Source organism: Zosterops lateralis, assembly GCF_965231275.1.
Source record: "Zosterops lateralis genome assembly, chromosome: 14".
In the NCBI taxonomy this organism is placed as follows: Eukaryota; Metazoa; Chordata; class Aves; order Passeriformes; family Zosteropidae; genus Zosterops; species Zosterops lateralis.
The window spans coordinates 9,301,335-9,373,423 of NC_139774.1; the positions used below are offsets into that span (position 1 = coordinate 9,301,335).

At 40.6% G+C, this 72,089-nt stretch overlaps 1 protein-coding gene across 5 annotated transcripts; it reads right to left on the reverse strand.

Moving 5' to 3' along the window:
* Positions 1 to 16,061: 16,061 nt before the first annotated feature.
* Positions 16,062 to 58,947, reverse strand: MACROH2A1 (macroH2A.1 histone). Of its 5 annotated transcripts, XM_083871822.1 has the most exons (10): positions 58,839 to 58,942; positions 55,632 to 55,774; positions 50,962 to 51,162; positions 38,072 to 38,178; positions 36,566 to 36,763; positions 34,653 to 34,763; positions 29,428 to 29,527; positions 24,032 to 24,121; positions 20,807 to 20,981; positions 16,062 to 16,790 (listed from the first exon to the last, which is right to left on the reverse strand). In XM_083871822.1, the coding sequence occupies exons 3-10, from the start codon at positions 51,131 to 51,133 to the stop codon at positions 16,625 to 16,627; spliced, it is 1,119 nt and encodes a 372-aa protein (XP_083727948.1). In that variant the 5' UTR covers positions 51,134 to 51,162; positions 55,632 to 55,774; positions 58,839 to 58,942; the 3' UTR covers positions 16,062 to 16,624. The 5 variants fall into 5 exon arrangements, with proteins under 5 accessions (XP_083727948.1, XP_083727951.1, XP_083727949.1 ...); XM_083871825.1 differs by lacking the exons at positions 29,428 to 29,527; positions 55,632 to 55,774 and adding an exon at positions 27,858 to 27,948 and having other exon boundaries at positions 34,653 to 34,760; positions 58,839 to 58,947; XM_083871823.1 differs by lacking the exon at positions 55,632 to 55,774 and having other exon boundaries at positions 34,653 to 34,760; positions 58,839 to 58,947.
* Positions 58,948 to 72,089: the final 13,142 nt, after the last annotated feature.

Sequence of the window (72,089 nt, forward strand, 5' to 3'; positions counted from 1 at the left end):
TTTCACACTTTCCCCCTCCCCCCTCTTTTTTTCCCTACCATGCTTTCTAAAGGTGAAAATTTACACTCGGGCTTTAAAATACTGGAATTAGCATTTATTTTTCATTAGTTTTCATTTTCTGTGTATTACAATAGATGGATCAGGTACTGGTATATGTGATATTTTAGTAAATAAAATCCTTGTATTCAGGATCACTCTTGAAGTCTGGTAATACACAGTGACACCATATAGGTCCCAAGGAGACATTATGGTTGTAATGGAAATATCATATATCTCATATCCCAGGTCTGATATATCAACTCAGCAATAAAAAGAAACAGGATATTTGCAATTATATTTTAAACAGGGATTTTGCTGTTACTATGAGAACATGGATTACTTAGAAATTTTGGTGAGAAAACTCCTTAATGGTTTCATCAATGTCTAACCCCACGAGATTTCAGTTCTCTCACTGCTATTGAAATTGCTATTAATGCAGCGAAAATCAGAAATAAATGAGTGTGGTTCATTGGTGTCTGCATGTACACACCTGAGTTAGGTCTCAGTGCAGGTCAGATGCTCCCTTCTCTCATGTTGCAGGATTCCCAGGATCAGATTTGGGTTATGCCCAGAGACACGTGTGCCCTGTGACCTCTCCCCACCTCAACACCTTTCCCTTTTGGCTGGGGAGAGGTTCCCTCCTCCACCTCCCTGCTGGTGTTGGGGTGGTTGGTGGTGCTGCTAAGCTGGTCTGGAGATGTCTGTGATGTGCAGGGAGCTGACGTAAGCCGGGACTGGAAGGGTGGATGTTGCTCAGCCAGCCAGGAGAGCCTCGTGAATTTCCTTGTAAAAGGAATTTCTTAGGATTCAGGGAGACTTGTGTTACATAAGGCTTTGAAAGCAACATTTGACACAGGGTAGGGCTATCCCCTTTATGAAGTCCCCAACAGAACCTGGACGCAGCCACGAGCACTGTTATTGTTGCAATTCTTTTATTTTGTGCCCTTTCAGCACCACCAGCATTTACAAAAGAGATAAAATCCCAAATACAGATCTCATAACTTCACCTAATGCAAGCTCAACACATTTGGTCTTAATCTGCGTGCCTGCACTGGGATGAGTTCTGCAGGGCTGTAATAAAATAAATATTTTCCTGCACTGAGAACAGCTCAGGGAAAGGTTCAATGTCAGGTCAGCAAAGGGAGCTCTTAAACCATGTTTTGCTAGACATGGACCATATCCTCCCCTAAGAAATTGTCAGAGCTCCATAGTGGCTGGTGGATGAGAAGTGGTTGAAAGTATTCACCCCTTGCTCATTTTAAATGTTGGATTTGGTTGGAATTTGAGCAAAGCTGGGCAGGGGGTACAGCCCCATGTTGCATCAACAAGAATGTTTCCACCAGAAAAACAAAAATTAATAGTGAGTGGAGGACTTTTGGTTGGAATTCTCTTTCCTTCTCTGCCCTGCTCAAATTGGGTTAATTGCAGGAACAAAGGGAACAAGCCCTGCTGCAGCAGACCAGTCCCAGGTGAGTAAGGCTGACCTACTTAACAAGTGGCAGTATAGGGAGAGCTCCTTTAATTGTTTTCTCAAACAAACCTGACCCTCCTGTTCTGCCATTTTAGTGCAGGAATCAAGGGAAATGTGATCCACAGGTGCATTATAAAAGGGAAGGAAGAGGTACTGGGAAAGGAAGCTTGCCTTTTTGCTGCAGTGTGAGACAGTGCCTGAATGTTTGGTGTCATTGCACAGCTGCAGAAATAATCTGAACATCAGAAGAACTTGTTAAGGTTAGTAGCTTTCTATTACTTTGCAAACATGTTGTCTATTGGTATACTACAAATAAGCAAAAAAACTCCCTTCTACTGCCAGGTCATTCAAAACCTATTCCTAAGAGATTGTGCCTCACCTAAATTCCTGGTGTCAATACTATTGCCTTTCTACAGGTGCAAACTCAAGATAGTCCCCTTTCAGTTTCCTGAGAACTGATCATGAACTCTGGAAATAAAATGTGGTTCTTCAGGCGGGGATTCCTTAGATGAAACTGATTTATTGAGGAACTTTCTTAGAGGCTGATACTTTTCTATTTTGAGAAGTAATTAATCTTCAACTTAAGCATGTATTTAGCTATTGAATGTTCTCTTTTTTGTACTAGACAGGCACACTTTTCTCATCTCCAGACTCATACCAGCAAAGGATTCAAGGTTTTGAACAAATTCAAAAACAGGACTATGAGCAGAGCTGGAAATGAGTGCAGGAGTTTTGGTTCCAGGTACCTCTGACTAATTAATTATCCACTGGTGTAATTCAGTCTTTAGAAAGATGAGATATACCCACCATAAACTAACCAAGCTCAAAGCAAAGGTATTGGATGCACAGTTGCAGACCCAGGTCAGCAGGAAAGTAATCTTGGGCCCATAACAGAAGTGGATGATGCTCTACACCTGGTCTTAGACATTTTTCTGCTTATGTAAATTCAGCAAATGCATCTCATGGGCTCTCATACCTCTTAGAAGAACCTAATTCTCCATGTTCAATGAAAGATGTATTTATTGAGACACTTCAGAGGCCACTCTAGGAAAAGCAGGTGGTTCTCATGGTCAGACTTGGATAACAAATGAAGACTTTTGCAGTATTTTCAGCAGAGGACTTTCAAGCAAAGATTAAGTATCTATGTTTTTTATTTGCTGGCTGTCAGTGAGAGGGTGATGTGTCCTGTCCTTGCAGAAGTTGGTTAAGTGAAAGTATTTCTTTATGACCATTGCCATTTATCCTTTAATTTTGGAGCAGCACTAATCCCTCTCCTTTCAGGGTGTGTCAGTACACTGACAGACTATGATAAGTTGGCCAGCATTGAAGGTTTTACAACCTTATGTATATTTTTGAAATTTTTTTGGGATACATATAGATCATGTTAAAAACCAGAAGTCCATTGTTCAATCAATCAAGTTAATCCTGGTGCTCCTTGATAACTATAGCTATCACATTTCAGAGTGATTTTATTGGATATTACTGGGATTACTTGTAGTAGCCACTCAGTCTAGACAGGGGTTTCTATTACAGAGAACACAGACAAAGGGTAAGAAATATTAATGGCCAACATCCATTAACCATGCACAAACTGCATATCAGAGAGTGGATCCTGTTCACTTGGCTGGGGGTCTCCCTCGCTTTTGTTTATCTCTCAGAAGGCCACTGGCTTCTTAATTAAAAGGAAATAGGTTGTCTTAATAAAGGAGTAAAAAGTAAGGAGCTGCTTGAAAAAAGTACCTGTTAGAGCTAATGAAAATTAGAGATCTTTCAATCAGCAGTCCCAATACTGAAAGTCCTGAGTATTTTCCCCCAAAATCTGTCTTTGGGATGGCTTTCTCTTCCCACCTTTTTGTGAGATGGGAGCAGTCGCTGTGATCTTACTTACAAACTTGCATCTCCAACAGTCCTGTTGTGAGAAGTATGATGAAATGGACCTCCAGACTCACCAGGGGTGGGTAAAATCACACTGCTCCTGGTTTCTGAAACAAAGCCTGAAGAATGACAAGCACTCCAGGAATGCAGCATCTTGAATAAATGTGATGGGGCAGTGATGTCATTCCCACCATCCCTTGGAAGAGAACTCTGCTCAATTAGGACTGTTGGCTGATTAAAATTAGACCTAGTTAATGAGGCACTGAGTGAGGTAATGAAGATAAGCTATAAAGCATTTCAAAATCTCATTTTATGCTACTTGACATAGGATCATAACACATGGGCAAACATTGTATTTGCTGCCTAGACCACTTGTGTTACAGACTGTATTTTGGATAGCACATATTTCAGATTGTTGTCAAATTGCCCATCATAACATAAGCTCCACTGGGTCTTTCAGACAATTTTGGGAGTCAGGGGAACAGTAGAAACACTCAGACACTGCTTTCCTGTGGCTTACCGTCCTGAATTCATGCACCCAAAGACCTTGATGTCCTTTTGTTCTTCACATCCTTTTGGGATCAGAAGTTAGTAAGCTTGTTGTTGGGAAGGGTGTGGGATCATTAAGAAGAGTCAAAAAAATTGTTGGAGGGTGAGAATGAAAAACAAATCCCCCAGTAATATAAGAAGCTTGCAATTATTTCAAAATTCCCTTAATTCCTGGGTCATGATGTTGATTATGGAGTATATAGAAATATAAATCAAGATTTCCCTTCAAGCTTGGTGTAGACTTGGAGAAAATACTCTGCATGCCAGTGCTCTCAGTCCTCTTTTGTATCTGACAGCTGATGTTGGTGTGTTTGAACATGCTCTGGGGGCACTGAGGGCTGTGTTAGGGTTGCTCTCACTATGTCTGTTATCCAGCTCCTGGGGCCCAGCCCTGCTCATCCCTAATCCTCCACAGCAATTGGCCTGGGACCGGAAACCTCGTCAGTGGCAGAGCACAGCAGTGGGATTGGTGGGTCCCAGTTGGTTCACATCCCTATTTCATAAAAGGGAATGCTGCCATCATGAAGCTCCAGATTTATCCAAATATGAATGCCTAATTCTCTGGGTTATTTTAAGCAGCAGTTATGCCCTTGATACAGTTATGGCTGTTACAATAAGTTACTCACATTAAACCTGTGGAGATGGGGAAAGAGTTGGGTTCACTTATGTTTAGACTTAGCTATGAACACCTTTTCTCTGTTGTATGTAGTTATCTTGATCCAGCAGCTACAGGTCTGCTTGCCCTGACAGATCTCTTCCCTTAAACTTTCATTTCATGGTAATAAACCATGAATTGCCAGGGTATTTCTCAATGTAGTGTCAAAAAGGAGAGGGCAGCATAGATTTCTGCTCTTGTTTCCAGAAGGACTATCTTCCAAGAATAATTATTGTTATATAACTTCAAGATCACAGTATCCAACTATACATATAATTTGAGGCTGTTTCTAATAAATATTGTCTCTTGCCTGTGGTTCACTCTGGTTTAAATGTTCTCAACTTTTTGGTCAAATAACAACCTAGAACAGTATTTTTAGGGAAAGATGATGCTTGGAAATGGCTGGGAATTTTGTGGCTTTCACCACCCTTCAGAGCATTTGGGCTATTGTGTGTACTTTTCAAGAAAACAAAAAAGCCCCACCACCAACCTGGAAAGGCTTTAACTGAAACACTATCCAAGACAACTTGCAACTTTCACTTTAATTGTGTTGCTGATGTGAGGGTTCTTCTTTTCTGAATATAACTGGACTGTCTAAATCTCTGTTTGCTTAGTTTATTTTCTTCTTTTTTTCACACTTTCTTCTGGTACTTTGCTGAATGCCACTCAAGTTCTTGCAAACTGAGGAATCAGTGGTGCTACACCAAGGTCGTTAATTTTGGATCAAACATTTTTCTTTAAACTTTGTCAGAGATGTGAATATTTTGCAAGTTAGACTGAAGGAGGCAGTTGTCCATGGGAAAGGCTGGCTGGTGATGTTTCAGCCATCTGGCTGGGAGATCCTGACTGTCTTCCTTCTGACAGGTTTTGGATGACTATTGAAGATGTTTAATGATAATTGATAACATTATTCATCTCAGTGATTCTCTTGGCTATGCTCTTGCTTTAACATTAGTTTTTAATAAAACTTGCCCCTTCAAATTTCATTTTAAGCAGAAAAAAAAAGGTTTTTAAAATTTCATATTTAGAAGCTTTTACAAAGCTTAATAAAAATTCACTTGGGCAAAGTGCAGTAGACAACTGTATTGGTACTGATGGTTTCTATTTAAGAAACATTTCTTTTGTTTGCTGTGTCTTTCAGCTGCTGAGATTCTTTGTCTTGCTTCCTCTAAGTTTTTCTCCTGGCATTTCAAAGGCATCAGAGAGTGGGGCAAGTGCCTCCAACACTACCATTGCAGAGAACTTGATCTTGTCCCTTGTATGACTCAGGCCTTTGTATTGGTGTGGGAATGATCTGGACAACAACCAGGAACACTGGGGAGAAGGAGATGCTCCCAGTAAACTGGGATGGTCAAACACCCCACCAAGCTTTATAAACTATTGTTAGATATTTAGGAAGCAGGATGAACAAGTGCACCAATTTCTCCATTCAAGCAGGAGAAACAGATCTTTAATCCCCACCACTGCTCTGTGGCCCTCCTGTCAGGTAACTGGGCAAAGTGCTCCCAGAAAACCTTGTTGGGACAGAGATTAAGTGTGTGTTGGGCTGTATGTGAGGTTCTGTAGAGATAGGAATGACAGTGCTCTGGGAATCCTGCTCTGCTTTTGGATTTAGCATTCAAATGACAGAAAAGCAACAGCAAAACAATCCACAGAGTAACACAGACTATTCTAAGAAAACGATTTAAGGGGGGAAAAAATTCACATATGAATGTAGTGGGTAAAACATCTGTCTGGGGAGTCTGAGATCTGACTCATCCTGCTGTCACATTTCTGAATGTCCCTTGCATCTCTAGGAAGAAATCAGCAAATTAAGGAAAAGGAAATAAATAAAGTTAATCTCTTGCCTAGCTAGTAGATGTATCTCTTTACCAGCTTAGCACTTCTGGGCTATATATCCATATAGGAACCTCAGTTGTACTTCTTTTATGTGTATTGACTTAGTGAAGTGCAAACATGTTAAAAAGTTCACTTTCTCCTTTATACGAGTCTATAAAAAAGCTCTTAAAATGGAGTCATAGTGTTTCAATGAGACAAATGAATGATCAGCTGAGACCCAACAGTCCTTTCCGATGGATTAGGTGCTTGTGTGAGAAATTCTGAGATGCTAATCAGCCTGGAGAGTTTTCATGCCTTCAGCACTATGTAATGACACAAAATATTGTGATGCCTCCAAGTTATAATGGGACAGGCAAGGGGGATGCAGTAATAGGTATCATTCCTGATATTTGATTCCAGCTAGAACGAAACTTTCAGAAGTCTCTAGGCAGCAGAGATTTCTCATGCCTTTATGGACACTGGGGTAAAACTAAACATATCCACACTAGCCTGGAATTTTTTCTAACAGCTATTTGGACACAGTAATATACAGAAATAATTATAAACACATGCACAAGTAGATCAGTGTGTGTTTTCTGGGCCTGCCTTTCGGAGGAATCACACATTAACATATTTTCTGAATTTTGCAAATGCACTGCAAAACTGCAGCTCAATAAATGGAACTTTATATGTTTGTCTAAACCGATGACACCAGTATAAAATAAAGATATTTTCCAGTTGGGACTTAGGAAGCTGTAAGACATGACAGAAGTGTTCATAATTAGACATTTCAGCACAAATTTGAGTTCTCATGGAGTTGATCCAAAAACAGTTCTCCAGCAAAGCATGTATCTGTTTAAACACTTACTGTGGAAGGGATCGATCCCACTGCCAGAGCAGTAAAACACATATTTGCTGTGATAGCATAGAAGTGGGTCACAGTTTACCAGAAGGAATCACTTACTGTATAGAGCTGTTAGACTTTATTTCTGTACATTTGGAATTTTTGAGTTATGTCCTGTCACAGCTGCAGGCGTGCAAGTGCTGTGTTTATATTCTGTGTTAGTCACTGAGAAAATTAAGAAGAAAGAGAGGGTATATCCTCAGCATGAGGGTGGGGAGGCCCTGGCATGGAGCGCCCAGAGAAGCTGTGGCTGCCCCGTGCCTGGGAATGCTCAAGGCCAGGCTGGATGGGGCTTGGAGCAACCTGGTCTGGTGGAAGGTGTGGAATGAGATATCTTTAAGGTCCTTTCCAACCCAAACCATTCTAAAATTTATTTCTTTCTAGGCATGGTATTGTTGTTTTGGGAGATAAAGAGTAAAACTGAGGCATTTCAAAACAGCCCTCAGGATGGTTGAGTCTCTACAGGCTTCACTGGGCATTAAGGGATGTACCTGAGTTGGTGGTGAAATGGTTAATTAATAACATAGGGTTGGGAAATCAACTTTCTGCCTGGCACAACTGCTTCAGGAATCCTGCCAGGAGCCAGTAGCTGAAAGCCTCACTAAAACCAACAGGACAACACTATTAAATGCCTGGAGTCTTAAATGATTTGTGGTTTGTCAGGATGACATGCTTGTGGTCTTCATGTAAGTGCAACCTGAGAGACATCCCTGCCCTTTAGAGAAATGTGTAAACAATGCAGCTTGTAAGTGTTTATGTTGTCATTACAAGAACAAAATTTTATCTGCATAATTACAAAACTATATTCTGATAGGGATTCTTATTTAAGCCTGTTACATGCTCCAGCAAAGCAGAAAATCCCTTCCTGAGCACCGTTAATAATGGAGCATTAACAATACACTATTTTCTTTTCTTGCTTTATATACATCTATTTATTTTTAAAGCAACTGTTTTCTGGTGCTTTCTAGGATTTCTTTCCTGGGTGGTGGAGGGAGCATTTCCCTGGAGCTGGCGACAAGAAGGAATGTCTGTACAGCCATACCTGGCAGTATTCCTGTGCCTTGCTGGGACCAGTCCTTTCCCTCCACAGTCTGCAGCAGCGCCTGGGACAGGGAATTTAGGTGGGCAAAGTTTGTCAGCTCTAAGAAAAGTGCATGGAGCAGAAGCTGATAATGCTCATGGATTTCTTTCTGTAAAGATTAAACTGAACTTCGTTGTGCAAAAAGTCATGATATTTAATGGTGGGCTTGTCAGCGTTAGGTTGATGGTTGGACTTGTTAATCTTATTTTTTTTTTCAAACCTAAAAGATTCTCTGGTTCTCTATGATGCCATAGGACTAAAATATCTCTTATTTCCCCCCTTAGAATTCTTATTAGCAGAATTCAGTGAAGTGAACATGCCCTCAGGGATGCCCCAAGCATGAACTCACATCTGGGCAGTACCACCTCCAGCATGGAGGGCACTGGGAATCCTTTTGGGGGCTGTGGGGGCTTTTCAGGACGTGCTGTTATTCAGGGTCCTTGTAGCTGTTGGGGAGTGACTTCTCAGAAGGTCCCAGCGGCCATTTCTGATGGGCTCAGCCACCTGAGCTTGCTGAGCCAGCCCCCTCTCTGCACCTGGGGAATAAAGGTGCTTCATCATCCTGTACAGTCCTGTGGTGGATTTGGGAAATATTAAATAATGTTCTTTGAAATGAAAAGGGAAAGAAAGGAGTGGAAACCCCACAAATTGAAGCTGGTGAGAAAGGGAGAAGGGCAGATAGGGTGACTCCTGGCAATTAAACGTTCCTGGGGGCAGCCCCAGTCCCTGGGCAGAACCTGCCTCGATGCTCCTTCCACTGGTTCTGCTTGTGACAACAGGACAAACAGGCAATGATGATTAAAAAAAAGGTCACAATCAATCGGTTTTTTTTTTGTTGACTCATGGGGGATTTGTATCTGAAAAGGCTGAGGAGCCTCCTCTGTTTAGTGCTGTCTCCAGCTGAGAGATGATGGCTGGACAGAGAACAGAGCAGCCCTCCAAGGAACCTGGTTTCCTACAGAGATTCCCACACTGCAGCCTCCTGCCGTGGGAGGATGGCTTAGCAGGACAACCCAGACCTACTCCATGCAGTTTCCTGCAGTGGTCCATGGATGTGTCTCCCAGTGATGTGGGAAATGAGCTGCTCTTGCCAGTTTTATTAAGGCACAGCAGTGCCTAATAAACTAAACAGTGGTAAAAGAAAGCAGGACTGAGCCCTTTCCTGGGCACTTGCAGGACTGGGAGTGTAACACCAGTGTTAGTGGCTTTATTATGGACATGTGCATGCTTGGATTCAGGGCCAGTGGCTACACTGAGCAAACATTTGTGTGGTTGGGAGGAGGGAAAACATCTATTTTCTCGTGACAGTACAAAGGATGACTAATTACACGAGGAACAGCTGCAGTGCACTTGAAACTATAGAAGATCAGCTGATCCCTACCATGCTTCCCCAGCCAACTAACAACACCTGAGCCCTGCCAGGTAAAAACCAGGCTCTGTGCTTTGGCCAAGTCATTAGAGCTCCACTTGGAGAGAAGTGAGCAAGGAACAAGCTTTGCTTCACTGCTTAATATTGCTCAAAAAGAAGAAGAAAACCAACAACCCTGGAATAAATATTTCAGTCCAAAGTAATATTTACTTGGGTGCTTAAAACTTTGTAAAATGCCCTGAAGGTCACAAGACATTCATCCTGCTGTGTATTTCTCTTTAAGAAGGTGGTTGTAAGTACTACTGGAGCACGTGTGATGAGGGGTTGCCATAGCAAACAGGTTTTGGCACTATTTAAGAGAGAGTTTTATTGCACAGCAGAATAAATAAGCATGTTAAAGCCACATACAGTAACTTGTTGGCACATACATTAATGCTCCCAAGGGCTGCAATAACTTAAGCACCCTCCCTTTAAACATTTTTCAGTGTTTTTTCTTTTTTATTGACTACATGCATTCAGTATTAGGGTTAGGAATGTCCCATTTCCACCCTCTTTTGAAGTGAGTAATTGAGGCAAAAAAAGAGGACTGTCTAATAAATCATAAAGGGGCATTGTGCACAGACAAGAGGGGCAATTTTCCCATTCCTAACATACATGAGGATAAGCCAGCATGAGACCTGTCTGTGTGCTAAATCCTGATTTGTTCCCTCTAGACACGGGAGTAGATTGGCGTCTTTATATTTCTGATGGAGCCTGAATAATCAGGAATAGTTTCACACCGTTTTCTGCAGTTTCTGTCTTGCTCTGTTGTGCCAACCCAGTCTTCTCCCACATCACAGCAGCAAACTCATTACTTTGGCTTTACTCTTTTTATGCCACCTGCTCTGTTCCCAGTTTGGCTCCCAGTTCACACCAGCGAGTCCCAGTGTTGAGGAAGTGCTGCAGGGAGGCAAGAGGCAAATCTGTGCCTGTGAGAGAGGGCTCAGGTTTGTGGTGCTCTTAAAGGTGAACATAAATTACATTTATAATGAAAGCTCTGGTTTAAGAAGAGTTATTAGTGTATTAGTCCGGGCTTTATTAGCTCGGAGGTTTCACTGCCGTGTGGGAGGTGTGACACTGGCTCCCTCTTCTGTGGGAACCAGTGACTTTTCTGGGTTGGAGAACTCTTAAGCCGCCAAGAGCAGATGAAGCCCCCGAAACCTCCCCCATCCCTCCCACCTCGGGACATTGGTAAAAGTCACATTATTGTAGGTGCGATCAGGTTACACCCAGCTGGGAGGCGGGGCGCGGCTGCCTCCTCTCCTGGGGAGGGAGGGATGGCCAGGATATTCACCAGGAGCTGGTGGTAACTGTGCCTTGTTTAAAACTGGGAGCTTGGAGTGTGATGGACCCAATTCTCCTTAGATTATTGGGGAAGAGGGACAGAAACTACATCTCACCCTGAAAAGAGAGTGCACAAAGTGCTGACTCCCATTATAATCAGAAGAAAAATCTGGATTACATATAATAATTTTAGGTTGAAAACTGTAACATATTTTACTTTTAGAACCCTTTTTGCCTCCTGCCTCATCAGGGTTACTCCACACCCTTCAGTAAGGCTTGGACTGATCACCAGAGCTACTTGTTTCTCAAGGCCAGGCTGGATGGGGCTCTAACAACCGGGTCTAGTGAAAGGTGTCCCTGCCCATGGTAGGGGGTTGGAACCAGGTGATCTTCCAGGTCCCTTCCAGCCCAAACCATTCTGTGATTCTCTTCTATGACTCTAAACTTTCCTGTACACTCAGCAATTGCTGAAGCATGCTTGAGCCTCAGGAAACGGGAGGAAAAAAGAGAGTTCATTATTTTATGAAAGGTACATATTTGTAATATCACATGCTGATGGGTTCATTATGAATTGCAATTTACTGAATAGGAGGATTCCTGCGGGAGGGACAGTGCACAGAGAAAAAATAAAGGCAAAGGGAGGAGGTGATTTTTATGCCTGTAAAGGTGTCTCCTGGGCGTAACCAGAGTGGAAGCTGTACCATTTCCGTCTAGCTGTTTGGATTTGTTTGCAATTAAAGTCTAGTGGAGCTGTCAGGGGCTGTTGACAAATATATTATAACCAACTTACGTTAAGCGAGTTACTTAAAATTAATCCATCCCTGCACAACACTCCTGTTTCACTTCACAAGAATGTGCCAGGAGGAATGAGTACAATCCTGACCATGTTGGGAGAACCTCCTCAAGGTGGAAATTTGCAAATAGGACTACTGTTGTATGTAATGAGAAGCTGCAGGGCTTTCAATTATCCCACATAGTCTGTCTCTTTGCAACTTGACTGACAGCTAATTATGCTGGTGCCATTTTTTTGGCAGTGGAATTTAATCTCCCAGATGGAAAGCAAATCAATCTGCCCATTGCTGCAGCTGAGGCATACTTTGGCTCAACTGTAATTTATTCTCCTAAGCCTAAGAAGGTTAGTCATTTCAAGGTACAAAAATATCAAATTTCTTCCGTTAACCAGGCTGGTGAAAAAGTGGGGAAGAGTTGGGATTTTATGGGCTGTGCTGTGAAATGTCGTTGCTCCTTCCTTTGTATTAGGAAACAGCAGCATCATCTCCCCTTGATTCCTGGTTGTGGAATCTAACAAGGAAGAAGCATTTATGAGCAGGTTGCTAGTGATAATGGTTAAACATGAATTGTGGAGGCATTAAGTGGGATTCTATGGAGGGGTGAACTAAATCTCTGAAGAACTTGACACAAAAAGGAATCGGTGGCAATTTTCAAGCACTTTAGCCAGTGTGCAATAGCCTGGTTCCCTTTGGGTTTCATGCCAGGGATATAAATACAATCCTCCTACTTACCTGCACTCTTCAGGCCTATCAATTATGCTGCTCCCTCCGAGCTGCTGTTACAACTTGAGGTATTACTGTCCTCTGTAAAACCAGCACAGAGCAGAGTCTGTGCCTGGTTAACACAGGCTACAGACGTCATCTGTGGGTAGCCAGCACCTGCAGCTCCTGTCAATGCTGTTTCTCAGGCTAGAAACCCCAATTTTAACTAGGATCAAGGGGAAGGGAGCTCACAAAAACTTGGTGCTAATGAATGCTGGAAACCTGGAGCCTTATTTTTCTGTAAACTTTTGCCTCTCCGGTTGTTTCAGTCTGAGAATGGTTCTGATGTCTTGTTTGTGTGTTATTATTTTCCCTTTTGGAGTGCTTTTTCTGAGTTCTCTGGAGGTGTTTAAGGCCAGGTTGGGCTGGGCTCTGAGCAACCTGGTCTAGTGCAAAGTGTCTCTGCCCAAGGGAGGGAGTTGGAAAGAGATGATCTTTAAGGTCCCTCTGACCCAAACCATCCCAAGACTCTAATTCTACTCTGGTTTTTGGAGAGTTTATACAAATAGGAAGGTTCCTGATTCACCTTCTTAATGAAAAGAACACTTCTAAAAGTGCTTTGCTCACACCTAATGACTCCAGTTCCAGTCTTCCCCAGAGTTTTACAAAACGACAGTCACTTCAGTGACTCTTCCCTAGTACACTTGGTGGCTGAAAGATTACACACTCTCCTATCTAGCTATTAACATCTATCTTTCTGTATTTCCATATTATCCTTATGATTATGCTGGTAGTGCTCCCAATGGACCCTTGAATTGCATTTCTCAATTGTGATAAAATCTTGTACATGGAAGCATTTTTGATGACAAATCTCTGGAGATGTCCTGATGTTGTCCCGTTAATGTGTTTGTTACCCTGCTGTGCACTGTGCTTCTTCAATATTATCGTTAGGAGGGCTTGAGTTATTAATCTAAAATTAATTATTTTTTAAAAAAATCCATCATTCAATAAACAATTAGAACAATTATTTGTTCTCAACTATGCTGTAAGTTTCAATGCTGATGATAAAATGTAGTGTCAGACCTATAACCTCTGAGTCAAGCACATGGAAGCAGTGCAGTCCCACCCATTCTTTGCCTAGTTACCCAAAAATAGGGAGCAGTGGCATCTCCAGGATGCAGCAGGGATCAGGACAGGCAAAGTCTCAGACATGTGTCTATACCTCCTGTCAGGGTCATCCTTGCTCAGCCACCTGAATTCTACTGATGTATTGAAATTGCTATTGAAAATGCTATTGGCCACAAAATGCTTTTTCAATACTTTCAAAGTAAAAATTAAAAAAGTTAAAAGTTAAATAATGTCTATTTTAACTGTTGTATTCAGGGAAAAGTCAGAATGAACTCACCAGTAAGAGAAGAAGGTGTAAAGGCCTCACTGCATTTTTTCATGTGTGGTCTTCCCAAAGTGTGATTTTTTTTTAATTATTATTATTATTTTTTTGGCAAGTGAAGCTTGCATGTTTAGCTCCAATAAGCAAAACACCACAGTGATTCCCAAAGTAATGTCCTGGCCCCAGTGCACATGTTAGCAGGAATTTCTCCTCTTGTTTTCCTTGTTATGAATGTAACCTGATATGTTACTTTTTAGGTTTTTTAATAGATGCCATAGTCTACATGGGCTGCCCAAGGTCAAGCTTGTTCTGGGATCTCTGGCTCTCCTGACAGAGCCTGCTGGATTTTGGGACCTTAGTGCATCATTCCTTGGGCTGTTGGAGGAGGAAGAAGAGGATGGTCTGGTGTTTGTATGGAAAAAGAATATGGCAATGCCCCATGTGAGACCAGCTCCAACACTGCAAATGATTTTGGTTTTGTTTTCTCCTTACAAAAACACCATAATCTCAGCAAATAAAATGGCACATCACAGGTGATCCTGATGAAGTCAGCCAAGATATTTATGGAGCCCACAGCTAAATAAGAAGCTGAGATGGGAGGCCAGAAGAAGCAAGTCCATGTGATTTGAATTACAATTCAGTTTGCTTTAGGATTTTCTAGTTGAAAGACAAAAAGTTGGGCCTCCCAGCCTGGTGCAGTGTAAGAGACCTATTAAATGCTGCTGGAGATCGTACTTGCAACCACCTAGAAAATACCTTTGGATAAACACGTCTACTGACGTTAAAACTTTCAGAGTTTCACATAGTGAGATTTAATACAGTATAGTAAATTCTACACCGCAAACAGATCAAGATTCTGTTATCTGAATGCCCAGTGTGATGTGTGCTCTCCTGTGTTAAAAATCCCCTCCTGTGCTGAAAAAAATCCCAGCCCATTTCACTCCCAGTTAGCTGCTCAAAAGACTTTTTTGATATTTTTCAATTCTTTTAGTGACATCTAGTGAAACTTGGGGAAAGTGCAAGTTCAGTTGAACTCCAAGGATCAATCCAACTGCAGTAGCAGATGCTTCACAATTAAATGCCCAAAGTACTTCACCTTATTTCATTTACTGTCCCTTAAGCTGCTGTCTAAGAAGTGCACAAAATGCATTTTGGCCACTAAAAATTTTAAAGTTTGCATTCATATCCTGGTCAAACACTTTATGCATTTGAAGCACAAAAATAATTTGGTCTTTTTTCCTTTTAACTTTGGGTATATATTTAGAATAACTTTTATGTTTTAAATTTTGCCTTCTGTTATTGGTCCCATTGCTCCTCTACAATTGAAGGCTCCAAGTATTTTGACTTCTACACAAACCGCCCCAAACTTCTGCAGAAGTTCAAGCTACACATTTTCAATACTTGGTATTCCTGAACTTACTGGAAAGTCAGATTTGGTCTGCTTGGTCCTCTGGGCCAGTCCAGACTGGATGTGAAATACTCTTTAATCAGCAAATGAAGTTTTCAACAGAGATGGAAAACGTATGCCTCCTACCTAGAAATCAGCTAAAAACTTCAAAGGAAGAACTGCCTCCCACAGAGCAGCATCCACATGCAATAGCTTTTAACAGTGTAACTTCTTTTTCTCAAGTACAAACCCTAGTGGCTTCCATAAAGGTCTGTGTTGGCTGGTATGGATTTCAGCTGTGCAAAGGACAGGGCCACCACTACAAACAGGGCTCATAAATATCTGGAAAAAATACAAAGTAGCTTCAAATAGGCCAGTATTAAATGACTGGAAAGAGTTCAAAAAATCTTAGGCCTTGCTTGATCTAAAAGGCTTCAGCCTCCCAAACTGAATAGGCAATTAGGGCACATTCTGAACAGAAGGATCTGAAGTAACAACTGGGAAATGTGTGAACACTCTCTGGGAAAATTCCAGCTGTGAGTGTCACTGAGCACACTCACATGCAGCCAGCACAGGGAAGGTGCCCAGCATATCCAAACAAGCTTCCAGGTCACTAATTCTGATCTGCTCTCATCCTTCTCAGATCCAACTTTTTAGAACTTAAAAAAAAAAAGGCTTAAAGGAAAAATCAATCCAAGTACAAGTGCAACAGTTCAAACATTTTACTAAATCAATTCACACAGTTTCAAAATTGTAAATATAATTAAGGACAACAGGGTTTCTGTATTTTTTTTCTTCCAGAATCATTAAGACAATAAACAAACACAAATTAGGTTTATAGCATCTGTTCTTTTAAAAAATGAAAGGAACGCCACTTGATGTATTGATAAAGCACCACAACACAGTTACAAAATAGGGTTGGCCTGTTTCTTTCACAAGTAAAAGACTACATACTCCTAACAGCTTCCTGCTTCAATTCATACTTCATTAAAATAACACTATAAAATCTTCTAGATTACACTAACTTCAGACAATGCCTGGTATAACAATGCATTAACAGCAGTAATGCCAACTATCAGTGCCAACATAAAACAGTTTAGAGAGGAAAAACAAAACAAACAAAAAAATCCAAAACAAAACAACAAAAACCTCACCTTTATTTCCCTAGATGAGCAAAATTTAAAATAAGGGATGCTCTGCCTCACAATGAGTTAAGGATTTGGGGATGCTGATGGGTGGAAGAGGGGGCTGGTACTGTAGCTTTCTAGGCTTAGTTGGCATCTAGTTTGGCCATTTCCTGCACATATATCCCTATACTCTCACTGTCGAAGAGCACGAAGTACACCGTCTTGATTGAAGAGGACATTGTTGACACAAAATAGCTGGAGATGGCTTTCAGGATCAGCTGAGCAGCTGTTTGCTTTGGGAAGCCATTTCTAGAAGGAGAGAGAAAAAAGAAAGAAAATCAAGACTTGCTGAACCAACTTTTGATGGTTTAACCTCCCGGGGAAGGCTCTGGCTTTTCTCCAACACCTCATGGTAAATAAAGCTGCAAAGACAGTGTTTACAGTCTGAATTAGAAGCTACAAACTTGTTGATTTGATTTAGACAAGACTTAAAATGCTCAAACAGAAGTACAGCATTCCCAAAATATGAATACAGAATCTACACAAACTGATGGGTTGAACCTCATGATACCTGATGGGTCAATTGTTCTCATTTAACAGGTAAGTAAACCAAGAGCCTGCTGTGTTTTGGAAAGCAGTGTATGGATTGGAGCTGCAAAGTTAAACCTGTCCTGAAAGCAAAGCAGCTGTTAAAGAAAAGTAAAAAGGGACAGAGAACTTGATATAGAACATGAAACATGAAAAGACCCAAAGTACAATATGGTCTTACCACTACTAATGGTAACTAAGCACAGGACCTAACCTGACAACCTTTCTTATAAACTTCTTCATGTTTTTATCGAAGAATCCTTGTCTTAAAGGTTCATTTAATCTTAAAACGAGTCAAGCACAAGTAGAATGGTCTGAACAAAGCTACGACCTGAACTTTGTGACCTGAATTTTATAGGTCATGGCAAACTCCTGGAATTACACTTGGTAACTGCTTGGAACATGGCCTGAACTTTGTTGTTGTGTTACTCCTGAAACGCTGCTACTCACCCAGACTGTGGTTTTACTCTGCCAAATTCTGAGCCCTCCCCAGCCTCAGCAATGTGCACTCCATGGTCAGTCTGAAGGTCATGGGACATGACAACTCTTAGGAGTAGTACCCAAAAAGAACCTGAGAGAGTCTGTTGAACCTGGTTCCTTGACAGGCACTTACAGATACCTGGTAGTTAATACCCCCTATTATAATAAAGTCTGTACTATTAACACTACTAAATAATTTACAGATTACACAGATGGATGAGTTCCTCAGCATTTTGTGAGCAGTTCAAAGTAGCTGGGCTAAATCCACCTCTGGCTCTAACAGCTGAACACTTCTCAGCACTTGCTCACTGAAGCACCACACTGGTAGTAAAATGCTGTTGTAATCTCCCTCTTTTTCTCTGCTGCAACACACCAAATGTGAAGGGCAACTGCCTGTGTAATAGCCCACTCGCTGCACATTTCCTTACCAAAAAACATTCTCAGAGAGCAATTCTGTGTCAGTCCTGCCTGTAATGGGATATTATACATGCTGTCTTGAAGATAATGTTTGTGGTATTATTTTATATATATATAAAATGATGGCATGAAGTAGCTTACACTGTTTTTTTCTTTTCTGAAAATACCTAATTTTTTCTTCTATTGAAGAAGGCAAAAAAAAGGAAAAAGCATTGTGAGCAAAGCTCATACTATTCTAAATCCAAATGATCTGGTCAGGGATAATCAGCTGTGTGAGAAGTTAATCAACTGAGAGCAGTTTTGACACAGGAGCTGCTTAGGAGTCAGCAGCCTCCACACCTGAGCACTTGCAGGTTACTTATGAATGCTGCATCCTTGCATACAGTGTAAAGATCTTCCAGGAATTTCTCTCCTGAACTGTCATGCAGGGCAGCATCAAAACGGGGACATACACTCTTTCTGCACTGTTCCCAGGGGCCTCTGAAGTCACACAGCTTCCAAGTGTTCTGCCAGGGTGGTCACACCAGGGCACATGAAAGAAGCGTGGCCTGGTGAGAGGAAGGCACAGTGCCAGGCAAGCTGATAACAATCCACTGCTCAGGACATCTCTCCCAAAGGAAACGAAAGAGAGAAGAAAAATCAGCAGGAAGGTGCTGGCCTGATGGCCATGTGTGGGCTGCAAGAAACAGAAGCCTTATGTATTGATCTATGGGTCTGAGTTAAATTCTTGTGAAAAGGCAGTTTGGGATTTTAGCCAAACCAGTGTCAATTCAGATCAAAGTCAGAGCCCCAGAACGAAATCCCTTCTCAGAGGATGATTTCATGTTCAATCCCTAACTCTCCTTTCCCTTTTCTCCTGCTGGCCCTACCAGACTGAACTCCAGGCTACCTCTGAACAGCACCCAAGTTGTGCTTTCCATAAGTTGGCTGTAGCTGAGCATCTGGCCCAATGAATGCTACAAGTATGCTATTTTATTTCCCCTCGTGATTTATTTGAACTGCCCTCATGTAATCCCATTCCTCAACTATAAAAGAGAATGAAACTGTTTATGTGGGTTTATTGGGTGATGTCTGCTTGACAGATGCCTGTACTAGAACAGCTGCATACATGTGGTGTCTTTGGCATTTTCTATCTTTTAAAGCTTTACTTTTTTCTTTTTTTAATGCATTTGACTTCATAAAAACAAGTAGGGAGTATTGTCAGAATATATTATGTTCTCTCCAAAATTAACCTACGCTCAACTATCTCTAATTACAGGGGTAAAAAAAGGAAAAATACATAACCTCATATATTACTCAAGGCCTTTTGATTCCTCTCCATCTTTCAAAAGCACCACTTCAACTGGCTCAAGTAAGAATGACATGTACATGCCAAGTGGAGAACTTGCCCCAGATCCTGCCTGTCAGTAACCAGCTTTCAGAACAAAATGTGAATCCTGAGGATTGTTCAAGGCTTCATTATCTTCCAGTACCAATCACACACTTCACTACAAGGGCTGGGGATGGTTCTTTGCTGGGAGCTATCCAGAAAAGACAGCGCTGTGTGGAAAACACTTTACATGGTTCCACTTTTACATAACCAATTCCACAGTCACTCTGCACTCTCCACATTATTCCGTGGAGGAATAGAGTTTCTCCCAGAGAGTGATTCAGAGCTTCTCTTTGTACTGACCAGCCTGTGACCCTGACAGCTAATCCAACAGGTTACTATGAGCCCTCTGCTCTATTTCTCTACTGTTTGGCAAAGTTTGCTCAACTTATCTCCTTAAAATGACACCTATGCAAATTAACCTCAGCAAGAGATTTTGATGATGCATGTTGCTTACATTTAGCACCCTAATGAAACTTTTATTTGTTGTCATTGACCCAAACCCTCAAATACTGTTTTCTGTCCTATCCCACAGAATATGCAAGAATTAGTCCAGTGTTGCAACACAGCACAATGGAGAGAATATTCTTGTTGTACACCAGCCAACTTCTTTCATGGCAAACTCAAGAGTGTCAGTTGTTCAGTGTTAAGAGACACAACTGTGTAATTCAGCCTAGATTTGGCCCTTGGTCTGTCTTCCTACTGAGCCATCATTGAGGGCTAGGTGTTCCCAACCTCCCTCTCCACCCCAAACCCAGAAGCCTCAGACTAAAGGTGCAGTCAATCTGGAGTGAGACTCTTAACATGATCTGACTTTCAAAGGCACTGAGCACACTGTATAGAGCCAAAGGACCTGAACTTTAGACTGAGGCTTTCAAAGACCTTGGCAAAGGTTTTTAAGGTCTTTTTTTTTTAATTAAATAGTCCCATGATGTAAACTGCATGGAATTCAGCTTATGGATTTTGGATGAAAGCTTGAAGTGACTCTGCAAATCCTGAGAATCAAGGCACTTTAGGTTTGCTGCTTAAACAAACACTAAACCACGTCTTCTGGCCATTGTAAGATGGGTAAGTTTCATTACACACTAAAATCACGCAAAAGAGACCCTTTTTCTTCATATTCTTTTTCACATCTCCAATTTATATGAATGAATTGAGAGTCTGAAAGAAATCTTTTAATATTCTCTTAAAAGTTCATTTTATGCTCTTTATCCCATTTGCATGCTTTAAGATTTGCAGGGATCACTGTGAGATCTGATAACACTAAACCAGTACTCAGGAAAACACTGCAGGCTCCATGCACTACCTGAACAAACCTAGAAGAAACTCTTCTTTTAGGGAACTGATTTAAACAAGGAAGAAAAAAGCCAGCATTGTAGCAATGTGCTTTGTACACAGGAAGGAACTGGAATACCAGATGACACTTAGAGAACGTGACCTATTTGGCATCGGGTTTGCCTGACAGCCTTACCTGCCACTGCCAATGGAAGGAAAGGCAATTGATTTCAGCTTCTTTTCATCAGCCAGAGCCAAGCAGTTCTTCACTGTCTTTTCCAGCAGCTCCTCACATTTGTCTGAGCCCCAACCTGGGCTGTTACAGTGGATCACAAATTTTGCAGGCAGTCCATGGCCAGCGCTGACAACAGCTAGGAAGAATTGAAAATTAAATATAATTACTTTCCTCTCTTTAGGATTAAAGAAGTGTACATGTGATTAAAATAGCAAACAGTCAACAGATATTCCTTTAGCCTCTGAGACTGTTTCAGGTTACAAATCACACAGCCTTAAAATATAACATGATTACAGAGACTCTGTGTTTTCCATTTCCATCTGCATTTTGCTGTGATAATTTATAAATCATAGCTAGGATCGAGTTTATTTCAGAGAGAGCAAGAATTCATGGCTGGCACCAAAGGAAGCCCATTTATACTGAGGACTGGGTAAGGAGAAGGGCAGTACCTGTTAGAACCCAAACCCAGACAAGGGATGATCTTGCTTTGGCTGGGTTTACTGCAGAGATAACAGTAAATACCAGGACAGGCACAAGGAGTTATGACTCCAGTGACCTTCAGCTACTCCTGCTAAATGTACAGTGTTCTTCTAGCTTCTGATCATACCCCAGCCCAAACTGGAGCAGCTCAGAGCTACTAGTGCTCTGCAAACCCCAAAGGAAGAATGGAAAAGAGGTGAATTAAGATTCTGGCTTTATTTCTAGCTTTGTTTCTGAATAACTATAATGAAGACATTTTGTGTGATTTCAAGACTTTGGGCCTGGCCTTATTTTAGCTTTTCTGTGTATGGGTCATCTGAGATCACTTGAACAATGCTGGGCTTAGTTTCTCTCTTTCATCACATTCTTGACAGAGGGGTGTGGAGGATGCATTTACAGATTTGCAGTGTTTGACTCACATTGTTTGTGTAACAACAGGCCAGGCCTTGTATGTACAAAGAAATGAAGAAGAATTTTTACCATGCTAATCGTATCTTATCACCACAATATTATCATGAACATGTGGGGACTAAGAAGATGCAGCAGACCCTGCCTACAAACTGGTGACAGGCAGGGATTCTCCAGATGAGAGGCCTCCTTCTCTGCAGAACACATTCTGGGTTCACCACTTCCCATCACAGAGCAACAACAGACTGTGCTCTGCCTGCCAGAAACCAGGGTAAGAGGATCTCTGTCATTTCCAAACTCACTGGGCTGTTTTTGCAAATAAAACGTTGTAACTTTGGTTTGAAAAAAAAAAAAAAAAAAAAAAAAGGTGGGGGGAAGCAAGCCATCCTAATCACAAGCTGAGGGAACAAAAATATCTACTTAAAATCTCACAAAAGCATACAGTCAGTCTTCACAGAGAGTCAGCCCCTAAAATACCCCACAAGAGAGTAGGTATAAAATGGCAGCTTATGTCTTTACAAAACCATAATAAAAATACCAGTAAGTTTTTAAAAAATTAAAAAGTCAGGTTTGCAAAGGTTCTTAGAGGTCTGAAATCCTCTATTTCATTCTGGAATGTTTATGAGGTATTTTGCTATTTAAGTATAGTAGAAGTAACTCTTGGCACATGATCATCACATATGGATACTATCTCATAGCTGCTGCAGGAAAGAGAAAATAGACTTGGTCATATGGATCCTGACCAGGGGTTAACCAGAACATTTTTGAAGGACAATGGAAGCACAAGCATTTATGTTCTTATGGGTTTGCAGAGTCCCAACATGTTGAATAGCCTCAGTGTTAGGCAATGTTAATTTGTCATAATGTGCAACTAACATGTTGGCAGATTCAGAATACATCATAAATCCAAGAAAAATCTATTAAAAACAGCTGACATATCTCTAGTCAGATGTGAAGTGTGGATATCATCCCCACCCCTAAGGAATAAAATATTGTATTGATACACATGACCAACTTTAATATTTCTCAGGGAGTGTTTTCCAAGGTAGTCTTAATTAACTCATTAGGATTCTGATGAGGACAACTGTTCATTACCAAGAGCAGCTGCCCCTTACTTCAAATGCAAATGCACTGAAATGGGAAGTAAGAAAGAGAAAGCCAACTGTGGACTTACTCAGTGCTAGTCACATTGCAGGTAAGCATTCTGGTTATGGGTAGATTAAACAGATGCCCATAGAATTGAGAAATCTGAAAACTGAGTATATGTAGGATTGAAAAATTGATGTATTAGTTCTGCTTTAGAGTCCTCCAACAAGTCTCTAACAGCCAGTTTATCCCACTGCAGTGCAGAGCTGCCCTGGAGTAAGACTGCCAAGCAATCCTCAGTTCTGAGGGATGCACTAACAGATGAGAAAAAAAAAAAACCTTTTCTTTTCAACTTCCCACCTATTTGGTTTGGGCTGGTAAGCAATCTTCTACAGAAGTTCGTAAAAAGAAGAAAGTGAGTAATTGATACTGCATATTTTAGCAGAACAAAAATTCCAAGAAAAACTTATTAAAATTTTTAAAAAGCAAGGGAGAAACCCCCAAAGTATTAAGCTCCAGAAGTAAACAGTTGTAATTTTTCCTGTCAGAGCTGAATTCTTACATCTCCCCTTCGGCTGTAGTTAGGATTCGTTTACAAAACTGTGCACACTGTATTTATTTTTATAGCATAAACACAGATGGCAGAATCAGCCTTCTATATGAACAACATGGATCAGCAATTTCACAGATGGTGTAAAATTATATATTGCCATTATCAAACTTTATTACTCACATAGTAGATTTTTCTCCGATATTACATAAATTTTGATAACTAGGCATCAAAAAGTCGTAAGCTTTTATAGTGATGATTTTGGCACTGATTAAACTAAGTACCCAAGCAGATGCTGAACTTCAAGCACATGCTTAAGTTCAGTGAAAGTCAGCAACATTTCAGCAAAGCAGATGTTTAACAGAGTAGGACTCAAAAATAAGCATCTCATTAATTGCTTTTCTGAACTGTGGCCTTAATGATCAACACTGTGTGTGCATGCATGTACCTGTGATCAGCCTGGCTTTACTGTAACACTACAGCACTGCCCGTTTCCCAGGAGCTTTGGTAAAGGTTACTTAAGATGCAATGAGTGCAGTTTAACTGTGGAGAACACAAACACACAGCCCTGGGGAGCTGCTGCAGGAGGAGCTGGGCTGTGTGAGCCAAGCCCCAGCACCAGCAGAGCTCTGGGTGTTGGGGGTCCCGAAGCGCAGCCTCACCTCCGGCTATGTCCAACGGGCCGTTCTTTTTGCGGAGCTCAATGACGGCTTCCACAAACTCCTTGCCGCCTTTCTTTTCCAAAGTGCTCCCTGAACAGAGAATTGTCAGTTTACTCCTCTGATCTCAGCAGCTGTGTGATTCATCATTTGCTTTTGTTACATCACTCTAGAGTTTTCTGCCCAAACATTTTTTTTTGGGGACTGCAAAGTAAGATCTAAACCTTTTGGGACTTGAGAATTAGCTAGTCATTAAAAACAACAACAACAACAACAGAAAGAACAGAAAGACAACCCTAACAACCCAAAAACCTCACACTGGTATCCCTTGCTAACATTCTCAGACTTGAATTTACTGTCAAAAGACATTTGACATGACATCCCTACCTCTTTCCTTCTCATGAGCATCTCTTAGTGTGAACTGTTCCAGAAGAATGTGCTAGCTCAACAGTGGTTGAAGGTTTGTAATTCCTTCCCCTAGGATTCATTTCCCCTCTTCTCTTACAAATTGTTTTAAAGAGCCATTTGCCACAATAAGAATTTGAAACTCACCTGATCTTGGTCCCTGACCCCAACAGGTGGCCCCAGGAATGAAACAGTCTCGTGAGTGCAGCGGGCTGCTTTACTTGGTAACTGCCCAGCTTGTTGAGCCACCTTTAACCAAGAGGAAGAGCCTCAGAAATTAGGAGAATCTCTAAGGAACACATTCCTCCAATGAACTTCTCTAACTACAACTAAGGAGCTGGACAAAGTGATTCTGGGAGGAGAAGAGCTGTGCAGTGTGTCAGGGCAACCAAATGGTATGCTGTTTACAAAGGCAGTCCATCACTAAATGGTTTAGATCTTATTTTGCAGCTCTAGTTTTAAATATTAATGAAAGAAAAAACAGCCCAAGAAAGCATTTTCCTAACTACATAAGCATCCCACATAATTTCACACTGTACATATTAATTATAAAGGTAAATAAGTAAAAAGCAATGATATCATAAAGGCTCTGATTTGAGATATAGCTTTGAAAACTGATTTCCAAAAACTCAGAACTAGGATCTCTAAAGATCTAGACATTTATTTGGTGACACCCCTTACTTCCACTGATGAAGAAAGAAAAAAATGCAATTTCTGATGGAAGTGCACATACTATATGCTCCAGGAAGCAGAGGCCCTCCTCCAAGATTCTGGTTACTAAATCAGGTTACAGCTCTAGGAACTAAGAAGACTGCAAGATGCTTTTGTTTTGTTTTGCTAAATTTCTTCCAAACTGAAAAGTTGAAAACAATGCATTTTTTTTCCATTCAAAAACTGGCCCTGTTACCCTCAGTCTATTTTGTTAGTGGTTGAGGACAATTACAAAAGCTCTGCCTTTCCTTTGGCTTTTTCATAACCAGTTCACAATAGGGTTTGCCAAAAACTGGATTGCAAGGTCAGACTGTGTAGGTCAGAGTGTAATTTGCTCTCTGTCCTGATTTAAGCTTTTAAATATAAATACTTCAGCCAAACTCCTAAGAATTTTCTGAAACTTAAAGGTACCTATCCCAGTGCAATTGAGTGGGAGGACCACCTTACAAATCTCTTAGAAAAGACAGTAATGGCTTTATTTGTAGCAGCAAGGTGTCTTAGGAGAGTGCTGGGAAGGAGATCCAGAGCAGACCTGAGTGCTTGGAAGCATTCTGCCCTTCAAAGGCAGTGAATAAAGCACAACACCCGGTGCTCTTTGCTGAGCCCATCCAGCAGATGTGGATGACTCCAGGGTCTTATAAAACCACCCTGAGAAGGGATGGGGAGGGAACGAAACAGCCTTCCATTCTAGTTGTATATATTTCCATATCATTCCTATTTATATTTATATATATGCCAGTTATATTCCCCATGAGTCCATGAACTCTGATCAGTCCTAAAAACCCATGACATTCATAAGCCTTAATTTTCCCCTTTAAGGGGAAACATAATTAAGCCTTGTACAGAACCTAGGAACAGCAAAGTTCTATTAAGTAGGTCATTTCTTTGCCATTGCAAAGCTGTTGTACATTTAATGGAATTTAGCCTAGTTTGGTTTAATTCAATCCAGAAGGATCAGCTTTTTCCCTTCTACTGGGAATTAATTTATAATTAAAAGCAATGAACAACCATCTCAGTTTATTCCACTGAGCTCTCTTCTTGCAGATCTTGTACAAAGAAGAGAAGAAGTAATATTTGGTATGAATGAGTGAAATATTCTGCATTTACTCCTCAATTATGCTCTTCTTCTGATTAATAGTGAGAGTTTATATTGAAATCATACTTGACAGCTATGTTGTAAATTAGTTTAATCTGGCAAAGGACAGACTGTATTTAAACCATTTTCTACTACACTAGCAAGTTTCTTGATGGAAGTCTTGCTTCATAGCTTCAAGGTTAGTAGCTTATTTGCTCACAGGCATAAATATGTGTCACTCCCATGAGAATAAGATCATTATCTCATGCTTTCCAAGCAGGCATTGGTATCAGTGTTGAAAACAGCGTTAGCAGAAATTTAGGCTCTAAAATTCTCAGGATAAGCCCTCCGTACATTTAAATTGTTAGGGAAAAAAACAACAAAAAATTAAAAAAAAAATTTAGATGGGTAAAAGTTAATATTGGAAGCTAAGCATTTGTGCACTTCTATTCTTTCTTACAGCAGTCAGAGGCAACAGGAACCTACACTAAGAAATGAGCAGTCCAGCTTCAAGAGACAATTTTCTTTGCAGGGTAGCAAAGCATTTCTTTGCCACAGGGTAGGAGACAGGCACATTGGCTAAATGGGTCTGACAGGCTTTGGAAGCAAATTCTTCAGGTACAGGCTACTATGACACTCTGCATAATATTTAGCCAGCAAAGTCACAGTGCTTCTGCCCCAACAGGCTGACCAGAGCTACATTTCTCTGCTTGTTACTCAGAAAGCAGCCCTTTCAGAAAAAGCAGGTGGTGTAGGACACGTGTCCCTCCAAGTCAGTGCTGAAAACAAGGCCTCAGGCATGGGGGGAGCCCATTCTCACAGCGATGGTGAGGTCAAGATGAGATGCAGAACAGAGGCTGGGATCAGCTGGCTTGTTCTTAAGCATTGCCAGCAACTTCTGCATTTGGCACAAATTCTGATTTGCCTTCTCAAATTACCAAGGCAGTTCAATCAAAGTACTCCTACTCTTTTATAAAATCTTTCAAAATTCTGTATGTGAGAGGGGTAAGAGAAGGGCTAGGAGTAGATTACTCAGGGGACAGTTAAGATGGCTGAATTAAGAGGTCTGTCCTGTTTCCCGTCATGCCTTCTCTCATCCATGTAGCTCAGGTGACTGATGTGTGTGCAGCACTAGCCTGGGCTTGTGGGAGTGAGGACCACGGAGCAGGGCTAGGGAGGTCATCGGTCCATAAAGACAATCTTAAGAGTTTGGAAAATACAGACATGTTAGATCCAGCCCGTGAATCCAGATGTGAACATCTGAAACTTGGCATGGAGAGAGTGCACTGGAACTGGTTAGAAATCTAAAGATCAATACTCAAACCACATTCAAACTAGGCACTTTACATGTCAAACCAACCACGTGGTAATTCATTTGCCTTGGTCACGTGCCTGCATTTAATGCACTGTTCCTGCACTTCAATTTTGGTGCTGCACTCCATTGGTACTTCTGAGAGGCCGATTTGGCAATAAAAAACAAAAATGCCCACTCGGTTTGTAATTGTTCATTCCTGGTTATGATCAGGGGACTGCTGGAAGTGAGAAATGAATGCAAATCTGCATAGCTACAACAAGCTGGTGGCTGCTGATCGACCATGCACACACATACGAACTCCGCAGCACTGAACTTGCCATTACCTACTTCACCACCGGTGTAGAAGTCAGAGTTTGTCGGGTGAACGACAGCATCACTGTCGATCGTGGCAATGTCAGCCTGTACAACTTGCAACTACAACAGGTAAACAGATGTATATCAACCACGTTGGACAGAGACCCAGCACAGGCTCTACATTTACACATGTACCAACGTCCATATTTTCCTACCTTTACATCTCCAAACCTTGCGCCAAAGGAGTATGCTGAGTTGTGTGTGCAGGTGTGTGTAGAGAAAGGGGTGTAGGGAGCAGGAGGAGGAATATTGAGTATGACATGATCAAATAAATGTTAAAATGACAAGTCAGAGCAATCACATGAGATCATTTCCAAAGTTTTAAAATCAGCTAATGCCCCATTTCACTTTGCAGAAACCTAGAACAACCAGTTCCCCACAGAGCATGACATTAAAATATGGAATCTGTTTAAAAAAGAGAAATTCAGCATCATCAAGCCAAACAAAATAATTAGTTTCTCCATTTTGTCAGCACTAATAAGCTGACAGGCACTGATTTTCATATGGAAAGCCATTCATCATTTTGTTCCTAAAAATGCCAGTTTCCTTCACATAGAGGAAACTCTATATTTGCAGGCAGAGTTATACAGATTTTGCTTTTAAAAATACAAATAATTGTTTGTATGGTTTAAAAGTAAGGCATATCTTTTAATTATGTGTTGGAATAGCTAAGACACTTGCAGAAATATATGTATTTCTAAGAAAGGCTGATATAAAAATTAGCCCTCTTTAGACTACTTTTCTTGTTAAGTTACTTCTCTACATTCCCATAGGAAATGCAGCAGTATTAGAATTATGGGTTGTATTCCATTAAGACAGCTTAAAAGAAGACAGCAGCAGGTCTACTCAAATAAGAAGGGATAGCAGTACGTAATGCATGAAAGGCAATTTTTGTTTTGCTGAAGAATAAACTTCTGCTAAAAAGAGATTTTGTGATTTCTTATCAATCTGAAATGAGAAAAGCTTTAAAAGTGATTCTCCACCCATGATAGTTCACTCTTGGTATAATATCAGTATTTGTTTCCAGCTGAATGTAAAAGTGACAGGGAAGAACTGAAACATAATGGAAACAAATTATTGAGTGAATTAAACATCAAATCAAGGCATGGAAGATTTGGCAATAGGTCATTATGCAATAAGCCCTTTTCAAAATTTTTAAGCCTACTTTAAGTATCAAAATAAAACCACTGAGACTGCAGGTATAATGGAGAAACTGCTTATTTTGAGAAAAACCTGACAAAAAAGTATTTTAGTCCTCAAAGTATCCAAATAAGAAACCCCCCAAAATAGCTAACAGTCACATATGATCATTATGGAAAAGAATTTAAACTTTTTGAACTGAAATCAGCTTGAAGAGTAGCAATAGCTGCAAATATTTAGAATTGGTCAAAAAGTGTTTTGAATACAGTTCTTCAACAAAGCAGGACCTGCAAGATTTGAATTTCTGCTTTGATTAAAGGTCTGAAGCCCTAGAGAGTAAATTCTGGGTTCCATAATTTCCATGTGACCGTTAGTTGTGTCAACCCATGCCCCATTTACCTAGGTCATCTTTAAGGTCAATGTCAGCATTGGTAGGATTGATAATGGCCTCCACCTCGAAGCCGGCTAAATTACTGATTTCACTGTGAATAAGGTTCAGCTGAAAAGAAAAGCATGAGGTGGGAAATAACAGGACAGCTGGGAAATCACAGAGAAGCTGCAGAAAAGTGAGCTTTGCAACACAGATGGAGATAGCATCACTGCAAACAAATATGCAAAATAAAAGGCAGGTCATAAAGGGTTATTGGCCCCAAAAAAATTCAAACACAAGACTCAAACATTGGACATACTGGGAGCACATGAATGTACCTACTACTAAGCTCTATTTTGGTTTTACACTGATCACTATTTGGGATTCTTATTGTTATCCAGTTATCTAAAAGGGGCTTACAGGAAGTCTGGATAAGAACTTTTCATGAGGGCATGGAGTGACAGGACAAGAGGAATGGCCTTAAACTGATGGCGGGGAGGTTAATATTAGATATTAGGAAGAAATTCTTCCCTGTGAGGGTGGTGAGGCCCTGGCACAGGTTGCCCAGAGAAGCTGTGGCTGCCCCATCCCTGGAAGTGTTCAAGGCCAGGCTGGATGGGGCTTGGAGCAACCTGGTCTGGTGGAAGGTGTCCCTGCCCACGGCAGGGGGTTGGATTGAGATGAGCTTTAAGATCCCTTCCAAATTATTCTGTGATTCTAATTTTGCCATTAAATGAGGATATTTGTTTCTTCCCCAAGTAAAGATGAAGGACACCCTGAGCATCTCTTAAGAATCAATTACAGGGATGTGCTAGCACCATTCTTCACTGAAACAGGATCAAAGCTGGTGCTCCTCTTTCTTTAAGCCAGCAAACACGAGCCTATCTCTGAGAAAGCAGACGCTTGTCTCCAGCAATTCCTCCATCCCAACAAGGAGATGTGGTTTTTTTTCTTTCCTTATCAGTGGTCACCATGTTGTGTATTACAGCACTTCAGTCCTCATTACAGTTCTGCAGCCTTAGGGAATGTCTGCTGAGGTACTGTAAGCAGGCACATGATATTACGTGTTTATTGCTTCTAGTTTTCATTTGCTTTACTTCCTTTTGTTATGAAAGTTGAGATTTTTAACCCCACCCATTAATGCCTATTTACTCCTCTATGTACCCCCATATATTTCAAGCATGTCTTTAAATTTCTTTCTTGTTATAAATCAGGAGGATCTCTTGTGGGCACACAGGAAACGGTGCAAGGCAGCACAGAGATCTAGAGATTGACCTCACATCTGCACCAGGTGTTCTTAAAAGACACTTTGGGTGTCTCCTCATAGGATGTGACCCACACCACAGAACCAACTCTAAAATTTGAGACATTCTAATGGGAATGCGAAACTTGGCAAAGGTCAAAACTGCAGGTATAGGAAGTTCTAACCAGGGTTTGAGCAGGTTGTGACACTGCTTTGTAGCTTCTGTTGGAAGTCTGATTTCACAGGCACCAAGTTTACTACTGACAAAACTTTAAATATTTTAAAAGTGCAAAAGATTTTCCAGACTTGTTCATTTGGGGAAATACATTAGCTACAGCATGACCTATGCCTGTATTTACAATATGTATTTTTAATTATTTTTTCAGTAGCTGTTTGGGTGATACAAAAAGCAACCATGAAGGAGAAAGCTCTCATTCATTTCTGCAATTCCTGCAACCAGCTGCAGTTAAGCCAGGCTTTCCTTTTAATCCAAAGCCTTCAGCCTGCAAAGCATAACATGCATCTTCAGGCATAGTACTTTATAGCCTCAATATCAGATTTTTATCTCTTTTTATCTCTTATCATTTCTGTAGCCCATGTTCTTAAACTTAACTCTTCAAATAATTTCTTTGTGTATGTTAATTTATTAACAGGGAATATGAGCCAGTCCATGAAACCCATACAAGTGAATGGGACATTTAAGGAGGCCACCATCCCTATATTTAAATTTTCTGAAAAAAATATTTCCATTTCATTCATTTGATTCTATGAATTGACCTTCTTTCTCTTTTTAAAACCCTGCAATTTCATGTAATTTGCATATGTTGCTTGAGTAAACTATGTTACCTCAAACTAGGGTGATTTTGACTAAAAATGAGTGCAATTCAGCCCTGTTTTAAGTACGTGTCTGTTCAGGAATTTGTAATAAAATCTAAGAAAGCTTCCTTTCCAAATAGCTTGGAATCCTTTAACACTTCACACGTGGTGAGTTATTCATACTGGAGTTTGAGTCTTGAGTTTGACTACAAGCAACTGCTGTTTAAAAAAAAAAGTCAAATCAAATCAAACCAAAATGTTAAAAAAAACTTCATGAATTTTAAAATTAAAAAAAACCCCAAAAAACAACAACAAAACAACAGCAAAACACATGCACACACCATGACTGTTTTGTGGGGATTATAGTTGGAACAAAATATGTTCCTAAACATATTTTGCTCATTCTGTAAGTGATCGTTTTGATTCCTAATTCTGTCCTCTACAAGTTTTTGTCCCAGATCTATCAGCTGCAGACTGTTTTTGTTTTGGACCTTAAATCTATCCCTGAGCCTACTCATATACATGATTTACATAACAGCCAGCTGGTAATTAAAGTTTCAATTTAACAACAACAAAAAAATGCTTAAAAAGCTGCCCATGGCTGATAGCATGTGTTGGCAGCTAAGTATTAATTTACTACATTCTGCATTTACTGCTCAATGCACTGTTAGCTATGCAAAACAAATAAAATATTAATCAGAATTCTTCCAGTGGAATTAAATCCTCCAGTGAGTAACTGCTCGATTTTACTACCCAATAGTATGGAAGCATGTATTAGGCAGAAGTGATTCCCTAAAGGGCCACTTTAAAAAATAAAGACACAACTTGCATACACATGTGCAACAAAGAATGGACATAACTTGAGGTAACATTTCAATTAAATGTTAGTCAGATAAAATGCAGATGGCACTTAGCACATCCATGAGTATTTTCTAAGCCAAGCCTGGCATTTCTAATTTCAGACAAAATTACCTTAAAAGTCTTGAAGCTTTTTCTGGTATGAGTTTCATACTGAAAACTGAAGATGCCTATTGCAGACCACAAGCTTGGAAAGTCCAAACCTTAAAGCTTAGGCTTGAGATCCTGCAACTCTGCCTCTACTTTGTAATCCTCTCAGGAAAAACAAACTAGTTAATGTGCACAATGCCACATTTCCACTGGGATGTCACTTGTGGATGTGCAATCATTTACATATTAACTAGATTTTAATAATTAATGTGGCACTAATAAACTTCTACAGGTGTAACTGAAGGGTTCTTTGCCATTTTATGACCTCTAAGAATTGTCAGCTGAATGTCAGCAGTTACCTAAAGATTAAATGCAATAACTATAATTTTAAAAACTGAACAATACCCAGTTTTGCAACATTCTCATTTGTGTCTTTTGCATCAAATTAAATCTGGGGTTATTAGAAGGATGAAGAGATGCTCTTGCAAATAAGTTCCTTCCCTTCTGTAAACATGGAACCAAGAAAAAAAATTTTCCCATTAAACACTTATGAATGAAGTGACATCAAAACGAAGGTTTTTTTCTTCCTTCTCTGCATTTAGCAAAGGATTTTCTGATCTGGCAGATAATGGTTTTGCAAACCAAACAGACGTGCTGAAAAGGTATTCAAGAATGTCACAGGAGGTTTGAAAGATCCTGATTGATTGATCTCAGCAGCAATTCTTCAAATGCCTTTTCTAACCCTCAGAACATGATCTGTTTGATTTGGAGTGTTCCCTCACAGGAGACAAACAGGTTTTCATTTTCTTTTAATTTCTCTTTTCATTATGTGTTACAACAAAGGGCTAACACCTGGTCGCCCTCATGTGTAGGGCTAACTGACACAGACCCACTGCAGGGATGGATGTGTCACACCAGTGATTTTCTCAGGGGGCTAGACTCCAAGGGAATGAGAAAGCCAGAAAGTCCACACCCCAGTACTAAGACTCACTGGGAAGCTCTACAACAGACACTGGCTTTGCCCACCACAGCTTAAAGCGGTCCTGGAGTTCATGGTTTTCTTCCACTGAGCCTTACAGCAAAGCCTCACAGCAAAGCCCCACTGATTTGCTGTGTCAGTCTTGCTGGAACACAACACTAGGTCTTATTACAGGTTTCCTATGGTAACTAAAATGAGCTCAAAAACAGCTCCAGAAGTCTGACGTTACTTGCTTTCTTGAAGCAGTAATGTAGACTATAAATTTTGGGCTCTAATTTAGTCATCAAAATGTCTTTGAAAAACCACCCCCCTAATAAGAGTAAAATAAAAGAAAAACAACCCTACCAAACCAGCCATTTAGCTGTAGCTGTAAAATTAAATGTGGAAAATCAGAAATCTTGAAAAAAATGTTACTCTCATGCATGTTAAACTTGGCAAACAAACTGGAGGATAAATGGAGAACAACCTCAATACAAAATAAAAATGAGTCAGAGGAGTTACATTCCACAATGGACAATGGCTCATCTTTTATGGCTTACAACACAATGATTTGATTATTGAATGATTGCAGAAAGATGCAGTTTTACTTATGAAAATTTTGCATCACAAATTAAAGGCAGGTTTCAGGATAAAAGACCAAATTAATTTAATGACTCGTCTCTTTAAATGGATCCTCTTTAAACAGATATGTATTTGCATTAAAACAACCCACGTCCCAAATCATATTCACAGGGAAAAAAAGAATTGTTGATCCCTAGCTTTTCATAAACACATCATTCATTATTACACAGCATTAACTTCTGTAAATCACAAAGCAGAACACAACATAAAACCATTATTATGAACAAATGTCTAAAACAGGTTTTGATAAAAACCTGTAAATCATTTACATCAGCAATGAAGTGGGCTGACTGTTGGAAAAAATGCATTTTATGCTTAGAATCATCTCTTTGGCAGATGCTTATCTGTAACAATTATGTTGTTTATGAATGAGACAGATTACAAGCACACAGGCTTTCCTTCTAATTAAGCATTTAATTATGTGGTCACATGAAGACTTATTTATGTACTTTTTAAAGTGCTCTAGAAGATGCTTCAGAGAATTTCTTTGAAATTAGAAAAACTGGTATCAAACATCTCCTTGATTGCTCAGTGGGGAAATGTCCATTGTACTTAGATGTTTTGTGGAAAAGGGGGTAGTAGGAGGGGGCTATTCCCTAAGCAGCACAGAAAAATAGGTATTTATTTATAAAAACGCAGGATCATACCTTCTGGCCAAGAAACAGGCTTTTGGTGGACAGGACTGTGAAACCATCTGCAGGAGTTCCCTCTGTTGTACTGTCAGCACTGGCTGATTTGCTCACTTCTCCCTGCTTCTTCTTCCAGAAATACAGTTAATTAGTTAACTCAAGGCTCTGAGAAAAACAGTTTAATGACACTAAGATATATGACATGCACTAAATGCTTAGCAGGCAATAAAAGGCCTGTACAAACAGTGGCGTTGGATTTTATCCTGTAGTCCAACCAAAGTCCCTGATAACAGCAGAAGGGATCAATAGGAAAAACGACCACAACGTCTGCAGATCTACAGGCACCTCCTCTTGTCCACAACGATGCACAGTTGAGATGACAGTTGCCTTAAATGTTGCAGAAAAACATACCAACAGCCCCAAACTTTTAATAGCTTTCTAATGGCTTTTGTGGACAAAGATTACAGATCTCTGTGTGTGGGCAGACATTCATCCTAAGCTAGAAACTGACTTGTCAGAGAATAAATTTTATCTGTGAAGGGAGGTGCTCCCGGATTTCACAGACTTATTTTTAGAAATTCTTCTTTGTAATGTGGCTGTCCTTAGAAGCAGTGTCAAAAGACTATATCTACTTTCTATCTGCCTGTTTGCAGGAAATGGGCTGAACAATTTTCTGTCTTATTTAACATCATCACCTACTTTCATCTCCAGTGAAACTGCTGGAGGAGAGAGGAGTTCCCCTCAATCACCATTTCTTTTTTCAACTTTATTACTGCAGTGAAATAATAGGTTTCAGGAATTAACTGATTTACTGAACAAAAAGGAGAAATAGGAACATTTTGAAAAAGAAGTAAATTCATAAAGGCCGTGGTTATAAACTCAATTGGTGCCAAGAATAATTTCACATTTTCAATAAAATTATTACTTACAATTTCATATAAATATTTGGTGCCTCAGCAATATCTGTGTTGAAGCACGAAAAGGACACCTGGAATACTGAGCAAGCCCCTGTTCTCCTATTGTCCCTTTCCAAAGTATATAAACTAAGTCTGGGGCTGAACAACTAAAATTACTTTGATGCAAGGGCACTTAGAAGCTGTAACCATGCTTTTACTTTACACAAGTGTTTTGAAAATTAGATTTTCATGGGTCTCATTTCAATTCCCCAGGAGTTTACTGTTAGCCAAATACCAATATAGTAATCAGACAATACAGTTTATTGTGTGGAAGAAAAACAGAACCCCACAACAGACTTCCTGCTTTTGTAATCAAGCAGGGCAAAAACATTCCAGATTTAGGGGAATTATTAGTGCACGGTATTGGAAGCAATGCATTTGAAATGTCAATTAATAGGTGCTCTGAGGGAAAAAACTAAATTCAACAGCTCAAAAAACCAAACACAATTAGAAGAGTGACCAACTAAACAGTAACAGGATAAAGAAGCTTTGCTTGACCCAGAGGCAACTTTCACATTCCTTGTCCATTTCATGTGAAGTTCCTGTACTTTTCTTCCTACTTGCCTAACTTATTGCTTAACTTTAGTTGTTTTGCAGAAGAAAAACATCCTTGGCTACACATGAACACATCAGAAAGATTCTCTACTCCTACAAACTGAAACCTGTGAGGCATGACCAGTACAGCCCCTAGAGGCTTTCCTCTTCTGTCTCCTGGTACACCCTCTGCCCACCTCAGACTGTTTCTTACAGACTATTTATGGCCCATCTGTCTGTGCTGCAGACCTGGGCCACTCCTGAGGATGCTCAGGCTCCAGCTGCACCAGGGAGAGGGCAGAGCTCCTCCTCTTCTGCTCACACTATGACTGAAATCACCATTGGTAACAACACAGGCTCTGGAGAGCTGACCCAGTGTGAAGCTCCCTACAGCTACTGCTGGCAAGCTTGTTTGGGTTTATTTTAAACACATTACTCTACCTTGGATTTCCTTGCTCCTTTCTTGCCGCCTGTTTTCTTTGAAACAGTTTTTTTCTGTGTTGGAGACTTTGCCTTCTTTGCTGGGGGTGGAGTGATGATGGCTTCCAGTTTTCCTTTTGATCCCCTCTTCTTTGCCAACAGCTCTGGGTGAATATTGGGTAACACTCCACCACTGGCTATGGTGACCCCTTTCAAGAGCTAATCAAAAATAATAATAATAAAAAAAGTTGTATGTGACGAATTCCAGTATTTACTCACCAATAAATAGAAAATAGGATTTACTGCAAATTTTGTATACTGCCTTAAGTTTCTCCATCATTACCTTTGAAGAAGAGATGAGAAATGCATGAAATGGATTTTAACTATAAAGGGCACATGTGTTCTTCTTGACCACGTGCTTGTCACTGTCAGCATCTCTAGGACCCACCTGAGATCTTTTTTTTTTATCCATGCTATGAAGGCTGCTACCCAATGAGGACAAACAAGACAGCCCCAGACACACACCTGAGGGCCCAGCAGGGCAGCCTGTGAGAGAAAAATGGGACCCCTCCAGGGTGTGACACTACAACGGGTGCCACATTGTGAGGACCAGTGTATGTCCCAAGTGCTGAATTTTCCTGCAATGTGTTAATGAAAAGATTTTTCTTTCTTAGAAAAAGGAATTTCAAAATGGAGGGCCATATTTATACACATCTCAATTTTATATGTCTAACTGGGACTAATTCACTATTCATGAAGATAGGAACAGTGACATCAAGGTCCCCCAGGTACTCCCACCTTCTGATTCATGTTTACTGCTCCCAAATCTCAACTCAGTGAAGCTCCAAGCTTACAAAGGGATAACGAATGGAAACTATTACCTAATTTCAGAAAAAGCCAGAGGAAGGTGGTTGAGGGATATAATTTTTTTCCTGCTCCATCATGATATACAGACTTGGAAAAAGCATCTTTTCAGATGCGTTCTTACAGCACCTCACAGAAAGGTACATTAATTCCAGCCACTGCCTCTGACTGACACCACAGCACTGTAATAATGATGCCAAGTATTTTTGTGGCCAGGTTAAAGGCATCTTTAAGTCTACAAAGGACACAGACTTGGAAGAGTTTAGAGCTCTTCTGTGGTCACAATAAAAGACTTCAGTAAGAACAGGACAGGTCCCACTGAGTTCTCAGCTGTCTTGGGGGAAATTGAAAACAAACAAAAAAACAGCATCTGCAGGATTTTCTCTGTGTCCTTGAAAAATTTATGACAATACCCCAGTCCAACAGAAATAGATGTAATAATGTTAGAAAACATCATTTTACATCTCCATTGGATTTTTACACATTTTAGGAGTGCTGAAATACATAATTAAGCTGAGTGCTGTAGTTAGTTACACAGCCAGCATGCTAGTGAGCGTTTCCTGGTGTGCTACTCAATAAGCAGAGGTCTTGAGTTACAAGTCAGCTATAAGGAAAGACAATTTAAGAAGCCCTCTGCTTTCACATAGCAGAGGTTTTTCTTACCTGATTTAATTCTTCATCATTTGCTACAGCCAACAAGATGTGTCTAGGAGTGACTCGACCCTTCTTGTTGTCCCTTGCTGCATTTCCAGCCAATTCCAGAATTTCCGCTGGGAAAAAAGGAAGCTTCTTTTAATTACAATGTGGTCATTAAGAAAAGTCAATGTGTTATTAGGCATCCATGCAAAAAGGTATGGGAATTACATCATGTTACTCCTCACTGCTGTAGATATGCTCAATAGACATCTAACTCTAAAATTATAATTTTGTTTTTATATGTCTAATCACTGAAGAACAAATGCACACTTAAGTCCTGTCCTTTAAACTAGAATTATTATTTATTTATTCTTTTGAAGCAGTTTCCCTAGATTCCTCCCTTTTCAGTGTTTTTCTTAAAGCTACTGTGTGCTCATCTCTTAGGATCCCTCTCTTATCAGAGGACAGAGTACAGTAGATACACAAACTCTATAGGTCTTTTTCTCAAGCCTGTCAAATGTGAGTTCTGGCTTGCATCACTTCTACTTTATTATTACTGGAAAAGACACTATTCCCAATGACTCATTTTCAGCATTAGGGAACCATGTAAGCACACATCCAAGTTAGGACACTGAAAATACAAATTCTGTTGCTACACTCATTTAAGGATTTTTTTTCTCTGAGAAGAAGTTTTTAACTAGAAAAAGTAATTGATGAATCATGTTTGTTTTTTTCTCATAAATTATTTCCTTAGAAGATATTTCCAGCGCTGACAAAATGTTTAACTGCTACGTGTATAACGGCTTTTACTGAATTAGGAAAGATGAACTTGCTCCCCTTGCTAGGATCTTTGAAGATAAAGGCTAGAGTATTACCTGCTAACTGATCTATCTGCAGCTCAACAAGCCTTGGGCAAGGATGCAATTAATTACAAGAAAGTCTGGGGAATAATTAAAAAAAATGACATAACATGTTTATCAGACTTTGTAATTGAGTGCTACTTCTGTCTCCATTACACTTAACCTTTTATTTCCCTCTCTACAATCTGTGCTTCACTCTTGCATTTGATAGATTTTCTTTTGCATATCTGGTAATGTTTGGAGAAAAAGAGGGAGAAAAAAAAGGAAATGTCTTTTTTTACATCTCTTACACACTAATATTAAATGTAACAGTACAATAATATATGAGCTTGGTTTCACATTTAGGAGCTGACTACACCATGAGAGCTCTCCCATAACCTTGCTTTAGAGGCAAAGAGAACTGAATTAAGGCATCAACCTGGAAACAAAAAAGACTAAATCAAAGTTCATGTGATCACATGCCTTTACTGTAGGACACAGTAAATCTTCAGTAATACTACAAAGCCCAGGCTATGGCTTCTCATTGAATTTACCTGATTTTAACATGATTCACCTATTATTTTTCATCCTAAGTCAAATAACAAGTAAGCTATGATGCTTACTGGAAAACTTTCAGCTGCTTCTGGATATTCTACAGTCAAACTTCATTGAGGATTTTGGTGTGCTTTCACCATTTTTGTGTTGTTCCAAGCACACAATTAACTTTATTATAGTATGAGGCAGAATATTAAGTCTAAACCCCCAAAGTAACTCAACATTTCATGCTGACAACAATTGCTTTAATTTATTTTTAAAGCAGGATTAGCAGGGTAAGGTCAACTTACCCATGCTTTCCACACCTCCAAAGAACTGAATTAAGTTGGCATAATCCTTTTCACATACTTCTGGCAGAGCCCAGCCCAGACAGGTTTAGCTGCCTGCAGCCTGTGGTGGCAAAGCCCTGCATGCACACAGGGTGAAATCCTGGCTACACCCCGGGCATCCCCACTGACCTCAGCCAGGCTCTGTCACAGAATAACCACCTCCACCTCTTCACACCAGGAATGCAACTTTGTATCTTGGGCTTAATCCCAGCTAAAAGCAAGGGAAGGCTTTGCTGCTTTTTGGTTTGCCCCTGCTCCCCCACCTCTGCTGCTTTCCGGTACCAGGCCCCGCTGAACAGTCAGGCCGTGTTACTCTGTGTGACTGATCAGCACAGCTATGCAGACGGGTCATTCTGGAACTAAAGACTCTAAGAAAGCGTTATGCCTGTAAAGCACACAGGAATGTTTTATTTGTTCCTCATAAAACTAAAATGTCTGCCTTGTACAGTGGAGAACTGTTCTTGTAAGTGCTAAGCCCTCTTCCTTGGACAGGAAACTCACTTTGAAATTACAGTTTTCTAATGGTCCTTTAGGGAAGTTGAGGTACCCCACTTCCTCTTCAGGAAGAGAACGCTTTGCACTGGGGTTGAGGACCACAAAAGAGGAGCTTGGGGAGAGGGAGAGAGGAGGAGGCCATGGAGGGTGGAATTTCTCTTCTGGCCGTCTCCTCAGCGCTCCAACAAAAATCAAGTATTGCTTTTATATGCAGAGAGACCCACAGCACTGAGAACTGCCAAACTCAGTTATGTACACAAGTCTGGTCAGAGGGGGACTCTCCTATTTAAAAACAGAGGATTAGAAGGTATTCAAGCTGAAGCCAACATAGGCAACAGTTTTTTGATTTAGAACTGACAAGAGACAAACCTAATCCAAATCCAACAGATCAGAACACTTAGAAATGCTGGAAATGAAGACTTTCTGTATGCAGACAGGATTCAGGCTACTTGCTTGGAGTTTTCATGCAGACAGCACTACTTTCAGATCTGTTTTGTACTGTTTTAATTCTGAAGATTTAAATGGTGTTTTGCCCTTTTTTTAACCTCCAATTTTAAATTAGGGAAAAATCTAGATTTCTCTGTAAGGGAGCTGATTCAAATTTTCAAAGGAAAATTTGGAGTAACTGTGGATTTACCCAGAAAAAGGAGTAGGTGGGGAAAAACTATTTAAAACTGAGACTGGACTTGAACTCTTAGGTCAACCCATCTTTGGAAGTGTCATTCTACCAGGTTCAAAGGTTTGAGTCATTGAGGAGTTCTGCTTCATTAAAAGTAATCTTCCCACAGTAGGAAAAAACAGACATTCAAAAATCAACTCCAGCAACTAAACAGGGTTGAAGAGAGAAAGCTTTACTTAGAATTATTGAGGCAAAAGAAAGTGTTAAGAGCTTCCATGACATCAGGTTTCACTCAGCTTGTATTTATCCAGCCAGAAGACCAAAACAAAAATGTTTTACAAAAATGAGGCCTCACAAAAAGGATGGAAGTTGCATAATGTCTATTCCATTCATTTCACATATTTACTCAAGGCATTTCCCCCCTAGAGAATAATTACATCACCACCACTCAGGCAGCAGGCAACTACAAGACTCATTTTACAGAACTACAGAACACGAAGAGCTCTGTTTTTTTTTTTAAATGATGAAAAATCCCAAGTTTTTCGATATTATATGGTTTGGAAGGCATCCTTCAAATACTACATACTGAAATCAGCTTAATATGAAGAGAAACTCCATCCGCACAAATGAGTTTTTCTGTGCTTTTGAATAATTTCAAACAAAAATGCAAACCAACACATACTCTATAAGTACAGATATAAAACAAACCAGAAAAAGCCTGAGAGCTGTATAATGAGGAAAAGAAAATTAATTAGGAATGTAATGTCAGCATGTGATAGATTCATGTATGGACAGCTGTTAAATAGCAAAAAAGGTATGGAGGCCTCAGAAATCTGACTATACCATTAGCATATCAATTTGATTTAAAAGACAAATTAAAATTAATTATTATTAATTTAATTATTATAATATAATACTTATTAATGTTATGATTGATATTATCTTCTGATTAATTATGAATATTATTAATCCTATCTTATGATTAATATTTTTCTTCTTTTCAGTCATTATTAAAGTAGAGGTATTGAGTGCAAAACCCTAAAAGTTAAAAAATTTTCTGTAAAATTTATCTCCAAGGCTGTTTTCATTTAGATCCCTTGAAAAACTTCTTCATAATAGTTACAACTGGGATACGGGTAGTGAAAATTGATCTAAGCCTGTTCTCAGCACTTGGACCAAAACTGCTTTTCTTCCGCTGAGGTTTTTAAAAGTTCAGTTAAATATTTTTAAAGGAGAAAAGCAAACTGGTTGTGTATCTTCATATTTAAGCTTGAGATAAGACCACAGGAAAAGCTGTTCTCAAGACATTTCCTACTCAAATACAACCAGAAAGTGTCAGAAGTCTCCACAGAAACCTCATCCTGAATGAAGTTTTCAGGATTCAGATTTCAGTTTTCCTCATCTTTTACTTTCAGAAACTCTGATCATCTCTTAGACATCCTACCAAGTTCCCAATTTCACTACTTGAATTTTCCTGCTTCACAGGGGGCTGCTCTCTGCCCTGAGTATCGCTACATTGGTATTTCACAACACTTGCAAACTCTGGAAATGAAACTACTTACTATTAGGCCAGAACAAAGCAGGCACAGTAGAAACTGCAGACCTGGATGCTACAAAAGCAAATGCATTCTCCTCCCACTCTTGGAGAATGCTCTAGTTCATTTATCTCTAGTTTTCAAACAAAATATTACTAGTCATTACTGACTAAAACTCCTCTCAAGCCTAAATGACAAAGCTTATCATGCATTCCAGGATGAAATACTTTCTCAATGTAAACAGTCAATTCAATTGGTCTGACTTCATCCCCAAAATGTTTTTTTTTCTTTTCTCTTTTATTTTTTTGGTTTACATCTCAAGCTAAATTATAGCTGTAGCTCTCTTTGTCCACCTTGTCTTCAGGGAGATGAAATCATATCTTTGAAAATTAAACTTTTAACAACTAACAGGTGATGTGCTGACACAAGGCCAATTTCTGAACAAGGAAATTCCAACAGGAACAAGTCAGGGGTTTCCAAAAAAATTGTGAAGCCACTCCTCAAAAGAAAATTGAAAACAATATCCAGAAATCAAAGAAAAATGAATGTTGATACAATTCCATTGAGAAAAATATGTATTTGCTACAAAGCCAACTACATGACAAGGAACCTTGTTTATTGTACTTCAAATTAATCATCCTTCCTATCAGCATTTTATTGACTTGAGATTCATTTTACATGATTCCGGAAGGTTTTAACCCAATCAATCCAAATCAACCAAGGCTGTTAAGAGTTTCCTGCATTCTTCTCTCTGTGTATTCCACCCAATCCCCTTGGAATCTGCAGTTGCAAGAGTGAAGGTAGAATCATTTAACAACACTTTCCCTCTTATGCATTCCAATAAAACAGTTCTCAGCCTTGGTTCAAAGTTATGGAAATCTGATGCAGTGAAAATCAGTTCAAGAAACTTTACTGCTTTGAACAAGCTGTGATGAAACTTTAACTCTCAGCAGGGCAATCGTTCTCTTAGGATGTGATAAAAACCCCAGTCCTTTCAGTCTTGAGGGTCTGAGCTGTATCAAAACTAGGCCCCTTAAAGGAAAAACTGTTAACTTTGCCAAGTTATTTTAAGTTTTGCATTTCTGTGAGGCAGATGACAGACTGCTGTTTACATAAAACACAAATTCAGGCCACAAAAGCCACTTTCACTTAGAGCCTTTTAACTTATACGTCTTTTCAACTTTTTTTCTACGCTTTAATATTATCCTTTTTCTTTTTATGAGAGATTCAATGTTATTTAACTTCCTTCCTTTTGTTTATTTTTCTTTTTTAGATTTTAATTTTTTGTTTACTATTGCTCTGTAAAAGATATGAGAGTTCAGTTGTCAGGGAAACCTGAATTTCAACTCAGAGCTGATCTACTACAGTGGCCACACTCTCAGTACTAATTTAAAGAGATAGCCTAGCCCTTCTCCACAAGAATCTTGATCTAACTCAAATCAGCCTTTATTCTTTTTTCAGTGGAGCTTCTTCTACCTGGCAGTACACTTCTCTATTCCTCATAACAGCTTACATATGTTCTAGAAAGGCATTCAAACATGATTAAAGTAACTGCTTACAGACGTTACCTGATCAAGTGCAGCATGTGGCACTTGGGGACATGGTTTAGTGTTGGACTTGGCAGCACCAGGTTAACAGTTGGACTTGATGATCTTGGAGGGCTTTTCCAATCTAAATGATTCCATGTATGCTTTGGTCTGGCTGTTAAAGAATACAGGAGACTACTCACATCCTGAGACCCACTCCTGGCTTAGTCTTTAATGCTGCATTTCTAAACATTAAAGAAATGGAGAGGACTCGCTGTAACTTCCTTGGAGCAAAGCCCACATCCAGCCTGACCTCCAGTCCTCAGCCAATGCCCAAGGGCAAGTGGGCTGGAGTATTAAAGGAACAAGCAAACTTAAAATGCTACTTTTCCAGAACATTCCCTCTGATTTCAGCCATGTACAGGTTGAGTGGTTCCCCAAGTTAGAAATGCTGTCTTTTTGTTTAGTTCCCCAACAGATTTCACTTCCATGGATGCATTTAATTGTTTTATGAACCAATTCAGAAAAGTTTAACACCTTTTTAGTATCCATAACATCTTGCACTAACAAGGCTTGCTATATCACAGACATTTTTGCAATTTGGGAGAAAAGTACCTCCTGTTTGCTTTAGAAATATTGAATTTCACTATATATCCCCTAAATTTATTTTTCCCCAGTGAAGTTTATATTGAGGATGGAGCATTTCATCTGACTGCACCGAAGAATCCACATGGAATTTCATTTCTAAAGGTAATTCAGGGAAAAATATACTTTGGAAAAATACTGAAGACCGAAGACAGAACATTTTCTGAACTCAGGCATTCTAAATAATCCTCATGGAAAAAAGGTGAAAAAAAATCATGCTTACAATAGTTGATGCAGGAACTTCTAATATTTGAGAATATCTGAGGAAAGAAACTGCTTGGTAAATACACTGAGGAGTCAGGAAGTCTTTCTGCTTCTACCCAGTTGTGCTACAACTGTCATTCCAAGGATAAAGGCCCAAAAAAGAAAAGACTTAAGCTTTAGAGATTCTTTTATTCTTCTCAACAAGGAAATCCAGTTAAGACAAAGGTATGGGTAGGAAAAACCTGTGTAGCAAAATCAGCCACATTTTTGTTTTACACTTCCCTTACACTCCATTCTTCCAAACAAAGGCTGATACTATTAAACTCAGCAGCATTATATAGACGAAGTCATTACTCTATTGCAACTTAGCCAAATAAACAGATGAAATGACTTACTAGAATAAGAAGTGTTTCATGTTAGATACAGAGGTATTAAAATATAACTGAAATACAGCAAAAAATTAACATTTTCAGGGAAGAAAATATTCACTGACAATGCCATAAAAACTAAACCAGCCCCATCCACCATTTTGTACATTGTTGCAATAGGAGACACACGTCACAATGGTGCATATTTACCCCTCTGAACTATGCTGACACAGTTCTATGCGCTGTTACAGTTTTTATTACAAGAAAACACTCTTGTTGGCGCTTGGATTTTTCATCAGACCTGACCCGTGCAGCTTGGAGAACACATTAGGACTGTAATCAGGTCAGTAATTTTGTACTGAGTGAGCTTTTGTAACTCAGAGATCCGTGGAAGTTAATGGGATTACACAATGAGACAATCACGTACGTTAGTGGTTACAGGGCTGAAGCCAAAGAAAGGCTTATCAGTGAAAGAAAACTCTTCATTTACAGACATTGAAATACACTGATTCATACTTTTATAATTCAGAAGGTTGGTCATTCAGTTGATAACAGTGCAAAGTTTTATATCTAAAGATGCACTTCCTACAAGTAGAGCAATTTTAAATTGTGATAATGACACTTCACTTGAGAGCATGATACAGGTCTTATATAAAAGGAATGTTACAAAGGAGTTTTCCTATGCTGATATAGTCAAAAGGTCTCTGCTTGTGAGTTATTACCATGAACAGCCCTGCTGTATTTTAGGTGCAGTATTAATTCATATTAAAAGCACACTACATACAAAGAAGTATTTTCACGCTTGCTCAAGGAAGGCACAGGTTCTGCAAGCCACTAATTTACTTCAGGTGTTTTTGGGACAGAGTTTGTGGTACACCACCATGAAATGAAGTAGTGTTTCTAAAGTTGCCTGTATAAATAGAAGAAATGTATCTTGGTAGTAAATACACATTTCAATGGTATCGAAAAGATATTGTCAATTAATTATCTTCTTAAATTTCATTACTCTCCAAGGATGGTTATTTATGGGACCATCAGATTGCCTGGAACCTGAATCTGCTTTTAACCTAATGCTTTTTTACTGTGGACCCCTGAGCTCCCCTCTGCTTCTAAGCAGAAGTTCAGTGGAACATCTGCTTTGACAGAGAGGGCAAATCATTGTGTTCCTCTGTGACTCTGTGAAGATTTTGGTCAGTGAGCAGAACACAAGATGTGAACAGCAGTTCAGTTTGCTCCGCTTGCACATTGCAAAGTGAGCATCTGAAGTGAGCAGTTGAACCTACTGCTCTCAGGAAGGACTTCCCTTTTGGAGCCAATCAGCAGCTGGATCAAGAATGTTTCTCACATTGAAAATTAATCAAGATAAAAATGCAATGAACTGAGCTCCAGCACCCCCATTATTTTATTCTAGTGACATCAGAAAGCCTGAAAACAAAAACTCAGGTAAACACAGCCATGTCCCAGATGCAATTCTAACTGTGGAGTTCAAAAATGCTTATTTTACATTTCAAGAAAATATACGATCAACAGTACCCCTGTGCAAAAAAAATCCCAAAATCATGGCTGAGAAAAAGATCTAATGGAGAAAACAGGTATTTAACATTTTCTCCTACCTTCATATGCATGGAACAAATATAAATCAGAGTCTCATTTCTTCTGTATTCCTGTGCTCCTGCTGTTTTATAAACTTCTCCTTCTCCTCATTTGCTATGACATTTTGGCAATTGAAATTTATTTACAGTGTAGAACAGATGATGGGGGAAGGGGGAGCAGAAATCACTTGCAGGCCTGGCTCTTTCTGCCTTTAAATACGCTCAAGAGATTTCTGTTTTTCAAGGGCAAAGGAGTTATCTTTTTCTGTTAGTAAGAAAGTTGGACTACATATTGTAACTCAGGCAAGTTCTACATCTGAAAAGACCATACCTGATGAGATCTATGGCAGGACCTGTTCTGACATACAAACCACCAAAATTCATGTGAGTGGCTGCAATGCCCCCAGTGAAGTCTGTGGCCATTCTCTTGACTGACCTACGGCTCTTTTTTGACATAAACTGATACTGATGCACTACTCAGCAGAGAAATTAAGGGGATTGCAGTTTTCTGAAGTCCACATTAGGGAAGACAAATAGGCAAGGAACCGTTGGAAAATAAGTGCAATAAGGAAAGAAATAAGGAAAGAAAACAAAAGAAATTACCAACACTGAATGTGCCAACTGAAAACTGTTGATAATGCTTAAAATTAATTTATGCTTGTGCTGCCTCTGCTTGTGCAAGGCAGGAAGCACTGCATGAACTGCTGCTGCAAAGAAGGAAAAGAAACAAGAAGTGTGCATTTATAGTTCTTTGGCATCCACACTATTCCTCCAGAGTAAATAAAGGAAGTATATCCACCTGCTTCAACACTGGTAACAATCAGAGGTACTTTCTGCACATTTACCCACAAAAGACACACTTGCATCCCATTTACAGTGAACATAACACATTATTTCCATAGATAAAAACCAGGAAACAATAAGCAACTTGGCTTAAGAACCCAAACTGAATACATTGTTTGTGCTGATAAGAGAACTATGTTCTAATGTTACTTCTAGGTAACAAGAACCTTTAGTGAGTAAGTAAGAAAAGTAGGACACTCACTGTGCAACTTGTTTAAATGTGAAGTATATTGAAAACTACGACATGAGGAATCATAGAATATGTACTCTTACTTTCCAATGAGGAGTTGTACATACATGATAAAAATAAGCTACTTTCATAATAGAAAGTGGGTAGGTCATAACTCCAGATTAATCCAGAACAGAACTTCGAGTCTGAACAGCTGGAAGCATTTCAGAATTTCAAATCTCAAATTGAACAAAAAATCCCAGACCTGAGCACATTATGGGCTAATTTCAGATTTACATCAAAGCTAAACCTCAGCTAAGGCCAGCAAAATTTAGCACCTCACCTTCTGAAGGATTAAAGTTGGTTCCATATTCTGCACACCAATGAACCAATTTTTAAACCTTAGCAGGTTCCTTTCTATTAGGTCATGTCTCTGTCATTTCCCCTCCCATTTTTGTTTCTGAAGTTTCTCTTTCCTATGACTGCTTTTGATATTTTATACTTCTCCTTCCTGGATGCAGAGGATTGCTTTTTGATTTAGCCAATTTATTAGCATGCCAGTTCACATGGTCTCCTTCCTATTATGTCACGTTCCTGGTTTTACTTTGAAATGGTTGAAATGCTTTGATTTGGTCTCAGACCATGTGCTGACACGAGGATCTTTAAAAACTCTCCTGGAGAGAAGTCAGGATTTCTCTGGTTTTGTGAAGTAATAACTGCCAAGAGGTAAAAAGAATACAAACCAAAAATCTCAAAGCATTCAATTTCAAGGGGCTGTTTCTGAATTACACTGAAAAAGATGAATGACCTCAAGTTCAGAAAACATACTGAGCACTAAAGGCTAAAAAATTATACTATACAGAGTGTGAAATACATAGAGAAAGGAAAAAAAAACCTCTACCAGATTGAAACAGTAAGGGGTCTACAAGAAAGACCCTTTACCTGGGGAGAGGGAAGGACTTGTAGTGATGGGACTACAAGGAGGAATCACTTCAAACTGAAGCAGGATAGATTTAGATTAGATATTAGGAAGAAATTCTTCCCTGTGAGTGTGCTGGGGCACTGGCACAGTTGCCCAGAGAAGCTGTGGCTGCCCCATCTCTGGAAATGGCCAAGATGGTTCAAGGCCACCAGACTGGATGGGGTTTGGAGCAACCTGGTCTAATGGGAGGTATCCCTGTCCACGGATGGGGGATTAGAACAAGATGAACTTCGAGCCTCTTCCAACCCAAATCATTCTATGATAAAACCAGTACTAACTCTGGAAAGAAAGGATAACTGTGCTTTTGAGACACATCTATGTACAGGAATGAAAGAAAACCGTGAGCTACAGGTTACTAGGATTATCTACCTAGCCTTCAGAGGAGACATAAAAAACACAGCAAAACTGCCCAAAATTAGTTTAAAAGGATAAAGAAGGAAAGTACTTTTTCCTATAGCTATCCTTTCCTCCTACCTTTTATTTTTCCTAAAGTGATGTATGTTACTTTTCCTTGAGTTTTTTCCTTCTTGTTGGTAATGTGCTCAGACATGTTCCCAAGATGCACAGCACTAAAAGAAACACCTTTATTTCCCCAGCCTATTCTTAACTGCCTAAACTATCACTGCCTCATTCAACACATAGCTGACTAGTAACATGTGCTGCTCATTAGCAGAGCCTTAAGCTCACCTGTATTGCTCTGTTTCTTTAAAAAGACAGCATTCAAAGCACCCTTCACCCTAAGGAGCCTTTTATTTGAGTTGTTATTGCTGTAAGCAGGAACCTAGCTAAAGGAAATGTTAATTTTTTAAGGCCATCTATGAAGTTTAAAAGCATTCTTTTAAAGAAAAGGCCCAAATAAAGAAAACCGAATATCAGCAAGTGAAGGGAAAAAAAAAATACATATTTGACTGTATGAATACCCCACCCAAAACAAGCACTCTATTAATTATTTGGAAATATTGCCAATCTTTGCCTTTAGGGGAAGAAGAAACTTTATAGGAAGAAATCTTCTGTCCTGCAATGTCAAGAGCCATTATAAAACACATCTAAAACTGTGGTAAGTTCATGTTGCTTCAGTTTTAAATACTCCCAGAAAAGTCAATGCTTTATAACTTTGCGCTTGAGTCAAAGAAAAACCTGTACCTTTCAGAGCACACCAATGCAGCTTAAAGTCTCCTATCCATTGAAACACTTGAATCTATGGCAAGAACACCAACACAAGCAGATGAACTGGAAAAAGAAACACTGCTTTGATAAATAAGATCCAATTCAAGCTTTTCCTTAATCATGCTAATAGAATTTGGCCCCAAACACTCATCTATTTGGAACTTGTGCTTTTTGCTAGATCCCTACACCACAGGTATATACTTAGATGTCAGCCTGGCCACATGAAGGTGACTGAAGCCTCTTGACCATTTTGACTGCTTTTGCAATGTTTGGAGGGGTAAGCTTGCAGCGTCTTAAGTTTTGTTTGAGAACAAAACAGCTATGTAAAGATCTTTACTTGCATGTCTCATGGTTGTTTATGTCATTGGGCAAAGCATTTTTTTCCTTTGAAGCTTCTTTCTAATTGGAGGAAAAATAACACTTTTGTCCTGCAAGAAGGTGAGGATGAGATAGCTATTTAAGGTATTCTTATTCTGATGTGATGAAGGGAACTGACCAAGAACTACAACTGTAAGCAAATAAACTACGTAGATCCAGAGCAGATGAACAGTGTGCATGTGTACACAGACTCAATCAAACAAATTGCCAACAGCATGTGTAGTCTGAAAAGAAATCTGTAAATTGAACAAAAATGTTTAAACAAGGCTGCAAGCAGTCTCAGCCCTGTGTAAACATGGAGAGGCTCTCTATTTAAAATTAATGTATAAGCTTAACAGACAATTATAACCCAAACAAAGTCATCAGGCACAAAATCAAAGCAAGACTGCAACAACGTAGTCCACACGCACTGGTGGCAGTGGGAAGCCTGACTGTCTATGTGGAAGGAGTGTGTTTACAAGTGGTGAAAGCAAATTCCATGCTGGAATGAACAGAAGTCATCAAGGCTCTGAGGCAGGGCTGAGGGTACCTTGATTTTGGCTTAGACGTGTGATTAGCATAACACACACTTCAGCTGCAACTTTTTTAGTTTGTTTGGGTTTTTTTCGGTGCAAATTCAGTTTGTGTTTAACTTTTACAGCTACTATTCCACATAATTCAGCAAAACCTACCAGTTAGATATTCCAGCACAGCAGCCATGTAGACAGGAGCACCAACACCAATTCTGTACTTGGGGTGACCTTTCTTAATGTACCGGAGCATCCTTCCAACAGGGAATATCACCCCAGCCTTCGCCGAACGCGAAGTCTTGGTTGACTTCTTCTTTCCACCCCTGCTGGACATCTTGTCTGTATCAGGTCTGAAACAGCACTCTATATTTAGGAAGAAAGAAAAAAAAAAAAAAGGAACAAGTGATAAAAGGTTATTAAGAAGGACGGTACTGTAAGAGCACACACTGAATTCCGAGGCAAATCAGCATTTGGGGGTAGGCAATGCATTAGAGTGTCTACAATATACAGACAAGTTGCCTTTTGAGAGTATACACAACAAGAATCTAAAATAATTTCCCACAGAATGTTTACTTCCCATTGTAATTTGGCATAAATTTATACAGAAAATACATAAAACAAGTTATTTCCTAAAAATCTACTTTCCTGAGATTCCTAAAAGATTAAACCCAGTACCACTAATGGAGCAAGAGTGATAAATACCAGATTCAAAATAAAACTTCTGCATTGAAGCAGAGGATATTTCTGTGAGAAGACTGACACAACCCCCTTATCTCCATGAAAACCTTTTGAAAGGGCATTTGAACAGCTGTAGTAGGGCAGCTATGTTCATACATAATTTCATTCCAAACTAGGAGAAACTAAAGCTTTCATAAAGCGTATTCACCTCCTTTAAAAAACTCGATTTTCAAGATGTGTGAGAATTGACAGAACAAAGGCCTGGATTGGAAAATACATCTCCTGTACAGTAAATGTTCTATTTTTAGAAAGATCTGAAATGACCCCCTTGAGATTTGAATCTACTGAAACTCAGCCATCTCCACACTGAAGACCATATTGCTTCACCATTCCCTCCAGGAATCTGATGATCTTCTATCTGCCACCTTTCCCTAACAGCACAGTGATCTGAACACCCAGCACGTATCTGACAACTGTATCTGGGTTTATCTCACTGAGGGAACCTACTGCTGATACAGCTGTCAAACATATTCTGTCCTCTCTTTGATTTCTGCTCAGGCTGTAAATAGAAACTGACAAATCCAAAGAGGTGGAGGGTTCACAGGCTCTCAAGATCTCTTTGAAGGTTTAGGCAACTCACTGGGTTTTGAAATTACCTCAGAGGAAAGGAGGCAGTTCCCATCTCTCCATCTCTCCCCTCCCTCACGTCTGAGCTCCAGGGAAACCAGCAGAATGCATCAGTGATACACAGACACCTCTGTGCATCCCTCTTCTTCCCTTGCTGCACAAATCCTCCCAGCACACGTGCAAATTCACTGATGTGTTTATACACTCCACAATGAAACCCCCTTTAATCCTGCTTTCCCATCACACCATTCCTCTATTTCCCCTACTTTTTGCTTATTCCTTCTGAATTCTCTCCTTACCCTTATGAACCTAACTGTATTTCCCACATGCCTGAATCCACAATGGAGCAATCTCAGAATTAGGCAAAACAGATTCATCAAACCCACTTCTAGGTTTTGCAATATCTGTTCTGTGCTGACACGTCCTGCAGTCCTTCAATTCTCAATGAGTCAATAAGATTCAGGCTACATAACTGCCAAACAAAGACCAGTCAGGATAGCTAAAGGAACATGAGTATCAGAGGTTTCTTTTCCTTTCCACATTCCATCCATCAGAATCTACACCTGCACAGCACATTAAGTACATTAAATACAATGGGTTTACTGTGTTTTAAAGTTAAACAAAATAATCCCATCTTTGTAGATCAGGTGAAAGTCACACTACATTTAGGAAACTCATGTCCAGAAACAGATAGGAATCTTTGGAAGGGGAAGCCATCAAAAGGGCTCCTTCTTCTGCTGTGGACTCAGCTCTGTAACAACCACTAATCTGTGAATAAGAGGACAAAAGCCAATTTTCTTGCCTTGGGAAATGACCCAAATGCAGCTCACCAATGATTTCAAAAATATCAATTTAATTGCATTTTCTCATCTAGTTAGCTCTGTCTTTGTTAGCAGGAAGGCTGGGTGGGGCATTGACTTGTCTATAGACCTTCTGCCAGGAATTATTTCCATATTTCATAATCCATTTTCATCAACAGTACTAAGGATGTTTAACCTCAAATGTTAAGAGGTTCATTGAATCAAACACCATGGAAAGGGGCATAAGAAATATCTGTGCTGCCCTGCAATATATTTGGTTTGTAACTGAGAGGTCAATGATGATAAACATAATTTTTCTAGAGAAAGCCTGCAAGCCTTAACCAGTAAACTTTTATTAATCACTTAGTGTGTTTATGGGATGTCAGAACAGCTGGAAGAGAATAAGGAAATCTTTACTTCCTAATGTTTTCTTTCTTTGAGATAGTGTCTTCTTAGCTATCAGCTGCTGTAACATTTGCACCAAAGCATTAGTAAAGTAGGCAGTAATACAGAATAACACCAACCCATATATAAAATGGTGTCTTTTTTTTTTCTTTCATAAGCTTATTTTATCACTTCTGCAAATTCTACTGGTAATTTCTCTCTTTATTTTATGCACTTGGTCACACTACTCACATTTATGTTTAGGGTACACTGGACCTATCTTGACAATTCACCTGATCCCCTTATATGGAACATTAATGATCTTTCTAGCTGTAAGTTTATTTCTGAGGAGAAAGTTGGCCTGAATCTGAAAGGTGCTGGTGCATGGGGTTGCATAATGACTAAACAAAGAACTTGTGAAACTTTTAGTATTAAAGGTGAAATGTGCAGATGAAATTATACAGATGAGTCTCAGACCTTCTCATCTCAAGGATCCCATTCCTATATGCAGTGAGTCACTGGATGTTGAGATTGTTTAGATGTTGGGAGTGGAGGGAGGAAAACTTCAATTAGGTTTGGAGTACCACTTTTACTGTTACCAACCACGTAATTTGGAAGGTGAAAGAAAGTCAGAGCCTGGCATGGAAACCTTTTCCAGACCTTAATTGTGTATTCAGGATCATTACTTTGCAGAACCTGTTTGTCCTGCCTTTGAGCTGCAGGATGGCCCAACCGACTCTCAAATGTCTCTTCCCTGTTTCTAGTTCTCCACCGAAAAAAGGAAGGGAAAGAGACTTCACTTGCAAAAGCCACAAGAAAATGTACTGAGGTGAAATGTAAAGAGCATGGCAACAGATCAAAAACCAAAGAGAGCCGTGTGCCTTACATGTTCCAAAATGGTTTATCTTTGTAACACCAGAAACTCTGGAATGCTGCCAACACTAATGAACTAGAGCTGTTTGCTGAGTCACTGGGAGCCCACAGATCAGAGAGGCAACCGAAGGCAACCTTATCACACGCATCATAGTTCAGACAAGATTTGAGCAGTATAATAAAAGTAAGTAAATATATTTTTTAATAAATCACGGTCAATGGACCAGTACTTTCCTTCTTCTGCCCTGCAATGGAATTGTTGAGAACTTTACCAAATACATTACGAAGTCTCCAAAGATTTGACAATAAAATGATTTTGTTTCAATGTGAGAGTTCATAAAATTATCACTATGATAATCAGGGGATATCACTGAGGAGTCAAGTATCTAAGTTCACCTTTGACTTCAAATCAAATTTGACACTATATTCTTCAGTGGCTCTGCTGTGCTTGGACAGAGATTGCCCTAGATACAGAATTTAGCACTTGATTCACAGCCTTTTGAAACCCCTTAAAGACTGTGGCAAGATTCACACTGCTTTCTAAGATCTCCAGATGCATAAACAAGATCTGATGGTGTATTAATTGGGTCACAGCAAAGATTCAAGCTACAAGGCTCCTCTGCTATCATGTCTTTGCAAGCCAGAAATACATTTCCTAAGAAATAACCTTAAGGTGCAGTGATGAAATCAGCATAATTAACTTCTTTCTCTTTGAAATTGGCTGAAGTAACTCTGGTTGGCCATGTCTTTCTGTGTGAAGACAGACACTCTGCTGAACCACACTTTCAAATACCATCTTCCTCAGATGCCCATAGGCATCTGTTTTTCTGAAAGGTTTAGCATCACATAATTCTTTAAGTACAGCCTGAACATCCTGGTAAAGCGATACCCAAATTCCAAATGCAGCACTTCATTAGTTCAGTTGATTTGACACTTTGATCAAATAGCAGTAACAAACCCAGTCTGTTATTAACAGTTTTCAGGTACTGGTTCTTAATGACTAAATAAATTACTATGAATCTTACTGCTGTCAGACAGAGGCTGCTCTGATCGTGGGCTCACACTGGTGTATTAACTGCGCTCAGCAAAGAGATGATTCAATTTAGATCTACATCATCATATCAGTAAGTAGTGGAATCCAGGAGATCATTACTACAATAGGAAAAATACTAAGATGTAGTAATTATTTTTCTTTTCTTTCAGTACAAAGACTAAGCTGGAAAGTTCATTTTTGTATCATGAGAGATTAACTGCAACACTGTTTTCTTTCCATTGTTTCAAAAGATTAACAATGTAAGTGCTGCCATTCTCTCTTAAATCTATTTATGTCCCATAATAGCCACAGTGAACTCTTGCTGAAAAGGTGCATTTGACTTTGCTGTGACAACGAACTTGCTCTGTTTTTAGCTAATCAGAGGCTACTCTGGCATATTTATAAAATGGTATAGAATGATCTCTGATAATACTTGCCTGGCACAACAGTGTCTCTGCCTGGGACTCTGGTTTCTAGGTAAAACAGAACTAAAAAGAACCAATCACTCAGTTATCATTTGATTTGATGTGATTTCAAACTTTAGCTCAAGTTCTTTATCAAAGCAGCAACACTTTGAGGTCTGAAACAGACAGAAGAGTGAAACTCGTTGTAAAACAGTTCTTCCAAAACTCCATTAACTTCTCATGTGACAAGGTAACACCATACACGTATTTTCATTTGGAAAACCAAGAGAACACTCCCCATCTAGGAATGAACAATAGGTGTACTTTCTGCTGAAGATTAAGACAATTTAAATTCCTATAGCAGTAACATAAAGGATGGGAAAAGCTGGAATAACGTTTTCACAAAATCTGTGTGCTAAACAAAACACTGTTGCACAATTGTATTCAACTGGCAGAAGTCCCTCCCTCCCACAGAGGGTCTGAAACACCAAAACAAATACCCCTTAATGTGCAAACCTCCACTAGAACAGTGCTGGGAGTGTGACAAGAGTTTCTGCTGGGCATCCTGCCACCAATAGTCAGGAAAACGTAAATACAATTGTCTTCACTGACCACTGCTGGGAGAACTGGCCTGAAATAACCATTTATACATTATAGGTTTTTTGTATACTAAATAGAAAGCATAAAAATTTATAGAGGGCCTTAAGTCACTGGACTATTTGTGAATTCAATGCAGAAAAACTGTTTTAAATAACATTTTGAAAACAACTTTGTCCCTTGACATTTTTGTAAGAAAATAAAAACATAATAAAGAATTCATATGGATGCTTCCAGGGCAAAATCCAGATGCAGAACAAAACTTAAAATAGATATTATACTGCTGAGAGAAAGGATTGCAAGAACTTGACCCATCAGAGGTCATGAATGGTGTGATTCTTGCATCACTCCTGGAACAAGGACCATGAGCTGAATTCTGACAATCCTGTCTTTAGAATGGGTCTGGGTAAGGAACTACAGCTCCTTTATGTGATCACAGCATCTCTCCCTACCAAGCCAGCCCTGCAGTCTTTCCACAAGCGCTGCATTTTTCTTTTCCAATTTTACCTCTTGAGATGACAAAACCTAATGCTCAGCACTACCCACAGGGCCAACATTTCCTCTCCCAATGGAAGATCTATCTGGAGGGTTTTTTTCTCCTCTTGTGGCATCAGTTCCAGACCCCTGCTCCTTTATCCCTACTTTATAACCTTGCTGGGGAAGGACAACCTTTTCTGTGGAGCAAACAGCAGGCCTTGATCTTAGCTGACAGAGTTGCACAAAAATATTTCTGCACTTCTCTGAGAGCAAAGGTTCATGACTGTTCTTCCGGAGTGTGATTATATCACCTACCTTATCAAGAGAATATCTCTTATCAAAGCTCATTGATATGTATTGGCAGAACTAGGCAACTCCTAAGAACAAATTTAAACACACTGGTTTCTTTTAAGACTCAGCCTGCAGTGGTGGACTTCTCTATTTGCTCATGCTGATCTACAAAACAAGCAGTGCTTAGGCACTTTACTGTCATTAAGCCAAATTCTAGTCTTGCCACTAGTTTTTAGATCAGTTATGGCATAATCTACACTGTCAACATTTGGCTTTACTGGCAATCAGAAGGGCATAGCACACACAGCAAAGCAAAGCTGCTCTTTAGAAACCCAAAAGGCCTAGATTTCAGAGTGAAAGGTTATGAAACAATGCAATAAAATAACCTAAAACCATTACTAAGTAAACAATGTAACTCCTTTCTTTCACAACGCTTAAAAAAAATAGCCCCAAACTCCCAAACACACTGGGTAGTTTTCTAGGGACTACTTGATGCAAAATCTTTCATAACCAACTGCATTAAAACATAATTTTCAAAGTAACTGCAATTATCTTGTCCAACATAAGTCTTTCAACTCTGGGCTGTCTCTGAGAACCCAGGTACTGTTTTTATTGATTGGACTCTTGCTCCTTCACTCATTTATTTCTTTTACTCTTCAGAATGGGGGAGGCAGTGGATCTGCCAAGTTCTCTACAGACCTGTTGCTAAGTGACAGCTACATAGTCCTGGGGGAAAAAAATGGTTGTTCACTTGCATGGTCAAGAGATAAATAACAACTTCCATCCAAGTATATTTCAACAACAAGTCTCCTTTCATCTTTATAAATGAAGCAACCTCAGCTTTACACCACCCTGCTTTCATAGGAGCCACTTCCAACTGCTGGCTTCAGACACAATTTCATCGACCTTCTACAACTTACTTTTAAATACTATGGAAAAAAAGGAAAGGATTACAGGGGGACGCAAATGACAGAGACAGTCTGTTGCCCTCAGTGTCTCCTACAGGCACAAACACGTCAGCCCGGACTCTCGGTCCCGGCGCTGCTGTGCTGGGGCCGGTGCGGAGCCTGGGGAACCCGCATTCACCTGCGCCCTGCAGCACCCGCAGTCCCCCCGGAGGAACACCCACACCACACCACAGACCGGCCACAGGGGCTGCTCCAATCCTGCAGGCAGACATATTGCAGCCTCCGCAAGAAGTGACAGTCCTAAAAGAATAAGGAGCCCCGTTCCCAGACAAGCATTTATTTTTACTACTCTCGTCAGCCTCTGCTTACGGTTTAAAAGACATCGTTTGGCTTTCTTAAATTAAGCCGTTCACGCCAGGCAGGTAACTTTCACACCGCGGGTTCTTCTTCATCCCGGAGTGAAACAGACAGAAAACCCGTCCTGCTGTTTTTCGCCTTGTGCTTTTCGCGGTCTCCCCCGATTATCCTCCCCTGCTCGGCGACCCGCGGTGGGAGCGGCGAGGACGGAGCCGAGGACGGAGCCGAGGACGGAGCCGAGGACGGAGCCCGCCCGTGCGTGGAGCAGCAGGACAGGGGAGACGGCGGCTCCGCACCCCCGGCCGCCCCTCAGCCCCGCCGGGCTCCTTCCAGCCCCACGCCGTCATTCCACAGCGGATTCCATGGAAATACAGCCCCGCTGCCACCATTTCGCGGGGCGCGGGTGGATCCCCCGGCTTCACCCGAGGCGCAGCCGGAGCAGCCGAGCGGACTCCCGGTTTCCCTCAGGGCAGGGCACCGGCGCCCCTCCGTCCCACGGCGCGCCCGGCCGGCCCGGCCCCCCCCACCGCCCCGGGTGTCACCGCGCCGCGACAGAGCCCCCCGCGCCCCCTCCTCCCCGCAGGGCGGGCGGAACTCGGCGGCCACTTACGGCGCGGGCAAGATGTCTCCGGTCGGCCGGCGGCGGCCCCGCTCCCGTCCCTGTCCCCGCTGCCGTCCCCGCTGCTCCTGCTCCGCTCCGCCCGCGGGGCCACCGGGATCGGCTGCACGGGCTGCCGGAGCTCCCACAATGCCCCGCGCGCCCGCGCGTCACATCCACCGCCCGCCCCTCACGGCGGGGCCGCCTCACGGTCCCCCGCGGGATCCCCCGCCGTCCCTCGCCATTGCCGCGCGGTCTGCCCGCGGTCTACTCACGGCCCTTCACCACCCGCTGGCGGATCCCCGCACGGCTGGGCCGCCGGTGCCGCGATCCCGGAGGTTCCCGGGGCCCTCCCGCCCGCACGGGCCGCAGGCGGCAGCTGGGCCGGCCCGGCTGTTGAAAAGCCCGGTCCCTGCGCGGGGCTGCGCTTTGGCACCGCGGCCTCCGCAGCTGCTGCCGGCCCGGCCATTGTGTACAAACGTGCTCGCTCCCAAACTTTCAGGACGGGGAGGTCGGAGGGAGGGGTTCGCTCTGTGCTCCTCCGAAGAATGAAGTTCATGAAGGGAAGAGCGTGAGCAGCTGGATTGTTCCGTGGGGCACGCAGGTTTTTTTTTCCTCGTGCTGTACAAAAATGGCTCAGTGCCATTTTATCAAGGCCCCAGATGGAGCTTCTGGAGGCTTTTGTGCACGGGCCACACGGGTGTCCTTGAGCTCACCTTGCCAGGTTGGGAGCGCTGGGTGGCCGCTGCCCCTTGCCCAGACTCCTGTTGCCAGACCGAGGGTTCAGTCCCTTTTCCACCTCTCCTCTCCTGCCTCCCCCGGCTGCCTCGCCCACCGGCTGCCAGTGGATCTTGGCTGCAGGACCGACAAGGCACAGCAGACTGCCACTGTGTTTACAATGGTGGGACTAGAAGCAGCTGGAGTTTTGAATGTCCTGGAAGATTCCTGGCTTGCTAATGCTCCCAGACTCAAATGCCACTGCCATTTGAATGGAGCATCCTATTTCTTCAGTACCCAAAGCAGAATGCCAGCCCATAGCCTCCTCCTCAGTGTCCCTTGCTCTTCTTTCATGGGTAGAACTGTACCAGGTGACAAATGGCATAATACCATTACTACTAGATGACAAGGAGTTGCTCTCCTGCTCTTCTCATCAACCACTCTGAGCTCCAACTCTCCTTATTTTGCTGAGTATCATTGTATCATCACAGGGCCTTTCTAATACAAAATAGCAGAAAGGAAGAAGGGGGTTTAAAAGAAAACAAACAAAACAAACAAAAAAAAAAACAAACAAACAAACAAAAAAAACAACAACAACGAGGGAGTGGGGACTGCCTATGTAAAAAGTGTGGCTGGTCTGAGAAATAGCCCTTCAAAAAGTGTTTCAGGCATTACAATTGTGGTGCTCTCATCCATCTAAATGGCCAGAGCTGGTCTGGTTTTTAACATAGCTAAACTCAGGGTCTCCAATGAGATATGTCTCGTTACTTCTCAGTGCACTCCACGGTCAAATGCAGCCTGGTCCTGCCTGCACTCCTGAGTGCTCGTTGTAGCCTGCATACCGTGCAGTGGGGCAGTTTAGCCTGACAAAGGCTCCCTGCTGGGCAAGTACCCCGCGGTCCTGATTGCCCTTAACCCAGGGACGTGGATACAGTCCTCACTGGGCCATCTGCCACGGCTTTTCTTATACAGCTGAGGACACACTCTGCTTTCCCCAAGTTCCTATCCACACATCATCTCCTTCCCACCTCCTCTTCCTCCTCCACTGTGCCCCACTCCCTTTTTCCTTGCTGGTAGTGCTGCCCACACAGGAACCTTTTCTGTAAGCTGTGCAGTGTGCCCAACAGAGCTGGTCCTCTAGTGCTTGGCTCTTCACAGTCTGTTTTCCTGACACCCACACAAGCTTTACTTAAATAAAACAAATCCAGCAAAACAAAAACCACAAAACCAACCCTCCCCCAGTTATCTATGTTGATATGAGCTGCAAAGGCCCATGTAAAATTAAAGAATGCACAACATTGCCTAATGGGATTGATGGAAAGCTGCAAGGGGTAGGAGTTGTAACTAGTTGTAACTAGATGATCTTTGAGGTCCCTTACAAACCAAAGGTCACTTTCTATGCTCTTCTACTATCATTGTTCATTTTGTCTAGTTTGAAGAGGAGTCTATGGACTTTATGCTTTTGAAGAAAGCCTTCAAAACTTTCAATTTGAACTTTCAAAGCCTTCTCGGTGAGAATTTCTGGAGTGGGAGCTGCCTGAGTTTTGAGAGGGCCTGAAAAATTTGTCCATGGAATAGGATGCTAGCATGAAGACTGCTGTTGATAATGTGTAATGTTAACATTGACTGGCTCACCTCCCACCAAAACACAGATTTATCATATTGAACATCTGCTGGGTCTACAAAGAGTGATCATTTTGAAAGCACACATTGTGTCATGACAGTCTAGAAGTTTCTACAAAAGCCTGTGAAACTACACTACATGAGCTATCTCACTAAAACAAACCTTGGCTTAGATTTTGTTCTCTTTGGCAGTTGTGATATATTTATTTATATATAGAATGATAAAAAACACCTTTCCAGGGTTGCACTGTCTTCATTTCTAACATAAACAGTTCATATTCTTACATTTATTTAGTCTAATTTTATTTTGACACTCTGATTCTATAATCAATTCTAACAACCTCAAGGGACTATTTGCAGAAGAAAGTTCTGAGTGATTGAGAATACAAACACTTAACTTGTTTATGCAGCAGAGGTGGTGGAGAAGGAAATATCACCTGGCGGGGGCAGGGCAGTGTGAAAAGGGCTGTGGCTGGGGGTAATCCTCTTAAACTTAGATCAGTGTTTTCACTTTGAGATAGTTATCCTAATTCTAAATGTGTCACCTCTTTTGTCACCGGTATTTCTTTGCTGTTGTGTATTTATTGGTTACTGAGAGTGCATGTCCTAGGTTACTGCAGGTTGCTGAAATATTCCTTCAGGATGCTGTGTGCCTAACCAGCAGATCCCTACTGTTTTCCTTCAACCTTCACATGGCCAAAAGGAAGTACAGATTCTTCAGACATGACCTGCTTCTCAGAAGGGTTATCTGAACCTCCTTTGGCTGCTCAGCCTCCTCCCTCTTTGCAGACCATGTGACTAATCCATGCTTCTTAACTTCAGGTTACAGTGACACAGATAAATGCACCTGTGCTGTGCATCATGCTAGTGACATCCTTGCCTTCAGCATCAGAGGGGCACAGTGACCTCGTCCCAAATCCACTCAGTGCTCATCATGCTCCTCATGCGACCCACAGACCTACTGCCTGTCCTGGGGAGGATTAGCTGTGACTTCCAGAGGGCTGACCTGGCCTTCCAGCAGATTGCTGTAATCCTCTGGTGTTGTTACCCCGAGGAATAACACGCCACAGGACTTGAATGTGCCTCTGCCTTCACTTTGCTCTGTTTTCCAGACACTCCGAAGATACTCAGCTTCCCTGTTATTCAAAATTAGCCCATCAAGATCAGGAAGTTCTGCAACTAAGGTTGCCCACAAACTGGTGCTGGAAGCCCGGTGTGTTTGATACCTGTTTGGTTCAGGGTCAGAGCCATTGATCTTAATGATCTCCTTTTATCTCCATTATCTAAACCACCAGAGAATTGCAGTTTGGTTTCAGCACAGTTCAAAACTTGACAGCTGACTGTTGAACTGAGCTGCTGTTTTACACTCAGCCTTTCTTTATCTGCCACAAGTGAACAGGATTAATTCCATTTTCAAACAGTCAATCTTTGGATGTCTTTGCTTTGACGTCCAAGTCATGACAATTGGGATATCCTCCCTCTTCAGAACATTTCCTCCTGCCTCGACATTGTCAGGGCACTGGTGACTCTATTAATTAGCAGGCATGTTGTTCTGTAGCAGAAGTGCTGACTGATGCTGATATGTTATGGTGAGATTAATTCTTCCAGGGCACAAAAAGTGGATGTCTGGGATTTCTTTCTCAGGCTAGTAGATAAGTTAATACCAGTAAGTTAATAGGTTAATAAGTTAATAATTTACTTTGTTCCAAATCTTTCTAGACAGGTGACCATGTATTGTTTTCCCCAAGATGATATTTGTGCAACTTTTTCAAACATATGCCATTTGTCATTGCTTTCTTCTAGAAAAATGTCAGTTATGGAAATTTTTTATCAATGTTTATACCCGCTGTCAGAAAATGTCTAATTGCTTTCAAAATTCTTTAAATAAAATGTCACTTTTTTAAAAAAGGAAGGCAAACATCTTAAATTTTTAAACTGGAAAATGAGAGCCACTATGATAACTGCACCTTTTTTACCCAGATTGGGAAGTCATTCATACAGTTAATTGATGCTGGAACAAAAGAAAAAGCCAAAGTTTGTATAATCATTATTAATCTGTAGATTAGGGATAATATTAACCTGCAATATAACGCATTTCAAAAGCTGCTTCTTCTAAATAGATTCTGAGTGCTTTTTGATTTATAAAACCAATACCCAACAGCAGTATGACACAGGGGCATCAGGAAACATAAATACCTCTCTCCCAGCAATGTGGAATAAGTGTGCTTGGAAACAAGCCTGATGCACCCTGGAGCACCCAGGGAACAGGCACACTCATCTGTTCCTCCCGTGGTCACAGCTGCTCCCAACATAACCTGATTCCCACATTGTCCTTTGAGCAGAGCAGTTCTTTCCTTTCTAGTATTCAAAACGGCCTCTTGCATTGCTACATTTTTAATGTCAAGTGGCAGGGGAAAGTTCTGGATTATCGTGCAAAGAAAATATTAAATCCAAGAGCTATGATTTATATTATTAAGTCAAATCAAAGTTACTTCACATGATGATCAGCTCAATGGTTCCTGGTAGCTGGTGTAAAGCTTGGCAGAGAGTAATGTAGTAATAACTCACATTTCTTATATTTAGTTATTAGGTCCCGTTGCTCCACTACATTAATTTTCCATGTAAGCAATAGCTGTACTTGCCAGAGGGATTTTATATAATTGCAGATGGTAGGAGACATAGTTGGTAATTGCAGAAATGCAGAGGGAAATGTCCAGGAGATGATCTTCTATTAAGATGTGGCTGTTGCTATGGAATACTTTCCTAGATGCTGTTCTGCATGGGATTGCTATGATGCATCATTTCATATAAGAGGTTATTTTTAAAGCAGACCCATTTCTTTGCCTGAAAAAGCAAAATCAGATCACCTCTCTGAGGAATATTAATTAAAAAAGCTCCTGTGCTGGACAGCAGACATTATATAGAATATGGTTCATGAAGGAGGCAAGAGAATTAGAGTCCACCTTAATATCAGGCAGCAATGAAATCAGGCACTTTCACATCCATCTCATGAGACAAACTCTACTCCTTAAATTAAACAAAACTTCTCTTGCAGATGTGAAGACCATTGGCTGCCATAGCAAACCACAGGTTACCAGAGGGTGATGTTGTCAGTTTAACCTGAGCTTCATAAATTCCTTTTATCAGAGACAGCCCATCATTCCTTCTGTTTATTTTGAAGTATGTTCTCTGTGTGGAGGTACAGAATGAAGAAGTGATGGTACCAGCTATTTGTGATGGATGCAGAAGTATGTTCATGTCAAAAGTGCCAAGTGACGTGGTCAGCCTGGCTTTTGCTGAAGAATCCAAAGGGTGCTGGGAGTGCAGTATCTCCTTGATTGCTTTGTAAGAACAGTTTCCATCTCCATCCTTCTTTAGGAATCAGAATCACAGAATGGTTTGGGTTGGAGGGAACCTGAAAACTCATCTGTTCCAACCCTCTGCCATGGGTAGGGACAGCTGTCACTAGGACCAGGTTGCTCAAAATCCCATCCAGCCCAGATGAACATTTCCATGGATGGGGCAATCCCAGTTTCTCTGGGTAACCTGTGCCATGGTCTCGCCACCCTAACTGGGAAAAATTTCCTCCTAACATCCAATCTAAGTCTCCCCTCTTTTAGTTTAAAATCATTCTCCCTTGTCCTATCACTGGGGATAAGACATCTGCCTTTGCAATAAGTTTCTATCCATTTTTTATAAGCTCCCTTTAAGTACTGAGAGTCCACAATGTGATCTCCCTGGAGCCTTCTCTTCTCCAGGTTAGACACCCCCAGCTCTCTCAGCCTGTCTCTGTAGCGGAGATGCTCCTGCTCTCTGAGCATCCTCATGGGCTCCTTTGGACAGGTTAAGAAAACAGTCAGGAAATGTAAATTCAGTAATGCTGGCTCAAAAAAGCCATATGGCAGGACAATGGAAAAAATTAATTCAGTAACAAACGTGACTGAAAAGTTCTGGTGAATGCTTTGGTAATCTTAAAAATCTACATATTGGGAAGTTTCTGTGCAGTGACTGGAGCACATGAAGTTTTTCCCATGACATGGACAGAAAAAACTTTAAAATAAGGAAGAAACAAAGCAACATCTCCCTCTATGGGAATCACCTGTACTGCAGCCCCAGGCTGTGGGCAGCTGAAATCTCCTGCAGTGCTGCCTTACCTGTCTGGCCAGGCCTCTGCTGCTGCTGCTAATTCCAGACAGGCTGGGTGGGCTGATGGGGTGCAGATGCTGAGGGTATGAACCATAACTAATTATTTCTAACTAAAGTCTTGGTTTCTGGACAGCTACTTAGAATCTGTACTGTTAAAGGGTTTGCAGATGTTAATGAGAAAACTTATGATTATTGCTGAGTTTTGCTTTCTTTTTTTTTTTTTTTTTCCCTAACACGCTTTACACTATGGTTGTCCTCACATGTACTACTTTTGAAAGGGTAAGCAGCATCCAGCTAACAGGGTATTACCACCTGAACAGGTCCATCCTTCTGTCATGTTTAGATTCTGTCACCAGGCACAATAAGGATCAGCAGGTGCCTGTAACATATATGTTCTTGTGTGTGTGTGTTTACATAAAGCCCTATAATTCATATCTCAAGATATGTTATTCTTTTCTACTTGCTTCTTGCTAATTCATCTGATGACACTTTATCTATTAAAAAATGGCTTATGGGAAGCAGTGGGGTGACTATCAGTGAGAAATGGGCCAGGGTATTTGTTTGGAAGTGCTTAGAGGGTCATTCTGAAGCTTGTGGATTAACCAGGCAAGCAGAATTAGTCTCAAGTGTCAGTTGACCTGCCCCACAAATTGAGCTACGGAAAGTAAAGCATTCTCTGGGTGATAGTTGTGGTGAATACTTTCCAAACAATTCATGCAATATAAATACAGTCACATAAACTGTTTATTGGATAATAAATTAATATGGAATATGAAACAAAATTAATATATTTTTATGCCCTATTTTGGAAAGAGAATAGTCAGTGTTTGATGACTTCCTGATTGTACTGATTATTGTCAATAACCCTCATAGCTTGGAAATATGCCTCTTGAATTAATTTTTGATTTCCCTGTATGCCATGCACTGAGTTCTCAGAGATTCCTGTCTCATTAGTACCATAACATTTTTCTGAAGTCTGGCTAGCTTTAAGAAAATAGAAGATACATGGTTTTATGCTAAATTACCCTTATCACACATGGAAAAATTTACTAATGCTCAGCATTTTTCCTGAATGCACCTCATATTCTTAAACTGCTCTATAGATTATTTTTCCACTGAAGTTGGTTTTCAGGTACTAAAATAAAAAAGAAAAACAAAATCCTGATTTTCTTTCAATGTATGGTTTTGTAAACCACAAGCATATAGGAATCCCTGTGGAATTAAATGTGAACTCTCTGCACAAATCCCTCATTGTCACCTGTGTGCATTGTGTTCTCTGTGTGTATGTATGTGCAGCCAGTGTTCTACAGTTACCTGAAATGTATCTCTGGAAACTGGATATGGGAAACAAAACATCTGGTCACTCAACCCCTTATTTCAACCCTTCCTCATGAGATACATTTCCTTTTTTTTTTTAACTGAGAGGACATTTGTTGCTTCTCCTTAGACCCATTTGCATTTCAGGGTATTTCAGGGTTATTTTTGCCAACATGTTCAAATGTGATTAGTGATTTTGCAAATCAGATCTTTTAGACATGTTTCTATTAAACAGAGCTATAGAGATCATTAATCACTTTAGAAAGTCTTGCCTGGTATTTTTCCTAATGGGATGTATCATAGATCTTTCTTAAGCCCCTTAGCACTGGAAGGGGAGCATCCTTAAGCCCCTTTACCATCTGTGTGTGCAGACATGATGCCATTAAGGAGCTCAGCCAGCAGGTGGAGTTTAAATTGCATTTAAACAGCAGTTTTGGACTTAGATTAAGGTTTATCTGAAACTGTGCTACTGGAAATGCCTCTTATGGACACTTCTGGAAGAGCATTGGGTCAATAAAATTTTGTTGCTTGTCGGACTATTTATATGTAGACCACATTACTGCTGCAATGGTGGCATGGGCATCTTTTATTAGTGCAAGTTTATTAACTTGATTGCTTTAAATTTGGAGTAACGTGGAGGAGTGCTAAATAATTATCATTATGTGTAAATAAATAATAAAAAAAGTAATCTGTCATTTTTATGTGTACCTGAACAGACATGAGAGAGAGGGAGCATTCAGATGACTTGAATTCCCAATTCAAACTATTTTATTTTTTGCCTTAATGGCAAAAAGTAGGATTAGGATAAGATCAGTGTAGGATTTGATGGCAGTGCTTCACTAGAAGCTGCACTAAGCACTGAAAGAGATGGAAGGGTCAAGATATACCTGACAAAAATCATAACACTGCACTAGTAGCAATGGGAGGTAGATGAGAGCAAGGTTTACTGCATCTGTCACTGAGCTTTATTATGAACCTAATGCTGAACAACAGCCAAAGCAAGAGAGACTGGAGCTGGCCAGCCCTTCTGAGCAGGATATGGCTATGGCTGGCATCTGCCTGGGAACGGAGCCAGGCTCCAAGGCTTATACCTCAATCTTAGAGATGAACTGTGTGGTCTGGCATCACTTTATCTTGCACTGTGAGTTCTGGTTAGAGGTTAAAGACAGGAACTCCGTAGTAAATGCTGCTATGATAAGCTACTCTTCTGAAGGCAGCTTTTGCTGTTATCCAGGAACCAGTGTCAGAGGTGTGTAAGACTCTGAAGAAAAACAATGACAGTTAATAGAGTTGTAAGCGATACTGGCATCCAGGGAAGACCTTATGTCACAAATTTTAGGGGAAAAAAATTGTTACACTGTGCTGTGGTGATTTAAGGGTGAAATTTTGCATCCTTTTGGACAGGAATGATTTGCAGAACCTCACGTAAGCGGAGTCTATAAAATCTAGAGTCCTACTGGACACAAATCAGGCAGGAACATGCAAAGAGGAAAAGGAAAGCAAACCAGATGGGCAGATCAGGGACTGCCAGGTTACCTTGACTTCCTCTCAGCTATGCAGGAGAAGAAAGAGAATTGGCAGCCATTGAAATCACATGATGACACAACTCGACTGCTGCAGAGACAATGCGAATTACAGGCAAAACACTGAAGCAAATTATACAGACTGAAATTTCAGTTGTAGAGGCTACAGAAAAACTACTGCTTTCATCTAAACCGGTTCTGTCCTGAACTAGTGACACTGAACCTGTGACAAAGGACTCACAGGAGAGGTGCAAAGCACCACAAAAATCATGTTCAAAGCAGATGACACAGGCTGGAAAAACCTTCTGGAAAATGTCCAGACATTTGAAAGCATTGAAATGTTTTTCATATCCTTGCAGCTGAAAACATGTTTGTATTCTCAAATCAGTCAGCAGAACGCCTTAGGAGAGAGAAGGGAGTAGTAGCAGGAGCTATAAAACGAGCATCTCAGCACCCATAATGGATACAGCACTGGGGAGCAGATGGACAAACTGCACTAGACCAAAGTAGCATTAAACAAAGCCAGAGCCAGAATTTAGTACCAAATACCCTGAGTTCAGTGAATACGCTTCACCTGGCAAAAAGAAGAATTTTCTCCTTACTAAGTGCCAAAAAAAAGGAAAGTTGGCAACCGATGCTGGAGAAGGAGAGAGTGGCTGTGGCCATGGGGGCTGTCATAAATAACACCGGGAAGCATTCCAGGGGGCAGGTCATCCCTGCCTGGGTGGGCTCAGACAGCCAGCCCTGCCTTATTCCTGCTGTCTCGCCAACTGCAAAAATTAACAGCGTTTTGCTTGCCACCTCAGAAAACCTCAGCAATCCAAAGGCCTTGATGATGTGCTTTCTGCCATAGCAGAAGGCTGACTCTGCTGATCTAAGGATATGTTCCAGTGCTGGGTCTCGTGTTTCAGTTTCACATCATCACCCTCTCATGGCTCACCAGGAGGCAATGCTGAATCAGCAGCTCACTCCACAAAGACTTTTAAAAGAAAGCTACAAAAAGCAAAGAAAATACATGGCATTCCACTCTTGAAATGATAGGCTATAAACAGGCTTTCCAGCCTCCTGCAATGCTTCATGCCTGATGTCAACATACTTGTGTACTTTGATACTTACAGTCCCAACATCATGTTAGCTGCCAAGATGGAAGGGAGTTACAGACATAAGGGAAGAAAAATGTGCAGAGAATGAAGACCAAGCTACTGGCAAGCTAAAAACCTCCCTAAACTAGAAGTGGAAAATTCTGGCAAGATCAAGCTATTTCTTTTTTAATTAAATAAACTCTTCTCATATTTCTGTTGGACTCGATGATCTTAATGGTCTTTTCCAACCTAAACTGTTCTATGATTCTATATTATTTTTCTTTCCTCAGTTTCTAAACAAAGTCTAGCTGCCAATGTATAAGGTATGAGGTCAATGGGATGCACTTGAAATCAGATGGGATTCCACAAGTAATATGCTGCTTGGGTTCTCACACATTAACTGCAGTATTTTCAGCACAATTATTTCAGACATCAAAAAAAAAAAAAAAAAAAAAAAGAAAAAAAAAAAAGAGAAGAAGGGAAGGATTCAAAGTCAAGGACAGTGAATTGCTGTACAAGATAAAGGAGGTGGTAGTGAGGTAACACATGATTTCACCTTTTGAGTTGCATCTGAACCTCAATCAATCAATTCTGCAATGAACTCCAGTTTTACTTGGATTTGCTGTGTATTCTGTGTGATCTTGTCCTTTACTGCCAACACACAGCCACTGGGAGAAAAATTGCTGTTAAAGTATTGCAAAACTAACTCTATTGTAATGCCTTTCAGTGAGGGTCAAACAAAGTTTGGTGATTTGACATTTGCCAGGGTTGAGGATTGTTTGGACAGTCACCTCAAGACTGTGATAGAGACTGCTAGAGGAGGCAAGTGTTGTTTTATATATGTGCCAAAAAATGGCAAATTGCAGGGAGGCTGGGGAGAGCAAGCCTTCACTTCATTAGTCAGTAAATTACGACAGATGGTTTTAAAATGACTTCATCAGCAGTGAGGCTTTGTTTTCTGCAGAGATCCTTGCCATCACCTCAGTCTGAAGACAAAGCAGAGAGTGGGGGTTTTATTATTATCACATCTTTGCTGACTTCTAGCAGTCAGAGGGGATAAGGAGGGAGGAATCTAAGGTGGGGAAATGATTGTGAAAGAGGATTAGAGGAGACCTCACTTTGGTTTGTAGGAAACTCACTATTTTTTGTTAAGGACCATTGTTTCTGTGCAGGAGCTCCTGCTCTCCTATCATGTACCTTTAAGTGTTCAGGATATCTATGGTGGCTCGTCACCAAGGTCTGTTGCTTTATTCAGGTTATTCTCTTCAGGCTGAAATGTCCCCCTCCTGCTGCAAAGAGCAGTGTGGTTCCTCTGGCTGTGCCATGGCCCTGTGCAGATCCCCTGCAGATGGCTGTGCTGGAGGTTGCTGTGATACACACACAGCTCTGCCTTACCACACTCCTTTCTTTAAATCTGGGAAACAGCTCCACAGCTGTGAAAACAGTTGTTTAGAAGGCAAAGGGCACCCCGGTTTTGCTCTCTGACTGAGGTAATTACTGAATTAAAATGAGGAGGTTATGGTCAGTTTGCAGTGTGTAAGAATTGCTACTGACTGTTTTGAAAAGGGAATTATAGCATGGGAAACAAAAGGATAGAGCACTACAGCTGGAATAAGCAGGTTTGATCCATTGAGGCTGCAAGAGGGTTCATCAGAAAAGAGTTTGGTGATTTTATTGAATGAACGCCTCTGTCAGATATGCACCCTAAAGATGTGTATCTCTCATTAGGCAGTACTTGTGGTGTATCACATGAAGTATTTATTATTTTTCCTTATAATGCTTTTTGTCAGTGCTCTAGATTGTGTAAAACATGCTGAAGGAGCTTGTTCTCTCTGGCTCCTGGACTCCATTATCCTGACAGTATTAGCTGGGCTAAATCTGTTTCTCCAGAAGGCATACAGGAAACATGGAACCATATTAAAACATTTACGTTAAAACATGGAACTATATTAAAGCATTTAAGCAACCCTAATGTCTCTATTTTAGTTAAGAGAGAAGCTTTCAGCTATAAAAGAAGAATTAATGTAATTAAACAAAAATTCAGTGTTAAGATAATAGAGAAACTGCAGGGAATGTAGCAGAATGTGAAGACAACCTCTGCACAGGGCAGTAATGTAGTGTGATTGTGTCTAGGACTTAGTCTGTACTTTCAAGAAGAAATAAATCCTGAATGTAGCTACAGAGCTGCCAGGGAAATGGAAATGAAGGGATGTTGGAACAGTTTCTGCAGGGTCTGGCAAGAAATAGTAAGAGGGTTACAGAAATTATGAATATATCCAATATTTCACTGCAAGTTTAAGGGTGGATGAGGGGATGAGTGACATGACACAAGGTCATGTCCCATGCACAGCCAGCATGCCAGGAGATCCCTGGTTTGATCAAGAGCTTAAAATACTTGAGACCCACTCAGCTCTTCCTCTTTTTGAATTCAGAGAGGCTTCACTGCAGGAGATTTCAAATTTCATCCATTTCATGGTTTGGTTGATGCCCATATATGAAATTATTAGGAATATGAGCTGATGCTGTCCATATCCAGCTGGTGAGTAACAGAGCTGGGATTTTTATTTCTGGGAAGTATCAGCCTTTCCTCATGAGCCAACTCAATTCAAGCCTGTGCATCTAAAGTTTTCATCAAAGAGGTTTGGATAGGAGACAGAGCTGGTGCCAGAGACACTTGTTATGGTTTCAGGTGGCTGATAGCAGGATAACAAATGTGCAGCAAAGATTTTCAGATAGGTGTTAGGAAAATACAGGGACAAATAGTTTTGTTAAAGAAATAGAATTAGTCTAGGTCCTCTTTTCATACTTTCACAAGCACGGGCTTTCAGAATCAGAGTCTTTCTCTAATGGGAGGA

Coding starts and splice junctions, on each gene's coding strand:
- MACROH2A1 (XM_083871821.1), bottom strand. CDS start 51,133: ATGTCCAGCAGGGGTGGAAAGAAGAAGTCAACCAAGACTTCGCGTTCG. Junction 24,122..29,427: donor TGACCTTAAAGATGACCTAG/GTAAATGGGGCA, acceptor TTCTCTGTTCAG/GGAGCACTTTGGAAAAGAAA. Junction 20,982..24,031: donor CCCGTTGGACATAGCCGGAG/GTGAGGCTGCGC, acceptor AATTCTTCCTAG/CTGTTGTCAGCGCTGGCCAT.